The 71585-nt window shown below is 39.2% G+C and overlaps 1 protein-coding gene and 3 pseudogenes across 1 annotated transcript; 1 reads left to right on the top strand and 3 right to left on the bottom strand.

The window, feature by feature from the left end:
• Positions 1-11694: 11694 nt before the first annotated feature.
• On the top strand, positions 11695-33809 carry LOC119536658 (annotated as a pseudogene).
• A 9282-nt stretch (positions 33810-43091) lies between these two features.
• LOC119535743 lies at positions 43092-44100 on the bottom strand (annotated as a pseudogene).
• Positions 44101-45920: 1820 nt separating this feature from the next.
• LOC119536657 (olfactory receptor 1020-like) lies at positions 45921-46880 on the bottom strand. Its single transcript, XM_037839492.1, has one exon. It carries the CDS (start codon positions 46878-46880, stop codon positions 45921-45923), a length of 960 nt encoding a protein of 319 aa, XP_037695420.1.
• A 3609-nt stretch (positions 46881-50489) lies between these two features.
• Positions 50490-68394, bottom strand: LOC119536656 (annotated as a pseudogene).
• Between the last annotated feature and the right edge of the window lie 3191 nt (positions 68395-71585).

Below are 71585 nucleotides of genomic sequence, written 5' to 3'. Positions count from 1 at the left end.
GGGCCTCTGTCCCAGCCCATGGCCCTGTGGTTAGGATGAGCAGAAATTATGGCTGCTCTGCCTTGCTTTCTACCTCAGGTTCAGCCTATCAGATACCTCACTCCACATCCCCACAGGAATTGGAAATAAGCTTCCTACTGCTATTCCTCTGTGCCCACCTTTCCTTTCACTCAGAACACCCCAGGGTGAGTGTTTTTTTTTTTTTTTTTTTTTTTCCCAGATTTCACAGGCTTGCTCTGCCTGCCATCCCCAGCCCTAAGGGTCCCAGTACTGGGTGATAGCAGAGACAGGAAGTGGGATGTAGATAGCTTTGGCTTTGAACCCTAGCCAGTTGTTTGAGCACTGCATCCTGGTCCTAACTTGTTTCTGATGAAATTCCTAGGCAGGAGCCTGGCCTAACTGATTCTCAATGAGTCTTCTCTGAACTTTTGAGAAGTCAGGCCCTGAGCTTTCCTCTCTTGTCCTGGCTAGTGTCTGAGTGTAGATAATTGGTAAATGGCTTGGTAACAGCTCTGACTTCACATTTACATCCTGTAGAGTGTCTTGAATTCTGGCAGCTTTTATTCCAGTGGAGGTTACTTCATTGCCAGTTGCATTGTAACCTGCATTCTGGATAGTCACTTCAGAGGTACTGACTTTTCTAAAAGTAAAGCTTTGACTCAGTTTTATTCATCCTGAAGGTATTTGTTCAACACATATAGATGCTGGGGCCAAAGGCTGATACATAATGCATGGATCTTATTTGGGTCCTGATTTAAACATATGGCATTTTATGAGACAATTAGAAATTTGAACAGTGAATATTTGATGTTACTAGGGGATTTTTTTTTCTCTAGATGTGACAATGGTACTGTGAGTTATAATTAATTCCTTGTCAGTTGGGGCACTGCACAGATATTATAACAGATGAAATGCTATGATGAGGGAATTTGCTTCTAAATAGTATGGGGGAGGAATGGATAGGGCTATAAATGAAAAAAAAAACAGCTATAAGTTGAAAAATCATTGAAGCTGCTATGTGGTGGTTCATTGTACTATTTTATTTGATTTTATATATATTTGAAATTTCCCATAATGAAAAGTGAAAAAAAAAAAAGTGAATTTGGGAACTACTATCAATGTGGTTGAGGCACAAGGGGCACATAGGGAGCAGTAGGAAATGGGACAGGGAATGGAGGAGTGGTGTTTGTGAAAATTCTTTTCTTGCCATATGTGGGGAAAGGTGTTGCAAATCACCACGGTGACCTATGGTTCTGTGGTGATGCCCCTGGAGCAACCAAAGGGATGGGGGAAAGGGGATAAACAGGGTGGACACTAGGTTACCTAAACATTTTAGAGAAGCTTTGCTTCTGTTTTGTTAAATTGGGCTTCTACGTAATCTTTCATTAAAAAAAAAATGTTCTGAGGTTTAAAAAATTGCTCTGTAGTCAATGGGGTACAATTGAATACTTTAAAGATTAGCTTTTTGCTTCATAACTATCATTTGAACTGTAGAGCAGAGAGATTGGAGATAGGGAAATCAGCTAGGAAGCTATTGTAATAGTGCATAACAAATGAGAAATTTGTTTTGAGAGGAATTTAGTTAATGCCGGTTTTGTCTAGGAAGTAAACTTTTTATGATAATCATAATAGTTGTTTCCCAGGCCACAAGCCTAGGAAGGACAACAAAGAGGGTGCAGAAAAAATGCCCACTCCTCTTAACAACTAAGTCAGCCTCTCTGAACCCCTATCATAGTATGGGCTGGAACCCAGTTTCCTCCTCTCTTATCCCACTCATAACAGAACACCGGGAGAAATCATATCCTTGCTGTAGTTTCAAAGTCTTCTTTGATCAAAGTCTCCAATCTGGTCCCCCTGTGCACCATGACTAATATAGTCATGGGGTAAGGAATGACTCACAGTGACCATTTCCATTGTCCCTGCTCATGTCTCAACCGCAGCTGTTTCAGGTACACACCACGACATCTACTTGACCGTACTCTAGCTCCTTATAGTACCTTGTGCTACAGACTGTAAGACCCCAACAGTTGATTACTCTTTCCTTTCACCCTCAACTTTGGAGTCTATCTGACTAGGAACATTCACTGACCTTCCCTCCTATTGAACTCTCCCAGAGCTAATGTCTTTCTGAGTCCTGTGCCTTTTAACTACACTCACACATACCCACGCACCAATTTGCCTGTGGCTAATAAAAGTAAGCTATTAACATTCCAGACTTAGAGGTGAAAATTGTTTAGTTACACGCTCAGGTGTCCATCCTTACTGGCTTTCACTCTCGGCTTGTCCAGATTCTGCCCAGTTTCTGAAGCTTTGGCTTTGTGTGTGTGTGTGTGTGTGTGTGTTTTAACCTAGCTCTTGCCCCTCTGATTTGATGCTTGAATGGGGCCTCCATGGTTCTAAACTTATGTGATTGTTAGGACAATTCTTAGTCTTGAATTATTCTCAAGGAATCTTGAGAATCTGATGATAGTTATGGACCTTTTCCAGAAAAATGAACACACGGTATTTTTCCTACAATTTTAGAGTACCTAGATTTTTTAAGTTGTGCTTAGTGCATTAGAAAGACTTGGTGGGTGGGATTGCTTGACAGAAAAGCGGTATTCTTGGCCCTATCCCAGATAATCTAAATCAGAATTTTTGGGGGTGGAACCTTGGAATCAACAATTTAATCTCTCTGGTAATTCTTAAGTACACTAAAGTTTGAGAAATTCTGCTCTAAAGACTCAGCTTATCTTCATAGTCTGTCTCATCTGCTTAACTCTTTGTCTACAGGGTTTCAAACCCTGGAGTCCTGGTCCTCATCCAGAGAGAACAACTTCTTTCCTCTAGGGCTGAAGTGAAGCCCCTTCTTGTGTGTTACAGTGGGACTAGGTCTCTTTCATTTCCAGGCACATCTCTGAGTTCAGGGAGCCAAATCAAGCTCCTGCCTGTAGAAAGCAAACCTTCCTTCTATCCATCTCATCAATTCTTTCTCTATTCACCTTCCCCCTACCCAGACTGGAATTCTCCCTTGTTCTAGAGGTGCAAATTTCCACCCAAGCGAGATGTCCCATTCCACATGTTTGCCTCATTTCAGGCTTATTGCTCCTGTGGGTTAGCCAGTGTGGTCCATGGTTAGAAGTAGGATAGAGGGATACAGTAAAAAGGCCTGTGGTGTTAAGCTTACATTCTAGCAGGTCCAGCTGCTTCCTTGAGGTTCAAAACTGATGACAAAGTAGAGAAGGTCACATTGGACAATTTTTTTTATTGATTCTTTTTAACTGTCTATACATTTTTAAAAAATGTAATAAGTGAAAGAAAGTTTTTTGTTTTTTTAAAAGCAGAGAATAAATCAATTATAATCCTGACTCCTGCCATCCAGAAGCAACCACTATAAACATTTTGGCATCTTTCCATCTAGTGTTTTTCTGTTTTTTAAAATAACATAATAGGGCTTATACAATATATATGCAATTTAGTCACCTAATTTTCTTGATTAACATTGTTATTATAATATTTCCCAGTTAATTCTCAAACCCATATATATTTTTTTCTTGGCTGCATGATATTTAATCAACTATTTAACTTTTGCTCAATTGGATATTTAGGTGTAATACCTATGAATAGTATTATATATACTGTAATAAACATCTTTGTGTCTAATCTTTGTCTTCTGGATTATTCTATGGAAGAAGAATTGCTGGGTCAAAAGTTATGAGCATTTTTATGCAATACCAAACTATTATACAGAAAGTTTAGATCACTGAGAATGTGTATCTTATCGTACTTAAGAGTTGCACTACCTATCAGAAATGCCTCAAAGGGTTTGCACAGAGGCAAGATATTACAATGAAGGGATGGGTAAGTAGGGTTGAGAAGAGGATAGAACTCCACCCTGGAAGCAATTCCTTTCCTCTGAGGAGGGGTGTCTATTTTGTTAATACTAGAATCATAATTCTTCAATCCCATGCCATATCCTCTCAAAGTCTATTGAGGCTTGAGTTACTATTATGATAAAGTTTTGGACTCTGAACCCCAACCCAGTTTGCCATTGGTATTTTAAACTCTCAGGTGACTTGCCTCCTTTGTTCCAGTTCTTTCTGCTATGGCTACTATCAGTTCTCCTCCAGCCCCTTCACTGCTAAGACTCTTGTTGCAATCTTTTCCCCATGCTGTTTCTGCCTCAAAATTGGGGGGAAAATTCTCTTTTGGTAATTAGAAATTCTTTTTGGCCAACTCTGAACATTCAGCTCTTGGTGCTCTCAAGGGTGACTTTATTCTTTCAATTTCTTATAGTTCCCTCTATTCAAGAAATTGCAGCATGGCTAGAACATGTTCTCCAACGACTGGGCTGGGACGATGAAGTGCATTGTCTGCTGCCATATCAAGTCCATTCTTCAATTGGAAACGGGTTGAAAGACAGTTAGGTCTTTCAACTCTCTCCTATCTCATGTTGATCTCCTGCCATCCCGAGGTCCTGTTTAACACGGCTCCAGAGATTGGGCTAGTTTTTGTTAATCCTTGTTCATCAATGTTTTTCCAAGGGGACCTTGGGTCCCATGCAAATAGGACTCTGGGGTTGTGTCCTGAGGTGCATTTGCAGATCGGGACTCCCTTTTTGCACACTATAGTCCAATTAATAAATGAACATAGTTTCCTGAAAGTTCCTTAAGATTAAACTCCTTGAAAAATTGGTAGATTACATTTAGATTTTCTGACATAGCTAAAAAAAAAGACTTGGGTATTATTTCTATCTCTGCCTTTAATTAGCTTCATGAACTCAAATAAGTCTATGTACTCACTGGGCCCAGTTTCCTCATCTATAAAAATGAGTATTTTGGGTATGGTAACACTTAGTTTTTGTGTTAGCTCTGATCATCTATGGTCTGAAAGGAAATAGAGTTGTTAATTTAAGATTCACTGATAATGTTCTAAAATTGATTGTGATGATGAATGCACAACTATATGATGATACTGTGAGCCATTGATTGTATACTTTGGATATATTGTATGGTGTGTGAATATATCTCAATAAAAATGCATTAAAAAAGAAAAAAATGTTAAATGGACTAGAATAGAAATAGATCTCTGGGGCATAAAAACTACACTAAAGCATCACAAATCAATCAAAGAAGAAAAGCCAATAAATGGTGTGGGATAGTGGAATTGGCAATCAGGAGAAAAGTATTTTTAGATTTTTTTCCCTTCATATCATACACTATATTTATTTAGATTAAAAAAGTTACATTAAAAAAGGAAAAATACTTACATGCATATTAAATTTTGGGGAGAAGGTTTACAAACTTTTAAATGATGGAATAGATCAAAAAGGAAAAGAGAAATAGATTAGACTATACAGACAAAATGAGACACAAAAATGGCAAAAATGTTTGCAGCAAATACGACAAATAGTTAATATCTTCATTATGTGAAAACCTCATACACATGGGATCAGAAGACTTACATAGATTAATCATAAAACTATTTGTAATTAAAAATTAGTTGTAGAACTAATAAATACATAGAAAAATGTTTACTCTTGCCAATAAGAAAATAAATGCAAATGAAGATGACAATAAGGTACTCCCCATTTTTTTGGCTTATCAAATTAGCCAAATTGGCCAATATTTTTCCAATGCTAAAATTTAATTATGTGTTGAAAAAGGGTAATCTAAATTGGCAAAGCAAGCTGATAAATCAGTCTTTGAAAATTTCAATGAGTGAAGCATAGTTGTTAAGAATGCAAACACTGGAATCATGAAAACTTGATTATAAATTCTGACTCTGTCCTTTGAAAGTTGTATTACTTTGGGTTTGTAGCTTAACTTCTCTGGTCCTTGGTTTCCTAATTTTTAAAATGGTGGTAATAGTACTTCAAAAGGTTAGTTTAAAGAATTGAACTGAGGTAAGGCACCTAGTACAGTACTTGGTACAGTAGGCATTTAGTAAATGGTAGTTGTTATTATTTGTTTAGCAAAATTTTGGCCCATTTTATTTTTGGAATCTTGTCTAAGGAAATTAATCTCTATCCTCACAACAACTCGAGGCAGCATATTGTCTGTTTATGAAGGGAAGGAAGGCAGGGAGTAGAAGAAACACGTTCCCAGCTCACCATCAAGAATTTAGAAGTAAAATGGCTCTCTGAGAGTTAATCCAATAAATCCAATAAAATCCACATATATAATGAAGATTAGTAATTTGCTTGATGATTGTTTGTGGATATCCAAAGATTTACTCAAAGGGAACTAGGTGTAATTTCAGGGACATGGGACTAAAAAGTGCTCATAAATTAGGAAGTATATTGTTCCTTATTTGGAGAAGAACTGTGAGTAGAAAGTATTTGATTAGCCTGAACACTTGTTCCCATCCTATGAACCTCAGATATGGGAGGTTTCTGAGTTATTGAAAGGCATCTAGATTGGCACCAAATATGGCTTTTAGACTGAATAGGAAACATTTCACTAATATAAGTACTATTTTTCAGATGAATATGGATGCTGTTGTGATTAGCAAACTAAAAATGTTTATGAATCCATGGTATCATACTAATAATTGAGTAAGGTATAAATTTGTTTTGTTCTTGCTACCATAGGTAATTTTCTCTCCTGTCCCAAGATGATAACTGACCCATTGTGCCTTCTTGCCTCAGGGGCTTACAGATTGCTTTCTTGGCAATCCTCATTACCTTATGACTCTTTTTATGTTATACAATTTAATGTGTCCTGTTGCAAGTTACAGAAAACCCAGTAAAGTAGCTTAAAATATATGGACATTTATTTCTAATTAACAAGACTTGTGGAAAGTGGTTCTGGGGTTGGGTTAGCAGTAAGTCAGTGCTAACACCACAATGTCAGGGTAGTTGGTCTGTATGTGACCCTGAATCTTTTTGCCTTCCTCTCATGGTTGCAAGATAGCTGTAGCAGTTCCATTACACAAGAGTAGAAAATAAGGAAACCAGGGTGGTAAGAGAGGGTTTTTTATATTTCTGTTTTCTTTTATTTAGAGAAAAAAATCCTTCTTAAAATCTCCAAAGACTTTTTGGTACATCTAACTAGTCAGAACGGGATTACATGGCCACTCCTGTTGCAAGGGGAGCTGTTAAAGGGACTATTTGGCTTTTTAGGCTTCTATAGTGGGAAATAGGGAAGGCAGAAGGGGCTTAGGAATGGCTCTTGGGTAACCAATCCAGCAATATCTGCCATGTTCCAGGTGGAACATGGAGACAGTACAGCATAATGCTTAGAAGAGCTAGCTTTAAAATCAGACTGCCAGGGTTGTGCTTGGCTCCCCTACTTACTGTGAGGTTTTGGGCAATATGCTTAATTTCTTAATTTCCTTATCCTTAAAAGGGGGATAATAATGTTGCCTATCTCATAGGGTTGTTGAGGCTTCAATGACAGAATATCTGTAAAGCATTTAAAAAGGTAACTGACACAGGGTGGGAGCTCAATAAATATTAGTTTTTATTATTTTTGGTAGTAGTTGTTGTAGTTTCAGTGATAAGAGAGGCCTTTCCCTGTGCTTTTCAAATCCCTATATATCGACAATCATTTACTCAGAAGGGAAGGAAAAAATTACTGATGTTAATTATTGAGTATTAACTGTATACCAGAGACTGAGATAGAAACCTTCTAACACCTTCTGTAACCCAAGGACACAACATTCTGGAGATTGGTACCATTGTCTTCACTGTAAAGACAGGAAGTCGAGGCAAAAGGACAGACTTTTTCAAGGTCACACAGTAAATAGCAAAACTGAATTTCCAATCAGGTCTGTCTTGTTCCAGTGCTTTTCTTTTTCCATCCTAATTAGTTACTTTTTTTAATGAGTACAAAATTCAAATGACATAGAAGTAAATAAAGTTTCAAAGACTTCCTTTTTCCCTTCTCCACCCCCACTCCCATTTTTCATTCCCCGCAGAAAAAAATATCCACCGTTAAGAGATTCATTTCTTATGCATTTATGGGTGTAAGGATAGATACCTCTATATACAGCCCCACTTCCTTCCTTCCTTCCTTTGTTCCTTCCTTCCTTCATTCCTCCCTCCCTCCCTCCCTTTCTTCCTTCCTTCACCTCTTCCTTCCTTCCTTCCCTCCCTCCCCCTCTCTCCTCATCTCCTCCCCTTCCTTTTTTTTCTGCCTTTCTTCTTTTCACACAATTTTGATTACTGTAGCATTGTGAGTCTTCCAAATTTGTTCTTTTTCAAGGTGTTTTTGGCTGTTTGGTGTCACTTGCTATTTCATATGAATTTGAAGATTAGCTTTTCCTTTTCTGCAAAGAAGACTTGGAATTTTGGTTGGGATTGTGTTAAATCTGTAATCACTTTGGGTAGAATTGACATCTTAATGATATTAAGTCTTCCAATCCATGAGCATTGGATATCTTTCCATTTATTTAGGACTTCTTTAATTTATTTCAGTAATGATTTGTTTTTACTTTTTTTTCATTTTTTAATTGTAGAATATAGCATATAGAAGTGATAACTTTCCAAGTGCAATTTAACAAGTAGTTAGAGAGCAAATTTCAAAGAATAGTATAGGTTATTGTTTTCACTTTTTGCTCTTTCAAAAATGTTTCATTGGATATTATTTTTGCTTCTATGCATATAGGCAGATTAGAATTTTTAAATTGAATTTTTTTTTTTTTAATCAAACAAAACTCCTTATATTATATCATGGTGGATTTTGGTCCTGCCTGGACCACATGGCAGTGATAAAAGAAATATAGCTAGCATTTATGATTTTTATAACAAAAAGTCTAATGACAACCCTAGGCTTATTTTCTCCTACTTCTACCTTTGCTTCAACTATATTCTTGTTAACTTGGCCCTTTTCCAAAGGCAGAGAAGGAGGAGGAGTCCTATCATGAATTAGGGAATAGTGAAGGTGGTAATACTAATTGGTCATCCCCTTTAGCCTCTTAGAATTTACATCATTCACATGGTTCTTTTAAGCTTTTAAACTTCTTGGATATATCTTGTCAATGAAATGGTGTTTTGTTTTGTTTTTTTCCTCTAGGAATTGTGATGGTTCTCTGAGGTCATGCATCTACTTTTCCTATGACTACCTTGAGATTAATAGCATGTATTCATTGATGTAGAACTAGCTTGGGTGTATAGCCTGGAGTCTTGAGGCAGAATTATGCCAAATGCACTGGTCACTTGATATATTTTCATCAAGTTGACATCGTTGTGCTGCTGACCCAACCACTAACGTGAGTTGAACTGTATCTCTGTGCTTCTGGTAGCTGATAACATGTTGAGAACAGAGAGGTTAAGGACACAGACACGTGATAGAGGTAGTTATGTAAGTAGGTATGCAAAATTCTGCAGACCTTAAAGTCACAGGGAAAAGTCGTCATGAGAGATGGACATTAGAATGGGGATTTGGAAGGAAATCAAATATATGTAATACTTTAATATATGTAACACTCTATTAATACGTTTGATAATTTCTAACTGATTTTATTCCATGATTTGTGGACCTAGAAACTAAGTATATTAGAAACTAAACTATTTTGGAGTGTTCAAAAATTATGTGGGGATTCTACTTCTGGAATGGCAGTGTGAAGGGTTCTGCTGACCTGCTCCCCAGTGAAACAGGCATAACTGGTAAAAATTATTTTTAAAAATCCAACCATTCAAAGCCTTGTAAGAGTCCAAAGGGAATAAAGCAAATGAAGAAACATTTATTTAAGAAAATCTACTTCAATGCAGTCAGTATGGTGAGAGTCTGTGGCATTTGACCCATGACCTGCTCCCTCCCTCCCCCTCTCATCTCAGTGGGAAACTGACTCCACTCCAGACAGGTGTACCCAGGAACACAGTGCTCCCTGTCTCCATAGCTCCCTGTCAGTGACTACAGTACTTTCCAAGGAGGAGCAGTTCACCATTTCTCATCCCCCACAGCTGTTCCTTGCAGAGGCTAAATTTCAGGCAACGGCCAGCAGCCGAGAGGTTCAGGTAGAGCCTCTACCTCTGGTGCTGCATACTGAGAGTACTGGGTCCCAATTGCCCTCACCCCAGACTGTTTGTAGGTCAGAGATTCCATGCTGGGTGAGGCCAGCTGAGAAGACTACAGGCTACTGCCCCACTCAGCACCATGCTTCTAAAGTAGGGGTGTCATTGAGAGTTTACCCTGGTCCCCACCTCCAGCTCTCGAACTGTGGCTCAGGGATTTTGTTCAGAGGTAGAGGCAGGTCCTAAAATGGAGAGTTCAAAGCTATTCCCTAAGGAACTGACTTTATTTGAAAAAGAGTGTATGGAATTTTAAGCCTAAAGTTGCTCTCAAAAATTTATGAAGGTTTTGGTGGAAAGCAACTAAGAGCAGATTGATAGTTTCATGAGAGATACAAGCTAAGCCATGGGCCACCTAGTTTATCAGAGAGAACCAGGGACAGAGACAGCTAAGAGGCCCCCTCCAGTCAGAATAAACCTGAAACACTGACTCAAAGACTAGCCCTGCAAAGGGATCCAGAGTTAATTGGATCAGACTGTGGTGCAATTCATGTCCCAGGGCATTGTCAAAACCATAGAGCAATCAGCTGGCAATTAGTGGAGCCTAAGACCTTGGTGAGATCAAGGAAAGATACTGTCAAAGAGAGCCCTACTAAAACCACTGCCACCGCAGTGTGACTGTATGCATGCCCAAGGCTGTACCATCTGAGAAGCAATATCAGAGTCTTCATAATGTGGGGGAAATACACTTCACCAAAATAGTCCAGTCAGTCAACAGACAAATAAACAGGCAAACTACAATAATAAGCTCTAGAGATGGAGATGAGGAGGGGGACAATTAACTAGAGTTGTTACAATATATCTAAAATGTCCAGTTTCTACAAAAAATTGTGAGACATGTAAAGAAACAGTAAAATATGATCCATACACAGGATTGAAAGCATGCAACAGAAGCTGCCTGTGAGAGAAACAAGTATTGGGATTAACAACAAAGACCTCAAAGTAGCCATTATAGATAAGGTAGGTACTCATTATTTGAAGATTCTGTGTTTGTGAATTTGCCTACTCACTAAAATTTGTAACCTCCAAATTGGTGCTATCACAGTCATTCTTGGACATTTGTGAAAAATTTGAGTTGCCTGACACACACATTCCCAGCTAACTTCAAAAAGGAGGCTCTCTGCCTTCTTGTTTCAGATGTCATACTGTAAACATGTCCTTTTCATTGTATATTTAGTGCCATGTTTTTCACATTTTTCTTCTTTTTGTTGGAGATTTAAAATATACTGCAAGCATGGTGCTGAAATTCTGTCTTGTGTTCATAGAACAAGAAGGCTGTGATGTGCCTTATGGAGAAAATATATGTGTTAGATAAGCCTCCTTCAAGCATGAGTTTTAGTGCTGTTGGCCATGAGATCAATGTCAATGAATCAACAATATATACTAAACAAAGGATATTTAAACAGAAGCATACATAAAAAAGGATTATGTATTTTTTTGGTCCATGAAAATGTAACTAGAGACTCACAGGAAATTTTTTTTTAAATTTTTAATTTTTTTTAACTTTATCAAAAAATTAAACAAACAATAAAAAAATTTTTTTTCAAACAAAACCCAAACAAAGGAATAAGAGAAACAAATGACTTAAAATAACTACATACTCACAGGAATTTAACCTTGCATTTCCCTCAGTAGCAGTGGTTCAGTATTCACTAATTCAACATTTGCAGCAACTTTACAGAATATAGCTACTGTGAATAATGAGAATTGACTGTATGTTCGAAGAACTAAAGGAAATCATGTTTAAAGAAGTAAAAGGAAGGTATGATGGCACTGTGTCATTAAATTGAGAATATCAATAAAGATAGAAATCATAAAAAAGTCAAATGGAATTTATGGTGTTGAAAAGTACAATAACTGGAATAAAAATTTATTAGAAGAACTCGACAGTAGAATTGAATTGGCAGAAGGAAGAGTTAGCAAACCTGAAGATAGAGTGATAAAGATTATGATATCCAAAGAACAGAAAGAAAAAAAAAATGAAGAAAAATGAACAGATGAATATGGAGTGAATATACAAATATCAGATGAAATGGACTAAAAAATTTTATTAGAGGAAAAAGGGGCATTTTATAATGTTAAAAGGGCAAATCCATCAGGAAAATATAACAATTATAAGCATATATGCACCTAACAAGAGAGCCCCAAAATGCATGAAGCAAAAGCTGACAGAAATGAAGGGAGAGATAGGCAATTCAACAGTGATAGTTGGAGAATTCAGATGCCACTTCCAATAATGAACATAAAACAGGCCTCAATAAATTTAAAAAGATTGAAATCATTCAAAATATGTTCTCCAATGACTGGGACTCGGGTCAGTATTTATGGTAATTTGTCCAGGAGTAGAAATGTTTTGCTGCACGTCTCAAGGAAGGGCTAATTCCTTGGGATGATCACAAAGACTTCCTTATCTCAGTTTCACCAGCATGTCTGCGGGGGGTGAGGGTGGGGGTGGGAGGAAATGGTTGCCTACCCCTTGGCAGAGACACAGATGATCTATTAACTATTATCGAAACTCCTGGGTAAGCTCTGTTAGGCTTCAGTGACTTCCTATGTTACACGTATCTTTGGTCCTCATTCCCTTGTAGACAGGCTGGCACCTGCTATTGTGCAGGGCAGCCATCTGCTTATGGTTCATGTTGGTTTGATCTATACATTACACCTTTCTGCAATTTCTAACACAGTGGCATACCTCATTTCTGCCTCTGTCATATGACTATCTTTTCTCCCTTTTCTACTTCTCCCCTTCTTGTGTCCACATTTCTTCTCTTTATAAGGACATCAGTTTGGCCTTGTCTTAACTAGTAACATCTTCAAAGATCATGTTTATAAGTTCACATTCATGGGACCGGGGATTAGGACTTGAACATGTCTTTTCAGGGGACACAATTCAACCCACAACAGCATCAAAAAAATAAACCCATGAAACATTTCTGTAATGGTGAAGCTAAGCCTACTTATAATTATGCCTAAGAGTCTCCCCCAGAGAACCTTTTTTGTTGCTCAGATGTGGCCTCTCTCTCTAAGCCAAACTCTGCAAACAAACTCACTGCCTTCCCACCTATGTGGGACATGACTCCCAGGGGTTTAAATCTCCTTGGCAATTGGGACATGACTCCCAGGGATGAGCCCGGACCCAGCACCATAGGATTGATGATGCCTTCTTGACAAAAAAAGGGGAAGAGAAATGAAACAATATAAAGTTTCAATGGCTGAGAGACTTCAAAGAGAGTCAAGAGGTCTTTCTGGAGGTTACTCTGATGCAAGATTCAGCCAGATATTGCAAATTGCCACAGTATGCCAAGCCCCAACAAACAGTATTCCTGGAAACCCTAAAGAATACCCTGGGCTCTTTCTAAGACTCTATAAGTTTTATCTATTACGTTTGTTTTTTCAGAAACTTAAATCCTCCAGATGGCTCCTATGCCAGAGAAGCCCTGAAACCCTGAGGTATCAGTCTCTCTAAAAACATCAACAGGTTTCATTCCTCCACCCCATAATGTTGACACCCCTTTTCAGCACAAAGAATTTAGAATGGTCATTCCCAGATATCCCTGAAGACTGAGAGAAGGATCAAATGAGAGGGAGGAGTTGTAACTGAGAAGTTTGGATTTAACAAATGATTATGACTGCTGACTCATTATATGGATATTTCTTTTTAGTTTCTAGTGTACTAGAATAGTCAGAAGGAAATACCTGAAATTGTTGAACTGTAATTCAGTAGCCTTGATCTTTGATAATGATTGTATAACTATATAGCCTTTATTTTGTGACTGTGTGATTGTAAAAACTTTGTGACTGACACTCCTTTTATCCAATGTGTAGGTAGATGAGTAATAAAATAAAGACATGAATGATAATAATAACAATAATAAGAGGTTGGGAATATGGGAAAAATACCCTACATAAACTATGGACACTTTGATAATCTTTCATCAGTTGTAGCAAATGTAACTACTGTTAAAAAAATAGAATTACAAAAAAAGAGTACTATCATCAATTTTAACAAATTTTCCTCACCAATGCAAGTGTTGGTAGTGGACAGGTGTATAAGAATCCTGTGTTTTATGCCTGATTGTTCTGTAAACCCACAATTTCTCTAACAAAAATTAAAAAAAATAATAAACCAATTAGAAATAAATTTAACATAAGGAGTATAAAGCTTGTACTTTGAAACCTACAAAATATTGTTGAAAGAAATTAATGAGGATCTAAATAAAATGAAAGACATCCTAAGTTCATGGATCAGAAAATTTAATATTTTTAAGATGGCAATACTACCTAAATTGATCCACAGATTCAATGCAACACCTATCAAAATCTCAAGGGTTTGTTTGCAGAAATTGAGAAGCTGGTCCTAAAGTTCATATGGGAATTCAAGGGATCCAGAATAGCCAAAATAATCTTGAAAAAGAATAATAAATTTGGAGGTCTCACACTTCCTGATTTCAAACTTGTTGCAATGTTACAGTATTCAAAATAGTGTGATACTGGCATAGAATAGACATATAGACCAGGGGAATAGAATTGGGAGTCCAGAAATAAATCCACATCTTATGGCCAACTGATTTCTGACAAAGGTGCCAAGTTCACTCAATGGGGAAAGAATGGTCACCTCAACAAATGGTACTGGGAAAACTGGATATCCATGTGCAAAAGAATGGAAGTGGACCCCTACCTCACACCACATACAAAAATTAACTCAGAATGAATGCCTAAATATGAGAGAATAAAAATCTTAGAAGAAAACATGGGGAAAATCTTCAGGACCTTGTATTAGACAACGGATTCTTAGACTTTACACCCAAAGCACAAGCAACAAAAGAAAGAATAGATAAATTGGACTTCATTAAAATTAAAAACTTTTGTGCATTAAAGGACATTTTCAAGAAAATTAAAACCCATTGAATAGAAGAAAATATTTACAAATATATCTGATGAAGAACTTGTGTAAGGAAAATATACAACTAAATAATCAAAAGATAAATAACACAGTTAAATAATGGGCAAAGCATCTGAATAGACTCCAAAGAAAATATACAAATGGTCGAAAGCCCACGCACATGAATGAAGTTATTTCAGGATATTTGTTTTTCCCATTGCTTTGCTTTGTTTCCTTTGGAATTTTTTTATGTGATGAAGTAATTTTTTTAAAAAGCACATACAAAGACATACAACAACATTAGTTCTCAGCTATGCAAATCAAAACCACAATCAGATACCACTTCACACCCACTAGGATGTTTATAATGAAAAAGACATACTAACAAGTGTTGATAAGGATTTGGAGAAGTTGAAGCAGCTCATACATTACCGGTGGGACTGTAAAATAGTGAAGCCAGTTTGGAAAACAGGCTGGTAGTTCCTCAAAAGGTTAAACACAGAATTTTACCACATGACCCAGGAATTCTACTTCAGTTCCCAAGGGAATTGAAAATATATATTCACACAAAAAAATGGACACCAATATTCATAGCAGCATTATTCACAGTGGGCAAAATGTAGAATCAACCCAAATGTCCAGCAACTGATGAATGGATAAATAAAAGGTGGTATATCCATAGAATGGAATATTGTTCAGCTATAAAAAGGAATGAAGTACTAATACGTGCTACAATGTGGATGAACCTCAAAAACATAGTAAGTGAAAGAAGCCAGTCACAAAAGACCACATAGTGTATGATTCTGTATATACGAAAGTCACGGTAGGCAAATCTATAGAGGCAGAAAGTAGATTGTCTATCACTGGGGAGGCACAGGGGAATTGGCAGGTTATGGCTAAGGGGCATGGAGTTCCTTTCTGGGATGATGACAATGTTCTAAAATTAATTGTGGTGGTGGTTGCACAACTCTGTGAATAAACTAAAAATCATTAAATATACAAAATGGGTGAATGGTATGTGAATTTTATCTTAATAAAGCTATTACAAATAAAAGTGTTGTGATTGTTTATATTTAGAGATGTGAAGTTAGGTGAGGGTGAACAAAAGTGAATGAATCAAAATAATCATTGACTTTTGCATGACTGGCACTTTCATATCCTATGCAACAACATCTCTAAACCACCTTCCTATACCAAATTGACTCTTGCATTTCAGTGGACAAATAACTATTTTAAGTTAGCTCATGGAACTGCTGTCTGCTAGCCAATAGTTTCATTTGACACTGTTGCCATCTTAATAGGACAGTGTTTGTGCAATTACTTGAACATTTTATTGCATATTTGCCTTAATTTTACAAAAGTATAGTGGAAAATGGAAAAATAAAAAGTGTTGATGTTAATGATTTTACAGTTGGAACAAGGAAGATATCATTTGGCATGCCAAAAACAGTAAATTTGATGCTCATTGAAATTAAGCAAGTCTGACTGCTGTATTGGAAGACAACAAAATTTAAAACACATGTACAGATTTCCGTAACTACACTGCCAAAGTTTGTGTCTAAAAGGTTAGGAGTAGTGATGGCGCAAATGAGTGGATCTTTACAATTATGTGAAGTAGAATAATATTTTGATATACTAATGGATTTTTTGTTTCCTGATATTATTTCTTTTCACCCAGTGGTCCTTCCTCATTCATATTAGATATCTTTTAGCAGCCATGCCTCAGGGTTGGGTTGTTGCAACATAGTATGGATACCAAAAAAGTCAATTCCTGGCTTTTGAGGTTTAAAGTATGCTTTTGAAATTCAAGGCAGAGATAAAACTTTTGTGATAAAAAGCTTTTGAACTTCAAAAGGTAGAACTGCCAATAACCCAGGGCATAAACTTATGCCTTAACTACAGGCATATAAGAATATGTGATCAGTCAGAGCCAGTTTTTAGAGCACCTTCCTTTCTCTGAAAAACTAGATAAAAATTCCCTGGGCTTGGAAGATGAAAAGTCAGAAAACTAAGCTTACAGGCTGATGAATCCCTAGGAAGGAAACCCGTGGTCTACCAGCTGGAGCTTCCACACCTCTGCAAAGTCCAAGAACAACTGAGAACAAATACCTGTATGGCAGGGACGGTCAGAGGGGCTGAAACAACCTCCTCACAGGCCCAGAGCAGCACAGGAGAGTGGGAGAATGTGCCTGATGCCCTCTGAGAGGGAGGAAGGAGGAGCTGAGAGCCTAGAGAAGCTCCTTGGTGGGACATGAAGACGTGACCCTGATCTTCATGATTGAGCAGTTGGAGACCATAATGGGAATAAGGTTGTCACAGTAAATATCAGCATGAGTAGACCATAGCAAAGACCAGGCAATGTCCAGGAATAAGGATGGGTTATTCCTGGGAAAGGGAAGGAGTCTGTGTATGGTTATGTGTGGGGAAGTGGGGAGGCTGCTGAACTGATTGAGATTGACATGAATTGACAAAGAGTGTTCCTGCCATGTGGCAGATAAGGGACTCAAAAGACAACTTGCCGAGAAAAATAAAACAGAGTCACATTTCCTGTACAGGTGAATTTGGGGTTTTGATTATCATCCATTCTAAATGGACTGAGCATCAGCATCAAATAACACTTTTCAGAGGGAAGTTCATAGTCCAACAAGCTGTTGACAGTGAGTTAGCTTGTTACAGATTCCTTTATCAAGGAAGACAATTGGTGTTTAACTTTTCCTTTTACAGATTTTTCAAGAACATGGAAAAGACATTTTCACAGTTACACAATCTCCTGCTCTATCATTTACATATTTAGTATTAGCAGATCATTATTTCCAACATTAAAATTAATGTCTCTCTACCAAATATCAGTTCAAGTAAATTGAATGAACAAGGATTGTGAATTGCAAAGTTAGACCAGAAAATTATATGTGATTGTCAATATTTAAAGTATAATCTGTCTTTAATATTTTAATTATTCATGTATCCAAAGCGTATCATTCAGATGTAAAATCAAATTAAACATTTATATCACATTTAGGGACTTTATAATTTTTTTCAGTTCTCTGGAGTGGATTCCCCTCTCCCCATCTATCCTGCAAATAAAACATGTTAAGTATAACGTTCAAATTCAGGCATTCAACATTACAAAACATTTCCCAGGAAAGCAGTATGTCTTAAAGTCAGTGATTGTCTTATTGGGAAAACTTTTCAATCACCCCTTCTTCCCTCCCAGAATATCCAAATAAAAGTGGTCAAGCCACTGAAATTTCTGATAGTTTATTTTTTTTTTTTTATTTTTTTTTATTTTTTAATCATCATTTTATTGAGATATATTCACATACCACGCAGTCATACAAAACAAATTGTACTTTCGATTGTTTACAGTACCATTATATAGTTGTACATTCATCACCTAAATCAATCCCTGACACCTTCATTAGCACACACACAAAAATAACAAGAATAATAATTAGAGTGAAAAAGAGCAATTGAAGTAAAAAAGAACACTAGGTACCTTTGTCTGTTTGTTTGCTTCCCCTACTTTTCTACACATCGACCCATAAACTAGACAAAGTGGAGTTTGGTCCTTATGGCATTCCCAATCCCACTGTCACCCCTCATAAGCTACATTTTTATACAACTGTCTTCGAGATTCATGGGTTCTGGGTTGTAGTTTAATAGTTTCAGGTATCCACCACCAGCTACCCCAATTCTTTAGAACCTAAAAAAGGTTGTCTAAAGTGTGCGTAAGAGTGCCCACCAGAGTGATCTCTCGGCTCGTTTTGGAATCTCTCTGCCACTGAAGCTTATTTCATTTCCTTTCACATCCCCCTTTTGGTCAAGAAGATGTTCTCCATCCCACGATGCTGGGTCTACATTCCTCCCCGGGAGTCATATTCCACGTTGTCAGGGAGATTCACTTCCCTGGGTGTCTGATCCCACGTAGGGGGGAGGGCAGTGATTTCACCTTTCAAGTTGGCTTAGCCAGAGAGAGAGGGCCACATCTGAGCAACAAAGAGGCATTCAGGAGGAGACTCTTAGGCACAAATACAGGGAGGCCTAGCCTCTCCTTTGCAGCAACCGTCTTCCCAAGGGTAAAACTTATGGTAGAGGGCTCAACCCATCAAACCACCAGTTCCCTATGTCTGTGGTCATGTTAGCAACCATGGAGGTGGGGTAGGCGAATACCCCTGCATTCTCCACAAGCTCCTCAAGGGGGCACTACATCGTTTTTTTTTTTTTTTTTTTTTTCCTTGTTTGTCTTTTTTCTTTTTTTCTTTTTTTTAACTTTCCCTTCTTTTTTCAAATCAACTGTATGAAAAAAAAAGTTAAAAAGAAAACAAACATACAATAAAAGAACATTTCAAAGAGACCATAGCAAGGGAGTAAGAACAAGACAACTAACCTAAGATAACTGCTTAACTTCCAACATGTTCCTACTTTACCCCAAGAAAGTTACATACTATAGCAACATTTCAGTGAACTTGTTCCTACTACATCCATCAGAAATTAACAGACCATAGTCATTTCTGGGCATCCCCAGAACGTTAAATAGCTTATCTGTTCTTCTTGGATTATTGTTCCCCCTTCCTTAATTGCTCTCTACTGCTAGTTCCCCTACATTCTACATTATAAACCATTTGTTTTACATTTTTCAAAGTTCACATTAGTGGTAGCATATAATATTTCTCTTTTTGTGCCTGGCTTATTTCGCTCAGCATTATGTCTTCAAGGTTCATCCATGTTGTCATATGTTTCACCAGATCGTTCCTTCTTACTGCCGCGTAGTATTCCATCGTGTGTATATACCACATTTTATTTATCCACTCATCTGTTGATGGACATTTGGGTTGTTTCCATCTCTTGGCAATTGTGAATAATGCTGCTATGAACATTGGCGTGCAGATATCTGTTCGTGTCACTGCTTTCCGATCTTCCGGGTATATCCCGAGAAGTGCAATCGCTGGATCGAATGGTAGCTCTATCTCTAGTTTTCTAAGGAACCGCCAGACTGACTTCCAGAGTGGCTGAACCATTATACAGTCCCACCAACAATGAATAAGAGTTCCAATTTCTCCACATCCCCTCCAGCATTTGTAGTTTCCTGTTTGTTTAATGGCAGCCATTCTAACCGGTGTTAGATGGTATCTCATTGTGGTCTTAATTTGCATCTCTCTAATAGCTAGTGAAGCTGAACATTTTTTCATGTGTTTCTTGGCCATTTGTATTTCCTCTTCAGAGAACTGTCTTTTCATATCTTTTGCCCATTTTATAATTGGGCTGTCTGTACTATTGTCATTGAGTTGTAGGATTTCTTTGTATATGCAAGATATCAGTCTTTTGTCAGATACATGGTTTCCAAAAATTTTTTCCCATTGAGTTGGCTGCCTCTTTACCTTTTTGAGAAATTCCTTTGAGGTGCAGAAACTTCTAAGCTTGAGGAGTTCCCATTTATCTATTTTCTCTTTTGTTGCTTGTGCTTTGGGTGTAAAGTCTAGGAAGTGGCCTCCTAATACAAGGTCTTGAAGATGTTTTCCTACATTATCTTCTAGGAGTTTAATGGTACTTTCTTTTATATTGAGATCTTTGGTCCATTTTGAGTTAATTTTTGTGTAGGGGGTGAGGTAGGGGTCCTCTTTCATTCTTTTGGATATGGATATCCAACTCTCCCAGCCCCATTTGTTGAAAAGACCATTATGGCTCAGTTCGGTGACTTTGGGGGCCTTATCAAAGATCAGTCGGCCATAGATCTGAGGGTCTATCTCTGAATTCTCAATTCGATTCCATTGATCTATATGTCTATCTTTGTGCCAGTACCATGCTGTTTTGGCAACTGTGGCTTTATAATAAGCTTCAAAGTCAGGGAGTGTAAGTCCTCCCACTTCGTTTTTCTTTTTTAAAGTGTCTTTAGCAATTCGAGGCATCTTCCCTTTCCAAATAAATTTGATAACTAGCTTTTCCAAGTCTGCAAAGTAGGTTGTTGGAATTTTGATTGGGATTGCATTGAATCTGTAGATGAGTTTGGGTAGAATTGACATCTTAATGACATTTAGCCTTCCTATCCATGAACATGGAATATTTTTCCATCTTTTAAGGTCCCCTTCTATTTCTTTTAGTAGAGTTATGTAGTTTTCTTTGTATAGGTCTTTTACATCTTTGGTTAAGTTTATTCCTAGGTACTTGATTTTTTTAGTTGCTATTGAAAATGGTATCTTTTTCTTGAGTGTCTCTTCAGTTTGTTCATTTCTAGCATATAGAAACATTACTGACTTATGTGCATTAATCTTGTATCCCGCTACTTTGCTAAATTTGTTTATTAGCTCTAGTAGGTGTATCGTTGATTTCTCAGGGTTTTCTAGATATAAGATCATATCATCTGCAAACAATGACAGTTTTACTTCTTCTTTTCCAGTTTGGATGCCTTTTATTTCTTTGTCTTGCCGGATTGCCCTGGCTAGCACTTCCAGCACAATGTTGAATAAGAGTGGTGACAGCGGGCATCCTTGTCTTGTTCCTGATCTTAGAGGGAAGGCTTTCAGTCTCTCACCATTGAGTACTATGCTGGCTGTGGGTTTTTCATATATGCTCTTTATCATGTTGAGGAAGTTTCCTTCAATTCCTACCTTTTGAAGTGTTTTTATCAAAAACGGATGTTGGATTTTGTCAAATGCTTTTTCAGCATCTATTGAGATGATCAATTGATTTTTCCCTTTTGAGTTTTTAATGTGTTGTAATACATTGATTGTTTTTTCTTATGTTGAACCATCCTTGCATGCCTGGAATGAACCCCACTTGGTCATGGTGTATGATTTTTTTAATGTGTCTTTGGATTCGATTTGCAAGTATTTTGTTGAGGATTTTTGCATCTATATTCATTAGGGAGATTGGCCGGTAGTTTTCCTTTTTTGTAGCATCTTTGCCTGGTTTTGGTATTAGATTGATGTTAGCTTCATAAAATGAGTTAGGTAGTGTTCCATTTTTTTCAATGTTTTGAAAGAGTTTGAGTAAGATTGGTGTCAGTTCTTTCTGGAAAGTTTGGTAGAATTCCCCTGTGAAGCCATCTGGCCCTGGGCATTTATTTGTGGGAAGATTTTTGATGACTGATTGGATCTCTTTGCTTGTGATGGGTTGGTTGAGGTCTATTTCTTCTCTGGTCAGTCTAGGTTGTTCATATGTTTCCAGGAAATTGTCCATTTCTTCTACATTATCCAGTTTGTTGCCATACAGTTGTTCATAATATCCTCTTATAATTTTTTTAATTTCTTCAGGATCTGCAGTTATGTCACCTTTTTCATTCATTATTTTGTTTATATGGGTCTTCTCTCTTTTTGATTTTGTCAGTCTAGCTAGGGGCTTGTCAATCTTGTTGATCTTCTCAAAGAACCAACTTTTGGTGATATTTATCCTTTCTATTGTTTTTTTGTTCTTTATGTCATTTATTTCTGCTTTAATCCTTGTTATTTCTTTTCTTGTACTTGGTTTAGGATTGGTTTGCTGTTCATTTTCTAGCTTCTTCAGTTGATCCATTAGTTCTTTGATTTTGGCTCTTTCTTCCTTTTTAATATATGCGTTTAGTGCTATAAATTTCCCCCTTAGCACTGCTTTTGCTGCATCCCATAGGTTTTGGTATGTTGTGTTCTCATTTTCATTCGTCTCTATATATTTAGCAATTTCTCTTGCTATTTCTTCTTTAACCCACTGATTGTTTAGGAGTGTGTTGTTTAACCTCCAGGTATTTGTGAATTTTCTAAGTCTCTGATGGTTATTGACTTCTAATTGTATTCCATTGTGGTCAGAGAATGTGCTTTGAATAATTTCAATCTTTTTAAATTTATTGAGGCTTGTTTTATGTCCCAGCATATGATCTATTCTGGAGAAAGTTCCGTGAGCACTAGAAAAGTATGTGTATCCTGTTGATTTGGGATGTAATGTCCTGTAGATGTCTGTTAAATCTAATTCATTTATCAGATTGTTTAGGTTTTCAATTTCCTTATTGGTCTTCTGTCTGGTTGATCTATCTATAGGAGAGAGTGATGTGTTGAAGTCTCCCACAATTATTGTGGAAACATCAATTGCTTCCTTTAGTTTTGCCAATGTTTCTCTCATGTATTTTGTGGCACCTTGATTGGGTGCATAGACATTTACGATTGTTATTTCTTCTTGCTGAATTGCCCCTTTTATTAGTATGTAGTGGCCTTCTTTGTCTCTCAAAACATCCCTGCATTTGAAGTCTATTTTATCTGAGATTAATATTGCTACACCTGCTTTCTTTTGGCTGTAGCTTGCATGAAATATTTTTTTCCATCCTTTCACTTTCAGTTTCTTTGTGTCCCTGTGTCTAAGATGAGTCTCTTGTATGCAACATATTGATGGTTCATTTTTTTTGATCCATTCTGCGAATCTATATCTTTTAATTGGGGAGTTTAATCCATTTACATTCAATGTTAAAACCGTGAAGGCATTTCTTGAATCGGCCATCTTATCCTTTGGATTATGTTTGCCATATTTTTCCCTCTCTCTATTAATATCCTTTATTGTACCCATACCGAATCTCTTTAGTACTGAACCTTTCTCCAAGTCTCTCTGTCCTGTCTTTGTTTCTCTGTCTGTAGGGCTCCCTTTAGTATCTCCAGTAGGGCAGGTCTCTTGTTAGCAAATTCTCTCAGCATTTCTTTGTCTGTGAAAAATTTAAGCTCTCCCTCAAATTTGAAGGAGAGCTTTGCTGGATAAAGTATTCTTGGCTGGAAATTCCTCTCACTCAGAATTTTAAATATATCGTGCCACTGCCTTCTCGCCTCCATGGTGGCTGCTGAGTAGTCACTACTTAGTCTTATGCTGTTTCCTTTGTATGTGGTGAATTGCTTTTCTCTTGCTGCTTTGAGAACTTGCTCCTTCTCTTCTATGTTTGACAGTGTGATCAGTATATGTCTCGGAGTGGGTTTTTTTGGATTTATTCTATTTGGAGTTCGCTGAGCATTTATGATTTGTGTATTTATGTTGTTTAGAAGATTTGGGAAGTTTTCCCCAACAATTTCTTTGAATACTCTTCCTAGACCTTTACCCTTTTCTTCCCCTTCTGGGACACCAATGAGTCTTATATTCGGACGTTTCATATTATCTATCATATCCCTGAGGTCCATTTCGAGTTTTTCAATTTTTTTCCCCATTCTTTCTTTTATGTTTTCATTTTCCATTCTGTCATCTTCCAGGTCACTGATTCGTTGTTCAACTTCCTCTAGTCTTGTACTATGAGTGTCCAGAATCTTTTTAATTTGGTCAACAGTTTCTTTAATTTCCATAAGATCATCCATTTTTTTATTTAGTCTTGCAATGTCTTCTTTATGCTCTTCTAGGGTCTTCTTGATTTCCTTCATATCCCGTACTAGGGTCTCATTGTTCATCTTTAGTTCTTTGAGTAGCTGCTCTAGGTGTGTCTCTTCTGGTCTTTTGATTTGGGTGCTTGGGCTTGGGTTATCCATATCGTCTGGTTTTTTCATATGCTTTATAATTTTCTGTTGTTTTTGGCCTCGTGGCATTTGCTGACCTTGATAGGGTTCTTTTAGGGTTTGTAGACCAGTTGAAGTCCTTATCTCTAATTTATCAGATCTACAGCTTCGTGGAGTACACTTTCTCTAACTAACCAGCAGGTGGCGTCCACGAGCCACCCGTTCTCCACAAGCCAGATCTCCCCTGCTTAGCCTTTTTGGTGAGTGGGGGAGTGAGTCTTGTGGGGCCCAATTGGTGTCCCAAGCTTGCGTGTGTAGTTGGTGTTGCCTGCCCTGTATGTGGGGCGTGTTTCTGGGCAGTCGGGGAGGGGGGGTGGCCCTAACAATCAAATCTCCCTGATGATCCTAGAGTTTTAAAGCTACCGCAATAGTCTAATCCTTCAGTTCAGTCCTGCCACAGTTTGTCTCTGCCACTGACCCACAAGTCTTTGGTATTGGCGTATGGCTCCTGAGACTTGCAAGTGGGCCCCTCTTCCAGGCTGTGCACCCCGGGTCCTCTGTTGAGGGATGACTGTGCTATGTCGCAGGTGAGTGCCGTCCCCCCAGGGCAGTTCTGGGCTGCTGGGCTGTGTTGGGAGGCTCCCAGTCTGCTCAAATGATGGCTGAATGGGGCTCTGTTAATTCACACTGCTCCCCCTTCCCAGCTCTGGGACATTCAGCTGAGGTTGCAGGGTAGGCTAATGTCCACGCCCAGTTTTGTGGTGTGTGCCTGTTATTTGAAGCACTTCCGTCACACTGGGTTGTCTGGGGCAGCTCTGGGCTATGGGGCTGGCGATGGGCAGGAGTGTTTCCTGTCCACCAGGATGGTGGCTGTGAGCGGACACCCCCCTTTTCTTGGGAAGTTGTGTTGTTTAGTGAATTTTCTCAGCCACTGGATTATTGCCTTTTGTCTCAGAGCTCTCTTAGTTCTGCTCTTGACTTGACGTGCCCAAATTTCAATTCTTTGAAGCTTTCTGTATTGAGCTTCTTAGAGTAATTGTTTTAGAAAAAGCAAAAAGGATTAAAAAAAAAAAAAAAAAAAAAAAAAAAAAAAAAAAAAACGGCCCTCCTCAGAGATCTAATGGGTTATTGAAATGCTAATAGACAAAGCAACCAGGGCCATTAAGGAAAGGTGCCCAGGGCAGAGAGATCAGCCTTGCTTCGGGATTTGCAAATGCGCCTCAAGGCCTGGTCTCCGCCCTTCCCCTTTCTGTGTTCACCAGAACTCCAAAAATCCTCTGCTTTTATTTTGGAGTTTTTCGTGTTGTTTTTTTTCTATGCCTGTCTCCTCTCTGCTGGGCTGGCTGCTCTCAGAGTCTCTGGTGTCTGGCCTCAGTCTATCTATGGTTGGAGTTTGAATCAGTAGAATGAGTTTCCGGTAAGAGCAGCCACTGCAATTCTCCCTTCTCCTTCCTGGAGCTGACAGCCCCTCCTCCCCCGGGACTGAGCCTGGCAGGGAGGGGCGCGGGTCCCCTGGCCGCAAAAACTTACAGATTTCGCTGATCTCAGCAGTTCCACGTTTTCATGAGTGTTGTATGAAGTATGCCCAAAGACAGATTGCTCTGTGGTGTCCAGTCCACGCAGTTCCTGGCTTTTTACCTACTTTCCTGGAGGAGTAACTAAAACATACAGCTCACCAGTCTGCCATCTTGCCCCGCCTCTGATAGTTTATTTTTATTGTGGCTTCTGGTCTACCCAATTGCAGCATGATCATTAGAAATGGATAAATTCATTGGATTCAGTTCATTTATTGTCTTGGGAGAAGCATGGTTTAGTGGCATTGGTTTTGAGTCTAAATATCTGCATTTGGTTTCAGCTTTGTCAACTTTGTGGTCTTCAACTTTGTCTTCATACATACATTTAAAATATTTTAAAAACTTGATTAAAATTATATATTTTAAAAATGTTAACTTGTGAAATACATTCACCATGTAAAAATATATGGGTTTGCTTGTGTCCCCCCAAAAGAACTGTTCAAGTCCTAACTTCAGATCCTGTGAATGTGAACATAGTGTGAATAGGATCTTTGAAGATATTATTTAAAATGAGGTCAAACTGGATTAGGTGGGCTGTAATCCAATATGAATGGTGTCCTTATAAGCACAGGAAATTTAGACACAGTCAGTAGAGAGACAGAGCAGATGGAGAGAAGATGACCAGGGGACAGAGTCAGAGACTGAGTTATTCCACGATTACTGGCAACCCAGTCAGAACCCCACAGACTTCAGAGAAAGCATGGACCTGTGACATCTTGATTTCAAATTTCTGTCCTCCAGAACTATGATACAATAAATTCCTGTTGTTTTAAGCCACCCAGTCGTGCGGTGCTTTGTCATGGCAGCCCCGGTAAACCAGAACAGACCTATACAAATTAAAGAATTTTATTACAATAAACAACCATGCATGCACTATACATCTTAGAATTTTATGAATACTTTTATTGCGCTTATGAATCACTCAAGGATCATTTAGAATGTAGATTCTGCCCATAGGTTTGGGAAAAGCTGGAAATTCTGCATCTCTAATAAGCTGCCAGTGATGCAGATGTTGTTGGCCTCAGACCACAGGTCGAGTAGCGTGATCTTAGATGGCTCCTGTGTGCATCTTCCTAATTTTCATTCCCTTCCCTTTCCACAAGAGGTAAGCACTATCCCAATTTTGCATAAATCATTCCTTACTTTTTAAACAATTTTACCATCTGTGCCAGTTTGGATATATTATGTCCCCCAGAAAAAGCCATGTTCTTTAATGCAGTCTTGTGGGGGCAGACATATTAGTGTTGATTAGGTTGGAATCCTTCAATAGTGTGTTTCCATGGAGATGTGACCCACACCACTGTAGGTGATACGTTTGATTGGATTGTGTCCAAGGAGATGTGGACCCCGCCCATTCAGGGTGGGTCTTGATTCAATTCCTGGAGTACTTTAAAAGACAGCCACACAGGCCCAGACGTTTGCTGACACTGATGCTTAGACATGTTTGGAGTTGTGGACACCTGATGTTGGCTGCAATCAAGAGAGACATTTTGAAGGCGGCCATTGAAAATAGACTTTTGCTACTCTAGAGTTTGCCTGAGAGAAAGTAAGAGAATACACCCAGGCACCTAAAGAGAAATGTCCTGGGAGAATGCCATTTTGAAATGTAACCCACGAGCAAGCAGGCACCAACCATGTGCCTTCCCAGCTAACAGAGGTTTCCCAGATGCCAGCGGTGTTCTCCAGTGAAGGTACCCTACTGTTGATGTCTTAGGACATTTTCATGTCTTTCAGACTATAAACTTTGTAACTGAATAAACCCCCTTTATAAAAGCCAAATCATTTCTGATGTTTTGCAAAATGACAGCATTAGCAAACTGGAACACCATCTGTGAATGCATTTCTTTTTTAAAAAATAATTGATTTACTCTTCCTTGTGGTAAAATATACATAACATGAAAATTATTTTAACTGAACATTCTTTGACTCTAAGTACATTGACAATACTATGTAACTTATACTACTATTTCCAGACAATTTTCATTATCACAAACCCAAACTCATGCTTATTTAGAATAACTCCCATTCTCCCCTCCTGCCTCTGCTTTCTCTCTCTATGAATTTCCTTTTTCTAAGTATTTCATATAAGGGAAATCATATAATATATGGTCTTTTGTGTCTGGATTGTTTCATTCAGCATCACGACTTCAAGTTTCATACACGTTGTAGCATGTGCCAGCTCTAACTATGACTGAATGATATTTTACTATATGGATGGATTACATTTTGTTTACCCATTCATCTGTTGATGGACACATTACTTCTACATTTGGCTATTGTGAATAATGCTACTATGAACATTGCTGTACAAGTACCTGAGTCCCTGCTTTCAGTTCTTTTGGGTATATGCCTAGAAGTGGAATCGTTAGGTCATATGGCAGCTCTGTGTTTAACTTTTGAGGAACCACCCAACTGTTGTCCACAGTGCCTTCACCATTTTATATTTCCACCAACAATGATGAGTGTTCTTATTTCTCTGCATTCTTGCCAAAACTTATTTTCAGTTTTTAAAATAATAGCCATCTTGGTGGCATCTCATTTTGGTTTTATTTGCATTTCTCTACTGTCTAATGACGTTTACCATCTTTTAATATACTTTTTGGCAATTTGAATATCTACTTTGGAGAAATTTCTATTCAAATCCTGCCTCATTTAAGTGAATAAATATATATATTTATTTATTAGAGAAGTGATAAGTTTACAGAAAAATCATACATAAAAAAGAGAGTTCCCATATACCACTCTATTATTAACAACTTACATTAGTGTAGTACATTTGTTACAATTCATGAAAGAATATTTTTATAATTGTACTATTAACTGTAGTCCATAGTTAGGGTTCATTGTGTGTGTTGTAGTCCTATGACTTTTTTTTAAAATTTTTATTCTAGTAACATATACAAACTAAAATTACATGTTTTAACCACATTTGAATATATAATTCAGTACTGTTAAATACATTCACAATGTTGTGCTACCATCACTACCATCCATTACCAAAACATTTCTGTCATTCCATGTAGGATCCCTGTTCATTTTAAGCCTTAACTTCCTATTCTCTATCCCTACCTCATCCCCTGGTAGCCTATATTCTAGATTCTGACTCTATGAATTTGCTTGTTCTAATTATTTCATATCCATGAGATCATACAATATCCTTTTGTGTCTGGCTTATTTCACTCTACATGTCCTCACATTTCATCCATGTTGTCACATGTATCAGAATTTCATTGTTTTCAATGACTGAATAATAGTCTGTTGCATGTATATATCACATTTTGTTTATGCATTCATCGGTTGACTGACACTTGGGTTGCTTCCATCTTTTGGCAATTGTGAATAATGGTGCTATGACCATTGGTGTGGAAATATCTGTTTGAGTCTCTGCTTTCATATCGTTTGGGTATATACCCAGAAGTGGGATTGCTGGGTCATATGGTGATTCTATTCTTAACTTTCTGAGGAACTGTCAAATTGTCTTCCACAATGGCTGCACCATTTTATATTCCCACTAACAATGAATGAGCGTTCCTATTTCTCCACATCCTCTCCAACATTTTTAATTTCACATTTTTAAAATAGTAACCATTCTACTGGATGTGAAATGGTATCTCAATGTGGTTTTGATTTGCATTTCCCCAATAGCTAGTGATGTTAAGAATTTTTCATGTGCTTTTTGATATTTGTATTTCTTCTTTGTAGAAATGTCTATTCAAGTCTTTTGCCCATTTTAAAATTAGATTGCTTTTCTTTTTATTGTCGAGTTGTAGGATTTCTTTATATATTTTGGGTATTAAACCCTTACTGTTTATGTTGTTCCCAAATATCTTCTCCCATTAAATAGGTTGTCTTTAAACTTTCATGATCAAGTCTTTTGATGTACAAAAGTTCTTAATTTTAATGAGGTCCCATTTATCTATTTTTTCTTTCATTGCTTGTGCTTTGGGTGTAAAGTCTAATAAACCATTGCTTAAAACAAGGTCCTGAAGATGTTTCCCTATGTTTTCTTCTAGAATTTTTTATAGTTTGGGTTCTTATATTTACATCTTTGATCCATCTTGAGTTGATTTTTTTTTTTTTTTTTAAATCATCATTTTATTGAGATATATTCACATACCACGCAGTCATACAAAACAAATTGTACTTTCGATTGTTTACAGTACCATTACATAGTTGTACATTCATCACCTAAATCAATCCCTGACACCTTCATTAGCACACACACAAAAATAACAAGAATAATAATTAGAGTGAAAAAGAGCAATTGAAGTAAAAAAGAACACTGGGTACCTTTGTCTGTCTGTTTCCCTCCCCTACTTTTCTACACATCCATCCATAAACTAGACAAAGTGGTGTTTGGTCCTTATGGCTTTCCCAATCCCATTGTCACCCCTCATAAGCTACATTTTTATACAACTGTCTTCGAGATTCATGGGTTCTGGGTTGTAGTTTGATAGTTTCAGGTATCCACCACCAGCTACCCCAATTCTTTAGAACCTAAAAAGGGTTGTCTAAAGTGTGCATAAGAGTGCCCACCAGAGTGACCTCTCGGCTCCTTTTGGAATCTCTCTGCCACTGAAGCTTATTTCATTTCCTTTCACATCCCCCTTTTGGTCAAGAAGATGTTCTCCGTCCCACGGTGCCAGGTCTACATTCCTCCCTGGGAGTCATATTCCACGTTGCCAGGGAGATTCACTTCCCTGGGTGTCTGATCCCACGTAGGGGGGAGGGCAGTGATTTCACCTTTCAAGTTGGCTTAGCCAGAGAGAGAGGGCCACATCTGAGCAACAAAGAGGCATTCAGGAGGAGACTCTTAGGCACAAATACAGGGAGGCCTAGCCTCTCCTTTGCAGCAACCGTCTTCCCAAGGGTAAAACTTATGGTAGAGGGCTCAACCCATCAAACCACCAGTCCCCTATGTCTGTGGTCATGTTAGCAACCATGGAGGTGGGGTAGGCGAATACCCCTGCATTCTCCACAGGCTCTTGAGTTGATTTTGTATATGGTGTGAGGTAGGGGTCTACTTTCATTCTTTTTCATATGGATATCCGGTTTTCCCAGCACCATTTGTTGAAGAGACTTTTCTTTCCCAACTGGGTGGATGTGAAACTCTTGTCAAAAATCAGTTGGCCATAAATATGAAAGTTGATTCCTGAACTCTAAACTTTATTACATTGGTCTATATATCTGTCCTTGTGCCAGTACCATGCTGTTTTGATTACTCCAGTTTTGTAATAGGTTTTACGATTGGGAAGTATGAGTCCTCCAACATTGTTCTTCTTTTCAAGATGGCTTTGGCTATTCAGAGTCCTAAAGCTTTCCATATAAATTTGATTATTTGCTTTTCCATTTCTCCAAAGAAGGCTGTTGGCATTTTGGTTGGGATTGCATTGACTCTATAAATCACTATGGTTAGAATTGACATCTTCACACTATTTAGTCTTTCAATTTATGAATATGGAATATCCTTCCACTTATTTAGGTCTTGATTTCTTTTAACAATGTTTTGTAGTTTTCTGTGTACAAGTCCTTTATATCCTTGGTTAGATTAATTTCTAGATATTTGATTCTTTTAGTTGCTATTGTAAATGGAATTTTTTTCTTAATTTCTTCTTCAGATTGTTCATTATTAGTGTATAGAAACACTACTGATTTTTGTATGTTGATCTTGTACCTTGTTACTTTGCTGAATTTATTTAATAGTTCCACTACCTTTTTTGTGTATTTTTTAGGATTTTCTGTGTATAGAAACATATCACCCACAAGTAGGGAAAGTTTCACTTCTTCTTTCTCTATTTGGATGTGCTATATTTCTTCCCTTGCCTGATTGCTCTAGCTAGAAGTTCCAGTGCAATGTTGAATGACAATGGTGACAGCAGGCATCCTTGTCTTGTTCCTGATCTTAGAGGGAAAGCTTTAGTCTTTCACCACTGAGTATGATGTTAGCTGTGGATTTTCTGCATATGCTTTTTGTCATCTTGAGGAAGTTCTCTTCTATTCCCAGTTTTCTAATTGTTTTTATCCAGAAGGGGTGCTGGATTTTGTCAAATGCCTTTTCTGCATCAATTGAGATAAGCATGTGTTTTTTCCTCCATTCGGTTAATGTTGTGTATGCATTTACTGTTTTTCTTATGTTGAACCACCCTTGCATAGTTGGGATAAATCCCAGTTGATCATGGTGCATAATTCTTTTGATGTGCTACTGGGTTCAGTTTGCCAGTAGTTTGTTGAAGATTTTTGCATCTATATTGATAAGGGATATTGGTCTATACTTTTCTTTTCTTGTAGTATCTTTTTTTTAAACTTCTAGTTCTTTTATTTTTCCTAGATACAATAAACTCATTTACTCAATATTGATATAGACATAGCTACATACAATTAAAATTCTATATGCAACACATGCCTCTGTAACAGAACTTGGCCTTCTAAGGTAGCTTATGAACATTACAAATTACCCTTTACTTTTCCATTCTAAGCTTGCCACCAAACTACTCCCAGTTTTTTACTAAGTACTTGAATCAACTTAAGTGATAATCCCTCCAATTAGCAGGTGAAAAAAACCCTCAATTTGTCCTAAAAAACTGTTAAACCTGAACTATCATATTATCAAATTTCAGCAGATGAAACACCAGAAATAGGTTATGAGCACTTGTCTTGTGCCTAAGCGATTCAAGGCTGACTTTCCAAAAGAAGACACAGGTTCTCATTAAACTTTGTTTTAATGGGTCTCAAAATTCTGGGACAGATTTTTGGTCATTGTTTCCATTTAAAAAGTACTGATTTTAAAAACTAATTACTTGAAACTGCCATACAAAAACAAATGGTCCACAAAACATTCCTTTCCTTTTGAAAGTTTTACGATGCATTGTTATCATTAACCAGTCTTTTACTATTAAACTTAAATGGCCAATTGAGACAAACAGTTCTGAGACCATTCTTCCACCACCGATTAAGACTGGGGTGGCAGGTGTTATAGGTAATATTCATTTAGCCCTCTGAGCTTTCTGGGCAGACTTGGTGACCTTACCAGCTCCAGCAGCTTTCTTGTCCACTGCCTTAATGACACCCACAGCAACTGTCTGTCTCATATCCCGAACAGCAAAACAACCCTGCGAAGGATAATCAGAGAAGCTCTCAACACACATGGGCTTGCCAGGAACCATATCAATGATGGCAGCATCACCAGATTTCAGGAATTTGAGGCCATCTTCCAACTTCTTACCAGAACAATGATCAATCTTCTCCTTCAGTTCAGCAAACTTGCAAGCAATGTGAGCTGTGTGACAATCCAGCACAGGTGCATAGTCAGCACTGATTTGGCCTGGATGGTTCAGGAAAATCACCTGAGCAGTGAAGCCAGCTGCTTCCATTGATGGATCATTTTTGCTGTCACCAGCCACATTGCCATGACGAACATCTTTTATAGACACGTTCTTGACGTTGAAGCCCACATTGTCCCCAGGAAGAGCTTCACTCAGTGCTTCATGGTGCATCTCAACAGACTTGACTTCAGTTGTAACATTGACTGGAGCAAAGGTGACCACCATACCCAGTTTGAGAACAAGAGTCTCCACTTGGCCCACAGGGACAGTACCAACACCACCAATTTTGTAGACATCCTGAAGAGGCAGACGCAAGGGTTTGTCAGTTGGACAAGTGGGTGGCAGGATGCAATCCAGAGCTTCAAGCAGTGTGGTTCCATTGGCACTGCCATCCTTACAGGTGACTTTCCATCCCTTGAACCAAGGCATGTTAGCACTTGGCTCCAGCATGTTGTCACCATTCCAACCAGAAATTGGCACAAATGCTACTATGACAGGTCTGTAGCCAATTTTCTTAATGTAGGTGCTGACTTCCTTAACAACTTCCTCATATCTCTTCTGGCTGTAGGGTGGCTCAGTGGAATCTGTTTTGTTAACACCGACAATTAGTTGTTTCACACTCAGTGTGTAAGCCGGAAGGGCATGCTCACGGGTCTGCCCATTCTTGGAGATACCAGCTTCAAATTCACCAACACCAGCAGCAACAATCAGGACAGCACAGTCAGTCTGAGATGTGCCTGTAATTGTGTTTTTAATAAAGTCTCTGTGTCCTGGGGCATCAGTGATGGTCACATAGTACTTGCTGGTCTCAAATTTCCACAGGGAGATATCAATGGTGATACCATGCTTGCGTTCAGCTTTCAGTTTATCCAAGACCCAGGCATACTTGAAGGACCCCTTTCCCATCTCAGCAGCCTCCTTCTCAAATTTTTTGATGGTTCACTTGTAGATCTGGTTGCCAGTAGTGGTGGATTTGCCCAAATCTATGTGTCCAATAATGACAATGTTGATCTGAGTCTTTTCCTTTCCCATTTTGGCTTAAGAATCAGCAATGGTTTTCACAACACCTGTGTTCTGGCAGCAAACCCATTGCAAAAAAGGACTTGAAGTATCTTTATCTGGCTTTGGTATGAGGCTGATGTTGGTCTAATAAAGTGAGTTAGGGAGTGTTCCTTCCTTTTCAATGTTTTGAAGAGTTTGAGGAAGATGGGTGCTATTCTTCTTGGAGTGTTGGGTGAAATTTCCCTGTGAAGCCATCTGGTCCTGGGCATTCCATTTTTGGAGGAAGTTTTTGATTACTTATTCAATTTCTTTACTAGTTATTGGTTTGTTGAGCTCTTCTATTTCTTCTTGAGTCAGTGTAGGTAGTTTGTGTGTTTCTAGAAATTTGTTCATTTTGTCTAGGTTACCTAATTTGTTGCCATACAGTTATTCATAGTATTTTCTTATATTCCTTCTTATTTATATAGGGTTGGTAGTAACATCCCCCTTTTCATTTCTGACTTTGGTTATTTGTGTCATCTCTCTTTTTTTCTCTTTGTCAGTCTAGCTAAAGGTTTGTCAATTTCATTGATCTTTTCAAAGAACCAACGTTTGGTTTTGTTGATTCTGACTATTGTTTTTCTATTCTTTATTTCATTTATGTTCACTCTAAACTTCTTTATTTCCTTCCTTCTGCTAGCTTTGGGTTTAGTTTGTTCTTTTTTTTTAGATCCCCTAGTTTTGAGGTAAGGTCTCTGATTTGAGATCATTCTTGTTTTTCAGTGAAAACATTTAGAGGTATAAGTTTCCTTCTCAGCAATGTCTTTGCTGCATCCCATAATTTTTGGTGTGTTGTATTTTCATTTTCATTTACCTCAAGATATTTCCTAATTTCCCTTGTGATTTGTTCTTTGACCTATTAGTTGTTTAAGAGTATGTTGCTTAATTTTCACCTATTTGTGTATTTTCTATTTCTCCCTCTGTTATTTATTTCTAGCTTCATTACATTGTGGTCAGAGGATATGCATGGTATGATTTCAATACTTTTGAATTTATTGAGACTTTGTTTTGTGACCTAACATATGGTATATCATGGAAAATGATCCATGTGCACTAGAGAAGATTGTGTGTGTTTTTTTTTTTTTTTTTTTTTTTTGCCATTGGGTGAAGTATTTTACATATGTCTGTTAGATCTAGTTGGTTTAGTGTATCTTTCAAGTCTTCTATTTCATTACTGACCCTCTCTCTAAATGTTGTACCCATTAATGAAAGTGGTGTATTGAAGTCTCCTATTATTAATGTAGAACTGTCTATTTCTTTCTTCAAATATGTCAATATTTGCTTCATATATTTTGGGGCTTTGCTGTTTGGTGCACATATAATTATAATTGTTTGTCTTCTTGTTGAATTAATCCCTTTATCAGCATATAATGACCTTCTTTGTCCTGCTAACAGTTTTTTTTTTACTTCAATTCTATTTTACATGATATTAGTACAGACACCCCTGCTCTCTTGTTTTTATTTGCACAGTATATATATTTCCATCCTTTCACTTTTCAACCTACTTATGTCTTTGGAATTTAAAGTGAGTCCCTTGTAAACAGCATAGAGTTGGGTCTTGCTTTTTTTTTTTTAAATCCATTTTATGAATTTCTGCATTAAAGTGCAGCTTTTAATCCATTTACATTTAAAGTAACTACCAAAAATGTAGGACTTTCATTTGCCTTTTTGCTATGTAGTCTTTGTAAGTCTTATACCTTTCTTTGTCCCTCAATTCTTCTGTTAATGACTACTTTCATATTAATTTGATTTTTTGTAGTGTACCATTTTGAGTTCCTTCTCATTTCTTTCTCTTTATATTTTTCATACATTTTCTTTGCAGTTACCATGTGGCTTAAATTTAACATCCTAAATCTCTAAAATCACATTTTCTTTGATACAAACTTAACTTCAGCAGCATACACATGCACTGTTTCCATATCCCTCCATTTCTCCATATTTTTTGTTGTACTTGTTACAAATTATATCTTTCTACATGTTATGTCTAAAGTCATAAATTTAAATTACTTTTATACATTTGTACTTTAGAAACTGTAAGAAGTAAAAAGTAGAATAATGTACCAGACAGTAGAATACAATAGCACTGGCATTTATAATTACCTATATGATTAGTTTACTGCGAGTCTTTATTTCTTTATGTCATTTTGAATCACTGTCTGGTATCCTTTCTTTTCAGCCCAAAGAATTCCATTTAGCATTGTTTGTAAGGAAGATGCTTTAGTTTCCTGGATACTAAATAAATACCATGCAATGGGTGGTTTAAACAATGAGAATCTATTGGCTCACAGTTTGTGGTTAGGAGAAGTTCAAAATCAAGACATAATCAAGGTGATGCTTTCTTCCAGAAGATTGTGGCATTCTGGAGCTGGCTACTGAAGGTCCTTGTTCCTTGGCTTTTCTGCCACGTAGCAATGTACATGGTGGTCTCTCCTAGCTTCTCTGGTTCTGTTGACTTCTGGCCTCCTCCTATGGCTTTCTCTCTTTGTGTCTGAATTTCATTCTGCTTATAAAAGACTCCAATAACAGGATTAAGACACATCCAGATTAAATTGGGCTACACCTTAACAGAAGTATCTTCATCAAAATATCCTATTTATTAAGGGTTCATACCCACAGGAATAGGTTAAGTTTAAGAACATGATTTTCTGGGGTATGTAGCTCCAAGCCACCAGAGTAGTAGAGATGAACTACCTCAGCTTCTGTTTATCTGGGAATGTCTTAATCTCTTCCTTTTGAAAGACAGTCTTGCTGAATATAAAATTCTTGGTTGGCATTTGTTTTCTTTCAGCACTTTAAATATTTCATCCCTCTGCCTTCTTGTCTTCATAGTTTCTGATGAGAATTTGACACTTAATCTTATTGGAATTCCCTTGTATATAACATGTTGCTCTTCTCTTGCAGCTATCAGGACTCCCTCCTTCTCCTTGGCATTTGACAGTTTGAGTACTATGTGTCTGGACATGGTTCTCTTCAGGTTTCTCCTGTCGGGGTTCGTTGGGATTTTTGAATATGTATGTTTATATCTTCCATTAAATTTGGGGGATTTTCAGCCATTATTTCTTCTAATATTCTTTCTAACATTTCTCTCTTTCTTTGACTACCATATTGCATATATTGGCATGCTTAATGTTCTCCCACAGGTCTCTCACTTTTCTTCATTCTTTTTTCTTTCTGATCCTCAGTTTGAATAGTTTCAATAGTCCTATCTTCAAGTTCACTAATTCTTCTGCCAGCTCCAATCCACTGTTAAACCCCTCTAGGGAATTTTTTCTTTCTACTGCCCTGGCCTTCAGCTCTCTTCTGTTCCTTTTAATTATTTGTATGTCTTTACTGATATAATCTTTCTGTTCACCTATTTTTTCCCTGATTTTCTTTAGTTCATTGTCCATGTTTTCCTTTAGGTCTTTGGGCAAATAGGAGGTCAATTTTTTTTAATTAAATTCCATTTTATTGAAATATATTCACATACCATACAGTCATCCATGATGTACAATCAACTGTTCACAGTACCATCATAGTTATGCATTCATCACCACAACCTATTTCTGAACATTTTTCTTACATCAGAAAGAATCAGAATAAGAATATGAAATAAAAGAAAAAAGAACACCCAAATCATCCCCCTGTCCCACCCTATTTTTCATTTAGTTTTTGTCCTCATTTTTCTACTCATCCATCCATACACCAGATAAAGGGAGTGCGATACACAAGGTTTTCACAATCACACTGTCACCCCTGGTAATCTACATTATTGTATAATTGTCTTCAGGAGTCCAGACTGCTGGGTTGGAGTTTGGTAGTTTCAGGTATTTACTTCTAGCTATTCCAATACATTAAAACCTAAGAGGTGTTATCTATACAGTGCATAAAAATGTCCACCAGAGTGACCTCTCGACTCCACTTGAAATCTCTCAGCCACTGAAACTTTATTTCATTTCATTTTGCATCCCCCTTTTGGTCAAGAAGATATTTTCAATCCCATGATGCTGGGTCCAGATTCATCCCCGGGAATCATATCCTGCATTGCTAGGGAGATTTACACCCCTGGAAGTTGGGTCCCATGTAGTGGGGAGGGCAGTGAGTTCACCTGCTGAAGTGGCTCAGTTAGACAGAGAGAGGGCCACATCTGAGCAACAAAGAGGTAAAGAGTTCAATTTTTAAAAATTGCTTGTCTGTTACATCCAAAGTCTGATGCTCCTCATAGATGATTTCTAATGCTTTAATTGCCTCTTCTTATGGTGCCATCATTTCCTATTTCTTTACTTGGTTTGTAATACTTTTTGCACACTGGATATTCTGATATTTTAATGTTTTATCTCTGAAATTTAGTTACTGAAGCTTGTATCCAGGTAGTGTTATGGTGTTATGACAGAGATTTCTTTGAATGCCAGGATTTAGGGGGAAAAAAAAGAAAACACCTTTTCCATTCCTTGCAAATTGACCTGTACGAGTGTCTAAAAATGGGTTTAAAGAACATCCTGAGGTGATAGTGTAGCGACCTCCCTACTCTTTTCTGAGCATATGTCTTGCCCTGGGCATGTGTATACAGCCCTGGAAATGCTCCCATTTACATGGATCTCAATGTCCCTTTCCCCTAGGAAACAGTATTTCTTCCTGGTCCCATGTGCTTCACTGTATGTTCCACAGCCAGCAATCCTTTGCTCCAGGGAGCTAAAATTTAACTGTTCTCCTACAGTGTTCTAGCTGCCCAGAATTCTAGCCACCTACATGCAGGGCAAGTTCTGGGATTGAGAGCCTAAAATAAGTGTTGTGGTTCAGTACTTCAAGATGCAACAGACAGATTGGAACAGACATACATACATCCTTGGACCAGGGACCCTCCCTGGGAGCATGGGCTGGCTCTGCACCAAGACAGGGAGGAGGCTGGGGAAGGGCCAGCAAGGGCACCACAAGGTTTGCCTATCATTTTAAAGTTGTTGCTTTCTTGATTTGGCTCTTTCCCCGTTACTACAACCCTTTAGCTATTTTCCAGAGTTTCAAGAAAGTGAGTCATACGTATTTTGCTTTTTGTGTAAAGCTTCTGTTGGGGGGCAGAATTTTGGAGTGTCTCGCTCTGCCATCTTGGTGATGTCACTCCCCCTGCATGTCTTCTTACTAAGTGTGAGAACTTGGTGAGTTGCTTAATTTCCTGGATATTCTTTACTTCATCTGTAAAAGGAGGATATTGATATATGCCTCAGAAGACATTGCTCTCCAGCAGAAAGGACCTATGCTATTGCCAAAATACATTTCCCTAATTTAATTTTAGATATAACTTGAACCACTATTGTTCTTGGAGCTCGGTTTGTGAAGGACGATTGTCCCATCTCCAAAGGATACAGTGATCATTGAAGAGATGGAGAAAATAATTATTGAGGCAGCCTGGGAGGAAAGAAAGGGCTGTACAACAACAAGTTCATTGTTCTAGTTAAGGTAACTCTAAAAGCTATAATAAATAAACCCCACATTTCAGTAGCTTAACAAAACAGGATTGTACTTCTTGCTCCTGCATTGACAGTTAGGATGCAGCTACTCTCCATGTGCTTGTTTAGGAAATCAGGCTTCTTCCATCTTGTGGCTCCACATGCCCCAGGGTCATGGAATCCTCTGCTTCCAGGTGGCAGCAGAGGAACTATGGAGTGAAGAGGTCCTACATACTTAAAAGTCTACGGCTTGAGCTGAAACCTCTTTTCTGCTTGCATTCCTTTGGTGAGACCTGGTCACATGGCCACATTAGTATGCAAGGGGACCTCAGAAATGTAGTCCTGGGTTGGGCTGCCTCCTCCCAGAAACTATAGCATAGTCATACACAGAGTTAATACATGGTACCCACCCTTCCCAGTGTTATTAATGCAAAGTCACGTGGCTCAACTATCCTATTATCCCATCCCCACTTTAGGTAACATGATGCCTCCATTAATGTTGATTCTTCCCATGATGTTCATTTTAATGTAGACAAACATAGTGGTGAAGAAGATCAGGAAAGAGGACACACTGCAGTTCTCTGAAAGCTGCACTCTGTCTGACTTCTTGGCCTTTGCTATGCTTCTCCCTCTGCTAGGGACACTGCCCAGACTAAACTGTGAGCTCTGCGGGAAGGAGATGAATTGCCTAACTTGTTCATGCTTGTGAGCTCTTGGAGGAGGTGAGTCGTGTACCTCATTCAGCTGAATTGAAGCATGTGGATTAACACTTTTCAAACTTTAACGTGCATATGAGTCACTGAGGATCTTGTTAAAATGCAGATTCTGATTCAGTGGCCCTGGGGTGGAACCCCAGAGTCTACATTTCTAACAAACACTTAGGTGATGTCAGTTCTACTGGTCCCAGGAAATGAGAATGTAGATGGTCATCCATTCATTTATTGAACAGATTTTTATTGCATGCCATAGGATAATAATTTGGCAAGCTTCAGATGGAAAGTCTATAAATATTTGTTCAACATTTATATAGTTTGGGTAGATAGTAATGACTAATAGTCTAATAATTAAAATTTAATAGTAGAGCCACATCATATGCACACTTGACTTTTTTTTAAACTTTCATATTTTCAAAATACTTCCCTGTTTTGTTGTTTATTTTCTCTTCAGGAATGTATGCATTTGTGTGAGTACCACTTCTCAGGTGATACATAATAGGGTTCAAACTTAGATAAGGGCACTCCTAGTAAATGCCACTGTGTTGTACATTATTTAGTTTTAGTATTCAAGGCAACTGTGGCCTCCAACTTCAGGCAACCATCAACTAGCTGGTCTCAGAGTTAGTGCTGCTGCTTACAGTGGCCTTGTGTAATCGAATGTGTGATTCAAAAAATACTCAACAGAGGCAGGTCAACACAGGAGACAAATGCTTTAAGAATGTTTTAACATTTCCACCCAAGGAAACTGTTCACCTCAATTATGTAGGAATGGGAATTAACCAACACCTTTTTTCTGATTTATTCCAATGATGCTTTAGTGCTCTTTACAGATTGATGGTCAAACCAGCTGGGCCATCGACCAGTGATTGAGACAAAACTATGTGTTCACTAAATCTCATTTCTTTGTTCTTTCTATGGGCACAAAAGAATACATTTATCAGCTTCCTCTGTAGTTACATTAGGCTATAGGACTGGTTTCAGGTCAATGGCATATGGGCTGAAGTGATGTGTGTCAACCTCAGGCTAGATCCTAGAAGGACAAGAGTTGCCCAGAGAGTCACCTGATCTGTCTCAAATTTAGCACAGGTGAAAACCTTTCTGGAGTTAAGCTACTGGCATTTTGAAGTTTATTTGTTACTGCAGCATGAGCTATCTTATCCTGACTTATATGTGTTCTGACTGTTAATCTAGGTAGGGCCTACCACAATGCGTTGAACCTAATTGGCACATAATTATTTTTCCAGATGAATGAATGAATTTTTATGAAGTCTTTCATCATACTCTTCCACTCCTGACCTCAATTGCAGGCGTGTAATACATTTTAGTTTATAAGAGAAATGTGGCACATAGGAGGAATTTAGTAAATACTTGCTGAAAGAATGAGGACAACAGTTAGACATTTTCACACTCAGCTTCCTGGAAAGGATTTTTTTTTATTATTCATTTTAAAATGATGTATCAAAATTAAACATACTCATTAAAAAAGGTTTGGAAAACTTTTTTTTTTTCTTTTTAATTTGATAACAATGTTTGTTTAAGTTCATGTCTTAAAGTTCGCAGTGAATCTCAGATTTACATAACAGTTTGGAATTCTTTTGTTTTTAAAAGAAAACATTTAAAAAATACCATGTGCTCACAGACATAGGAGACTGGTGTTTTGATGGATTGAGCCCTCTACCACAGGACTTGCCCTTGGTACGACTGTTGCTGCAAAGGAGAGGCTAGACCTCCCTATAATTGTGTCTAAGAGCCTCCTCCCGAATGCCTCTTTGTTGCTCAGATGTGGCCCTCTCTCTCTAGCTAAGCCAACTTGGCAGGTGAAATCACTGCCCTCCTTACTACGTGGGATCAGACACCCAGGGGAGTAAATCTCCCTGGCAATGTGGAATATGACTCCTGGGGAGGAGTCTAGACCCGGCATCATGGGATTGAGAACATTTTCTTGACCAAAAGGGGGATGTGAAAGGAAATGAAATAAGCTTCTGTGGCAGAGAGATTCCAAAAGGAGCCGAGAGGTCACTCTGGTGGGCACTCTTACGCACAATATAGACAACCCTTTTTAGGTTCTAGTGAATTGGAGTAGCTAGCAGTAAATACCTGAAACTATCAAACAACAACCCAGAACCAATGAATCTTGAAGACGATTGTATGAAAAGGTAGCTTATGAGGGGTGACAATGTGACTGGGAAAGCCATATGGACCACTCTCCCCTTTGTCTAGTTTATGGATGGATGAGTAGAAAAATTGGGGAAGGAACACAAACAAACAAACAAACAAAGGCACCCAGTGTTCTTTTTTACTTCAATTGCTCTTTCTCACTTTAATTTTTATTCTTGTTATTTTTGTGTGTGTGGTAATGAAGGTTTCAGGGATTGATTTTGTTGATGAATGCACAACTATGTAAGGGTACTGTGAACAGCTGAATGTATGCTTTGTTTTGTATGACTGCATGGTATGTGAATATATCTCAATAAAATGAATTAAAAAAAATATCATGGTGCCCAAAGACATATTCTATAAAGGTAAGAAAGCTGGAGGGGAAAAGCTTCAGTTCAGGTCATATTTAATTCTTTAAATCATTAAGGATCAAACTCTCAATCACTACTATACCATTATGCAACTAAGCATTTTTCTATATCACTCTCTTCTGTTTGTGAAACTGTGATTCTTATTGTACTGGTAAGATCTGATTAGTTTTAATATGCAACATACTAACAAATTATTATTAATATGGGCTTATCAGTTTTCTCAAGATTAGGAATCATAAATGGAAAGAAGCAGCATTTCTAGCTGACAAATGGATCCCCGGGTAATGCAATGTCTCTTAAACTAAGCTTGTGACAATTAAACCAATAAACTGTAGCAATGAGAAAACTATTGACAAAGTACAACCACGGAATGTTCATCTCAATATAACCTGGAAAATGCACTTCAAGTAAAAGGAAGTGGCATAAATGGGAACCAGGTGCCAAAAAAACAGATAAGGAGCTTGAGCAAGAGTATTTTTTTAGAACTAATTATGTAACTAGAATGGGATGAAAAGGGAAAATATAGAAAAGCCTCATTCAATATATGAAGTTATTCCGATAGCCTGTACCAAGGTAACAACTTCTGACCAAGAGGTTATAAAAGCAGTGAATAAAATCATCACCATGGAAAATGACAGCCAGTAACTCTGAGTGCTGACATAGAAAGGACATTGACAAAAATAAACATTCGGTGCATTCAGGCTTTTGGTAGCTAGCTGGATCTCCCAAAACATAAGCAAGGTCTGAAATCCAAATATAAATTATTTTAAAGAAATGAAACAATTTTTGACACATAATGAAACTTTGTGGTTTTAGCAAAATGCAGGTAACAATTTATACAAGCTATCAGGACAACTGGATAATGCAAAAGGCCATAAGTAAAAGGAAACAGTTTGAGTAAATGGGCAGATACAATATTTGGTAAACCTAATGCCTAAAAGTACAAAACCTCTGAAATAGGATATAAGGGAAATGTTTACCAAAAGTAAAAGACTGAGGAATGCTAATGGAATGCAAAAAATATTCCATACAATTTTGACAGGTGTTTTTTCTTATTGCTAGCATGAGGATATTTAATAATGTTTTCCCAAGTATAATTAAGAACAACAGACAGCTGACTTCTAGGGGCTGGTTTGTTTGATACAACTGGTACTTTTTGAAAAGAGCAGTTCTTTGAAGAAAGAGCAGTCATATTTTCGGTTAGATTTCGGAAGGCCTGTTGCAATACACAGATAAAACACTGCTTCACTTCATGTTCCATCCCGTGCTTTCTCCACAGGGTCTTTCCTGGCTGTTTATCTTCTCCCTATTTTATTTCTGTTTTACCGCCTTCAGTTATCTTACTTCTGTTTCCCTGCATTTCATTTTGCTGTACTAAATGCTACGTGAGTAAGCTCCGACTCATCTGTACAAGTGTGGGCCGCAGCAGGCGCGTTTCTTCTTTGCACGACGTTCCTCCGCAGGCCGGGTCCGGGCGGTCGCCTCCGCAATGCGGGGAACCGGCCCTGCCGCCACCTCCCGAGGCCACCGAGGCCAGCGGCTTCCGGCCACGCTCAGCGTCCCCGCAGCGCTGGGCGCCCAACCCCACAGCAAGGTCGCCGCCTGAGCACCTGCCGCGCCCGGCTCCAGGTGACTGCCCGAGGGAGGGGCGGAGCGCTCCCCGGAGGAAGGGTGGGAGGGGGACGGCCCCGGGGCCCTGCTGCCACCCCTCCGCTGCTCTCTTGTGAGAAAAATAGAAACACATTTTTTTCCCGCATTTTTCTCTAATACAACCATCATTCCCATTGCTGGGCGTTTGCTTTAGTTTTCTCGCTACTGATTTTATTATATTGTGGTAATCACACTCTAGATGTTCTGGCCTGCTGTTTTAATTTAGTATTTGTAATGAATATGTTCCATGTTATTACATAGTCTTCATATACATAATTTTCAATGGCTACATTATATCCATCAAGGGGACAAACTAATACTTTCTCTTTTTTGGACATTTAGGTTGTTTCCAACTTTTTGATTTAAAATATGATGTGATAAACTTGTTTGTGTAGTAAGACTTTCTGTATTTAGAATAATTTCCTTAAGGTAAATATGAAAAAAAAAGTTGATTTTAAATGGTCCAAAAATCTCAGGCTAAAGCTAACTCAGTTCAGGTTAGCAGTTTGCATTAAAGAGGATGCCTTCTAGTTCTCGTGTTGGACCCTGAATTAGGTCTTCAGGTTCTGCTTCCTCATTTGTGTGTTTCTCTAACACACATATACCCACTATGTTACATGTATATTTAAAGACATTCAGGTGAAATACAAAATTTTTTTTCGAATCATTCTCCCAATGTGCTGTATCTTATGTGATGTTGTGACTGCCCAAACATCAAACACATGCACACACACACATGCACACACACCCCCTTGGGAACTACAAAGCCTGTATATACATGTGGCTGGAAAACGTTTGTATGGGGAAGGGTCCTGAGGTTTTAATGAGACAGCTCAGCAAAACTCAGTAGCAATAAGAGATGATGACACCTCTATCTTGGTCATCTTTCTTTATGGAACAAGATGAAAGAGCTCAACAACTTTTTGCTCCATCCCTACCCTCTTCAGTAAATCAGTGGCAAAACAGAAATGAATGTGCTGGCCTTTTCTGATGTTTCTTAGAAGTTATGATGAGCTGCCAATAAAAATTCAACTGATAGCTGCAGATTAATTGAAATCTCTAGTCTTGGTGTGTAAGCCCTGAGGTTGAATATTCACTCTTGCACTAATTGTATGAACTTAGGGTATTAATTTATTTTGTAAAATGGGGATCATTGTAACAATGGGTGCTGTGAAATATGGTGATGAGGATTTAATGTGGCAATGTAGAAGAAGATGCTTTAAATTTAAAGGCATTATATTTGCCATTTCTCTATTACTTCTACCTTCTCCAAAACCAGGGCTGCTCTCCTGGTTAGGTCAGTCCCTAAGGTGACTTGGAAGATGCTATGCCTTCCTCAATTCTCTTACCACCTTGTTGGGCTCAGCAGGGGAAGATGCTGATCTTCAGCTTCCTCTTCAGGGCATCCTTCACCTCCTTATTGCGGAGACTATAGATGAAGGGGTTGAGCATGGGAATTATGATGGTGTAGAAGACGGACACCACTTGGCCATTGGTATCATTAGTGGATCCATGGGGCTGGACATAGGTGAAAACCACGGTGCCATAGAAAATGGCAATGGCCAGGAAGTGGGAGGCACATGTGGAGAGGGACTTCTCCTGTCCTGCTGCTGAGCGCATCTGCCCAATGGCCACCAAGACCAAGCTGTAGGAGGTGAGGATGATGGCAGCAGGCAGAAGGGTAACCAGAGCTGAGAAGATATATTGGACCACCCCTGCTGTGGCTGTGTCAGCACAAGCTAGACGGAGAAGGGGTGGGATGTCACAGAAGTAGTGTGTTACCTGGTTGGGCCCACAGAAGGGCAGGGCAAAGACATTCCCAGTCTGGATAGCAGAGTTGGCACTACCAAATGCATAGGAAGCAGCTACCAGCTGGAGACAGGTCCCCTTGGTCATGATAGAACCATAATGGAGGGGTCGGCAGATGGCCGTGAAGCGGTCGTAGGCCATGGAGGCCAGCAGGAAGCTCTCAGATGTCACATGTACCACAAAGAAGGTGAGTTGTACCACACAGCCTTCAAAAGAGATGGACTTGTCAGAGGACAGAAAGTTGACCAAGAGCTTGGGTGTGACCACGGAGGAGTAACAAATATCAAGAAAAGAGAGGACACTGAGGAAGAAATACATGGGGCTATGGAGACGGGAGTCTGCGAAGATGAGTGCCATCATTCCCAGGTTTCCCACCACTGTCATGGTGTAGATGAGCAGGAGAGCTCCAAAGAGAAGCTCCTGTAGGTCTGGATAACTGGAGAATCCCAGCAAGATGAACTGGGTAACTGGGGTGTGGTTGCCACTGGCAAGGGCTAGCTCTCCAGGTGTCATCTGCAAAGGTGACAATTAATAATCATTCAAACAATATCACTTGGTCATGTCCATCACTGTTCAAGGTGTAATGAGGGAGAACAAGCAAGCATAAGGCTTCTTTTATAAGAAGAATATGGGAAGCATTGTACCTTAGTGGGAAGGACTCTGAAGCCAGACAGACCCGTGTCTTAATTCTGACTGTGGCACTAATGAGTTATGCATCCTTGGATAAGCTATGTATGAGCCTCTTTTTCCTCATCTGTGAAATGAAGAAACTATGCCTACTTCTCAGGGTTGTCCTGTAGCTTAAATGAGAAAATCGCTACAAAACATATGAATGTGTGGTACATAGTAGGAACTCAATAAATATGAAGTTCCACCCCCAGGCTCTAGTGCCTTTCTCTATATAATATGTTTATAAATCTATTTGGAAATTATTTTATTATGCCTTTTAAAAATTGAGATATAATTCACATACATACTATAAAATTCACCACTTTAAAGTGTAGAATCCAGAGAGGCGGGGCAAGATGGCGGATTGGTGAGCTGTATGTTTTAGTTACTCCTCCAGGAAAGTAGGTAGAAAGCCAGGAACTGCGTGGACTGGACACCACAGAGCAATCTGACTTTGGGCATACTTCATACAACACTCATGAAAATGTGGAACTGCTGAGATCAGCGAAATCTGTAAGTTTTTGCGGCCAGGGGACCTGCGCCTCTCCCTGCCAGGCTCAGTCCCACGGGAGGAGGGGCTGTCAGCTCCGGGAGGAGAAGGGAGAACTGCAGTGGCAGCCCTTATCGGAAACTCATTCTACTGATCCAAACTCCAACCATAGATAGACTGAGACCAGACACCAGAGAATCTGAGAGCAGCCAGCCCAGCAGAGAGGAGACAGACATAGAAAAAAACAACATGAAAAACTCCAAAATAAAAGCGAAGGATTTTTGGAGTTCTGGTGAACATAGAAAGGGGAAGGGCAGAGCTCAGGCCCTCAGGCTCATATGCAAATCCCGAAGAAAAGCTGATCTCTCTGCCCTGTGGACCTTTCCTTAATGGCCCTAATTGCTTTGTCTCTTAGGATTTCAATAACCCATTAGATCTGTGAGGAGGGCCCTTTTTTTTTTTTTTTCTTTCTTTTTTTTTTTTAATCCTTTTTTCTTTTTCTAAAACAATTATTCTAAGAAGCCCAATACAGAAAGCTTCAAAGACTTGCAATTTGGGCAGGTTAAGACAAGAGCAGAACTAAGAGAGCTCTGAGACAAAAGGCAATAATCCAGTGGCTGAGAAAATTCACTAAACACCACAACTTCCCAAGAAAAGGGGGGTGTCTGCTCACAGCCATCATCCTGGTGGACAGGAAACACTCCTGCCCATCGCCAGCCCCATAGCCCAGAGCTGCCCCAGACAACCCAGTGTGACGGAAGTGCTTCAAATAACAGGCACACTCCACAAAACTGGGTGTGGACATTAGCCTTCCCTGCAACTTCAGCTGATTGTCCCAGAGCTGGGAAGGTGGAGCAGTGTGAATTAACAAAGCCCCACTCAGCCATCATTTCAGCAGACTGGGAGCCTCCCTACACAGCCCAGCATCCCAGAACCACCCTTGGGGTACGGCACTCACCTGTGACATAGCACAGTCATCCCTCAACAGAGGACCAGGGGGTGCATGGCCTGGAAGAGGGACCCACTTGCAAGTCTCAGGAGCCATACGCCAATACCAAGGACTTGTGGGTCAGTGGCAGAGACAAACTGTGGCAGGACTGAACTGAAGGATTAGACTATTGCAGCAGCTTTAAAACTCCAGGATCACCAGGGAGATTTGATTGTTAGAGCCACCCCCTCCCCCGTCTGCCCAGAAACATGCCCCATATACAGGGCGGGCAACACCAACTACACACGCAAGCTTGGTACACCAATTGGACCCCACAAGACTCACTCCCCCACTCACCACAAAGGCACAGCAGGGGAGAACTGGCTTGTGGAGAACAGGTGGCTTGTGGACGCCACCTGCTGGTTAGTTAGAGAAAGTGTACTCCATGAAGCTGTAGATCTGATAAATTAGAGATAAGGACTTCAATTGGTCTACAATCCTAAAAGAACCCTATCAAGTTCAGCAAATGCCAAGAGGCCAAAAACAACAGAAAATTATAAAGCATATGAAAAAACCAGACGATATGGATAACCCAAGCCCAAGCACCCAAATCAAAAGATCAGAAGAGACACAGCACCTAGAGCAGCTACTCAAAGAACTAAAGATGAACAATGAGACCACACTACGGGATACAAAGGATATCAAGAAGACCCTAGAAGAGCATAAAGAAGACATTGCAAGACTAAATAAAAAAATAGATGATCTTATGGAAATTAAAGAAACTGTTGACCAAATTAAAAAGATTCTGGACACTCATAGTACAAGACTAGAGGAAGTTGAACAACGAATCAGCGACCTCAAAGATGACAGAATGGAAAATGAAAGCATAAAAGAAAGAATGGGGAAAAAAATTGAAAAAATCGAAATGGACCTCAGGGATATGATAGATAATATGAAACGTCCAAATATAAGACTCATTGGTGTCCCAGAAGGGGAAGAAAGAGTAAAGGTCCTAGGAAGAGTATTCAAAGAAATTGTTGGGAAAACTTCCCAAATCTTCTAAACAACATAAATAGACAAATCATAAATGCCCAGCGAACTCCAAATAGAATAATCCAAATAAACCCACTCCGAGACATATTCTGATCACACTGTCAAACACGAAGAGAGAAGAGCAAGTTCTGAAAGCAGCAAGAGAAAAGCAATTCACCACATACAAAGGAAACAGCATAAGACTAAGTAGTGACTACTCAGCAGCCACCATGGAGGCAAGAAGGCAGTGGCACGATATATTTAAAATCTGAGTGAGAAAAATTTCCAGCCAAGAATACTTTATCCAGCAAAGCTCTCCTTCAAATTTGAGGGAGAGCTTAAATTTTTCACAGACAAACAAATGCTGAGAGAATTTGCTAACAAGAGACCTGCCCTACTGGGATACTAAAGGGAGCCCTACGACAGAGAAACAAAGAAAAGGACAGAGAGACTTGGAGAAAGGTTCAGTACTAAAGAGATTCGATATGGGTACAATAAAGGATATTAATAGAGAGAGGGGAAAAATATATATGACAAACATAAACCAAAGGATAAGATGGCTGATTCAAGAAATGCTTTCACGGTTATAACATTGAATATAAATGGATTAAACTCCCCAATTAAAAGATATAGATTTGGAGGCGGGGCAAGATGGTGGAGTGGTGAGGAGCAGAATTTCGTCTCTCCCCTAGAGCAGCTGGCAATTACCCAAGAACAATATGAAACAGTGCTTTCGGGGTCTACAGTAACCAGTCACACATCGGACGCAAGTTTGGAATTGGAGGAAAAGCTGAGATCGCAGCGAACATTTTCTTGGGAACTATGAAGTCCTTGCAAGTACAGCTCGTTTCTGCAGATTATTTTCCAAATGTGTACAAAATGGAACCAAAACGGAGAATCCCTTAAGAACCTGAAAGAGATGCAACATTAAAAGCTACGATGATCCAGTAGCAAGTGTTCCAGCCTTCAGTTGCCATCCACTTCCTCCTTTGCTGCCCAAGAGTTAGCGGGACAAAAATGTCTTCCCCACGATTGCTTTCATTTCCTTTTCTCAGCACCCAGGCGTGCACGGTTCAGCACCTTAAGGAAGTCAGATGATTTGCCCACATACGTGTGAATATAGGCCATTAGAGCATTGTGTGGTAGTGCAGGTAGTCCAAAAAACGTGTGCATCAGGTTGATGGTGTGTCTCAGGCACTGACGTTGTAATATAGCCAACGTTGTGCCCACAGCGGAATCTGTGTCTTTCAGCTCAGAGGTGGTTCCTGTGGCTGAAGAGGACTGTGGGGCTGTGTGGCTGGCTCTGCATCCTTCTGTGAACTCTGCTAAAACACTTTCCATGACCACATCATCGTCATCTTTGAACACCGTGTGCTGAAGACTACTGTGACTCTGTCCTTTTGGACTCAACTACATGGTCTCATCATCCACTATAATGGATAACTGCCTGTTTATCCCTCCTTGCCCTCTTCTGGAACTGGACGTATTCTCAGACAGAGGCAAAACAATTTCGTTTCAACATGCAGCCTGATGCACAATTGAATCCTTGGATGGGAGATTTCAAGGTCATTATAGCAAAGAGACATTGTATCCTGATTCTGGATTTACCAAGAAGAAACTCCCACCTTCTTTAATAACTCGTCAGCACCATGTGCTGAAGTTCCTTGTAAGAGATTTCAAAGAAATACTGACCAATTTTGTTCTTTCTCCATCAGAATTTAAATATGATAGAGGACCCATCAAAATCTGAAAATGTACTTCTACTGCTTCTGGTTTGTTTCTGGCAGCCAAGTCTCAAACTTGAGCTCAAGCGTCTCTCGATGATGCAGTGTTCACCTCCAGCAGGATCATGGCGGTGGCTTGCCCCGGCAGGGGAAGGAGAAACAAGGCGGGTGAGGGACCCTGCCCTCTTTCCTGAGCTCTGGTTCTTCTATGAAGTTGAAGAGAAAGATGTGCGTGCGTGCCCTCTCGTGCGACCCAGCGTGTCAGCGGTGGCGTGGCCCCAGGAGCATAGCAAGGAGATTCTGCCATGAAGAGGAAAGCGACAACGACCTAACAGATTAGGTGTTGCTTGTAAACAGACTTTCTGTCCAGGCTCTTCTCATGGGCTAAAGGATGAGGCGAGAGCACCCAGCCAGAGCTACAGATGGGAGACCCAGAGAGCCTTCCAGCCCCCACATCTTCCTCAGCCCCACCTACTGCCCTTCCCACTTTCAGTGTGCCAAACGATCCTGTTCTCCCCTCCCTGAAAGGCTGGTTTCTCAACTGGTCCTGAAACAAATAAGACAGAAGCATGTGCAACCAACCTAGTTCACTTTGGCACTTTAAAGAAGTCCACAGAGCCAGAATAAAATCTGGGCTTCAACAACTCTGCGGGTAAACTCACCACCCTCCCCACCTATGTGAGACATGACTCCCAGCAGTGTGAATCTCCCTGGCAACATGGGACATGACTCCCGGGGATGAGCCTGGCTCTGGCATTGTGGAATTGAGAAAGCCTTCTTGACCAAAGGGTGGAAGAGAAATGAAACAAAAAAAAAGTTTCAGTGGCTGAGAGATTTCAAATGGAGTTGAGAGGTCATTCTGGAAATTATTCTTATGCACTACATAGATATCCCTTTTTAGTTTTTAGTGTATTAGAATAGCTAGAAGGAAATAGCTGAAACTAATGAACTGTAATCCAGTATCCTTGATTCCTGAAGATGACTGTATAACAATATAGCTTTTATGGTGTGACTGTGTGATTGTGAAAACCTTGTGATTGACACTCCCTTTATCCAGTGTATGGATAGATGACTAAGAAAATAAAGACAAATAAATACATAAATAAATAATAGAGGGGGGATAAAAGGTTTGGGATGTTTGGGGAGTTCTTTTTTATTTTTATTCTTATTTTTATTTTTGGAGTAATGAAAATGTTCAAACACTGATTGTAGTGATGAATGCACAACTATATGATGATACTGTGAACCACTGATTGTACACTTTGGATGATTATCTGGTGTGTGACAATTTCTCAATAAAATTGCATTTAAAGAAAAGAAAAAAAAAAGATATAGATTTGCAGAATGGATCAAAAAAATGAACCATCAATATGTTGCATACAAGAGACTCATCTTAGACACAGGGACCCAGAGAAATTGAAAGTGAAAGGATGGAAAAAAATATTTCATGCAAGCTACAGCCAAAAGAAAGCAGGTGTAGCAATATTAATCTCAGATAAAATAGACTTTAAATGCAGGGATGTTTTGAGAGACAAAGAAGGCCACTACATACTAATAAAAGGGGCAATTCAACAAGAAGAAATAAAAATCATAAATGTCTATGCACCCAATCAAGGTGCCACAAAATACATGAGAGAAACACTGGCAAAACTAAAGGAAGCAAGGGACTCGGGCAAGATGGCGGCATAGAGAGGAGTGGAAGCTAAGTAGTTCCCCTGGAACAACTACAAAAAACAGAAACAACTAGTAAATAATCCAGACAAACGAGACCATCCATTCATCATACACCAACCTGAATTGGGAGGAATGCCCGAGAACACAGCATAAAATCTGTAAGTAAAACCTGCGGAACCAGGTCGGGAGACCCCCTCCCCCATAGCCCGAGCTGCGGAGCCACGTGGTGCCACAGAGAAGCTCTCTCCCAGCAAGCGAATACAGCTCAGCTGAGCTCCAACTGGGGTTTTAAGTAGCGAGTGTGAACTGCTCACTACAGGTACGCAGCCCCAAAAAACAGACAGAGGCTTTGGGTGACGACTGACCTGGGAGAGCAGGAGTGTTGCCTTGGACCGGGTCTGAAGGGGACTATCTGTTTCTTTTTTGGCTCAGTGGAGAAAGCCCCAGTCATTTTCAGTTTCCAGGGCTGTGACTCGGAGAAGGGTGGAGACACCACAAGCAGAGAGGGAGACCATTGAAATGCTAATGACCTCCACCTGAGGGGTCTGTCTTCTCTAGGAGGAAAGGGGTGGGGCCCTTTCCATTCAGAACCAGACCCCAGAGCCTGGGGGAACACGGCCATACCTCCTCACACCAGTCAAGAATTATAGGCTAACAGGCGTCACCTGCTGGGCAGAAAAGCACAGTGACCCGAGGCATCAAAGGGTGGAGCAATTTTCTAAGACACACCCTCAGGGAAACCAGATACTGAATATTTCTTCCTTCTGGGACCTGAGCCTGTTCTGGTCTGGGAAAACCTGATTTGGATAATCAAGGAAACCATGCCTAGACAACAGAAAATTACAACCTACACTAAGAAAAACAAAGTTATGGCCCAGTCAAAGGAACAAACGTACACTTCAACTAAGATACAGGAATTTAAACAACTAATGCTAAATCAATTCAAAAAGTTTAGAGAAGATATTGCAAAAGAGATAGAGGCTGTAAAGGAAGCACTGGACATGTATACGGCAGAAATCAAAAGTTCAAAAAACCTACTAGTAGAATCTATGGAAATGAAAGGCACAACACAAGAGATGAAAGACACAATGGAAACAAACAACAGCAGATCTCAAGAGGCAGAAGAAAACACTCAGGAACTGGAGAACAAAACACCTGAAAGCCTACACGCAAAGGAGCAGATGGAGAAAAGAATGAAAAAATATGAGCAACGTGTCCGGGAACTCAAGGATGAAACAAAGTACAATAATGTACATATCATTGGTGTCCCAGAAGGAGAAGAGAAGGGAAAGGGGGCAGAAGCAATAATAGAGGAAATAATTAATGAAAATTTCCCATCTCTCATGAAAGACATAAAATTACAGATCCAAGAAGCGCAGCGTACTCCAAACAGAAGAGATCTGAATAGGCCTACGCCAAGACACTTAATAATCAGATTATCAAATGTCAAAGACAAAGAGAGAATCCTGAAAGCAGCAGGAGAAAAGCAATCCATTACATACAAAGGAAGCTTAATAAGACTATGTGCGGATCTCTCAGCAGAAACCATGGAGACAAGAAGGAAGTGGTGTGATATATTGAAGATACTGAAAGAGAAAAACCGCCAACCAAGAATCCTGTATCCAGCAAAGCTGTCCTTCAAATATGAGGGAGAGCTCAAAATATTTTCTGACAAACAGACAATGAGAGACTTTGTGAACAAGACACCTACCCTACAGGAAATACTAAAGGGAGCACTACAGGGTGATAGAAGACAGGAGTGTGTGGTTTGGAACACAATTTTGGGAGATGGTAGCACAACAATGTAAGTACACTGAACAAAGGTAACTATGAGTACGGTTGAGAGAGGAAGATGGGGAGCATGTGAGACACCACAAGAAAGGAGGAAAGATAAAGACTGGGACTGTGTAACTTGGTGAAATCTAGAGTATTCAACAATTGTGATAAAATGTACAAATATGTTCTTTTACGGGGGAGAGCAAGCAAATGTCAACCTTGCAAGGTGTTAAAAATGGGGAGGCATTGGGGGAGGGATGCAATCAGCATAAACTAGAGACTGTAACTAATAGAATCATTGTATTATGCTTCCTTTAATGTAACAAAGGTGATATACCAAGGTGAATGCAGATAAGAGGGGGGGATAGGGGAGGCATGTTAGACACTTGACATTGGTGGTATTGTCTGATTCTTTACTCTACTTTGATTTAAGGTTATTTTTCCTTTTGCTGCTTCCTAGCTGTCATTTTTTTGTTTCTTCTTTCTTTTGCCTCTCTACCTTCTTTGACTCTCCCTCCTGCCTTGTGGAAGAAATGTAGATGCTCTTGCTTAGTATGAGCAGAATGTTCAATTAGGATGAACTTAAATGTTTGGAAATGAACAGGGGTGTTGGTAGCAAGATGTGAGAATAACTAACAGTGCCGAATGGTGTGTGAATAAGGTGGAAAGGTGAAGCTCAGAGTCATATATGTCACCAGAAGGAAAGTTGGAGGTCAAAAGTTGGAAATGTATAAAACTGAATCCTATGGTGGGCAATGTCCATGATCAACTGTACAAATACTAGAAATCACTTCATGAACCAGAACAAATGTATGACAATACAATTAGAAGTTAATAATAGAGGGGCATATAGGGAAGAACTATATACCTATTACAAACTATATACTACAGTTAGTAGTAGTTCAACATTTTTTCATAAACAGTAACAAACGTACTATATCAATACTAGGAGTCAACAATTGAGGGGGGTTGGTTAGGGATAGGGGAGGTTTAGAGTTTCCTTTTCTTTTTTTCTTTTTTCATCTTTCACTTTATTTCTCATCTGGAGTAATGAAAAGTTTCTAAAAATTGAACAAAAATTAAGTGTAATGGATGCACAGCTGTATGAGGGTACCTGGGGGCAAGTGATTGTACACTTTGGATCTTTGGATAATTGTATGGTATCTGAACAATCTCAATAAAAATGAAAAAAAAAAAACAAAACAAGAAAGGAAAAAAAAAAAAAAAACTAAAGGAAGCAATTGATGTTTCCACAATAATTGTGGGAGACTTCAACACATCACTCTCTCCTATAGATAGATCAACCAGACGGAGGACCAATAAGGAAATTGAAAACCTAAACAATCTGATAAATGAATTAGATTTAACAGACATATACAGAACATTACATCCCAAATCACCAGGATACACATACTTTTCTAGTGCTCACGGAACTTTCTCCAGAATAGATCATATGCTGGGACATAAAACAAGCCTCAATAAATTTAAAAAGATTGAAATTATTCAAAGCACATTCTCTGACCACAATGGAATACAATTAGAAGTCAATAACCATCAGAGACTTAGAAAATTCACAAATACCTGGAGGTTAAACAACACTCTCCTAAACAATCAGTGGGTTAAAGAAGAAATAGCAAGAGAAATTGCTAAATATGTAGAGACGAATGAAAATGAGAACACAACATACCAAAGCCTATGGGATGCAGCAAAAGCAGTGCCTAGGGGGAAATTTATAGCACTAAACGCATATATTAAAAAGGAAGAAAGAGCCCAAATCAAAGAACTAATGGATCAACTGAAGAAGCTAGAAAATGAACAGCAAACCAATCCTAAACCAAGTACAAGAAAAGAAATAACAAGGATTAAAGCAGAAATAAATGACATAGAGAACAAAAAAACAATAGAGAGGATAAATATCACCAAAAGTTGGTTCTTTGAGAAGATCAACAAGATTGACAAGCCCCTAGCTAGACTGACAAAATCAAAAAGAGAAAGACCCATATAAACAAAATAATGAATGAAAAAGGTGACATAACTGCAGATCCTGAAGAAATTAAAAAAATTATAAGAGGATACTATGAACAACTGTATGGCAACAAACTGGATAATGTAGAGAAAATGGAAAATTTCCTGGAAACATATGAACAACCTAGACTGACCAGAGAAGAATTAGAAGACCTCAATCAACCCATCACAAGCAAAGAGATCCAATCAGTCATCAAAAATCTTCCCACAAATAAATGCCCAGGGCCAGATGGCTTCACAGGGGAATTCTACCAAACTTTCCAGAAAGAACTGACACCAATCTTACTCAAACTCTTTCAAAACATTGAAGAAAACGGAACACTACCTAACTCATTTTATGACGCTAACATCAATCTAATACCAAAACCAGGCAAAAATGCTACAAAAAAGGAAAGCTACTGGCCAATCTCCCTAATGAATATAGATGCAAAAATCCTCAACAAAATACTTTCAAATTGAATCCAAAGACACATTAAAAAAATCATACACCATGACCAAGTGGGGTTCATTCCAGGCATGCAAGGATGGTTCAACATAAGAGAATCAATCAATGTATTACAACACATTAAAAATTCAAAAGGGAAAAATCAAATGATCATCTCAATAGATGCTCAAAAAGCATTTGACAAAATCCAACATCCCTTTTTGATAAAAACACTTCAAAAGGTAGGAATTGAAGGAAACTTCCTCAACATGATAAAGAGCATATATGAAAAACCCACAGCCAGCATAGTACTCAATGGTGAGAGACTGAAAGCCTTCCCTCTAAGATCAGGAACAAGACAAGGATGCCCGCTGTCACCACTCTTATTCAACATTGTGCTGGAAGTGCTAGCCAGGGCAATCCGGCAAGACAAAGAAATAAAAGGCATCCAAATTGGAAAAGAAGAAGTAAAACTGTCATTGTTTGCAGATGATATGATCTTATATCTGGAAAACCCTGAGAAATCGACGATACAGCTACTAGAGCTAATAAACAAATTTAGCAAAGTAGCGGGATACAAGGTTAATGCACATAAGTCAGTAATGTTTCTATATGCTAGAAATGAACAAACTGAAGAGACACTCAAGAAAAAGATACCATTTTCAATAGCAAGTAAAAAAATCAAGTACCTAGGAATAAACTTAACCAAAGATGTAAAAGACGTATACAAAGAAAACTATGTAACTCTACTAAAAGAAATAGAAGGGGACCTTAAAAGATGGAAAAATATTCCATATTCATGGATAGGAAGGCTAAATGTCATTAAGATGTCGATTCTACCCAAACTCATCTACATATTCAATGCAATCCCAATCAAAATTCCAACAATCTACTCTGCAGACTTGGAAAAGCTAGTTATCAAATTTATTTGGAAAGAGAAGATGCCTCGAATTGCTAAAGACACTCTAAAAAAGAAAAACAAAGTGGGAGGACTTACACTCCTTGACTTTGAAGGTCAAAGCCTAAGTTGTCAAAACAGCATGGTACTGGCACAAAGATAGACATATAGATCAATGGAATCGAATTGAGAATTCAGAGATAGACCCTCAGATCTATGGCCGACTGATCTTTGATAAGGCCCCCAAAGTCACTGAACTGAGTCATAATGGTCTGTTCAAAAAATGGGGCTGGGAGAGTTGGATATCCATATCCAAAAGAATGAAAGAGGACCCCTACCTCACACCCTACACAAAAATTAACTCAAAATGGACGAAAGATCTCAATATAAAAGAAAGTACCATAAAACTCCTAGAAGATAATGTAGGGAAACATCTTCAAGACCTTGTATTAGGCGGCCACTTCCTCGACTTTACACCCAAAGCACAAGCAACAAAAGAGAAAATAGATAAATGGGAACTCCTCAAGCTTTGAAGTTTCTGCACCTCAAAGGAATTTCTCAGAAAGGTAAAGAGGCAGCCAACTCAATGGGAAAAAATTTTTGGAAACCATGTATCTGACAAGACTGATATCTTGCATATATAAAGAAATCCTACAACTCAATGACAATAGTACAGCCGGCCCAATTATAAAATGGGCAAAAGACATGAAAAGACAGTTCTCTGAAGAGGAAATACAAATGGCCAAGAAACACATGAAAAAATGTTCAGCTTCACTAGCTGTTAGAGAGATGCAAATTAAGACCACAATCAGATACCATCTAACACCGGTTAGAATGGCTGCCATTAAACAAACAGGAAACTACAAATGCTGGAGGGGATGTGGAGAAATTGGAACTCTTATTCATTGTTGGTGGGACTGTATAATGGTTCAGCCACTCTGGAAGTCAGTCTGGCAGTTCCTTAGAAAACTAGATATAGAGTTACCATTCGACCCATTGCACTTCTCGGTATATACCCGGAAGATCGGAAAGCAGTGACACGAACAGATATCTGCACGCCAATGTTCATAGCAGCATTATTCACAATTGCCAAGAGATGGAAACAACCCAAATGTCCTTCAACAGATGAGTGGATAAATAAAATGTGGTATATACACACGATGGAATACTACGCGGCAGTAAGAAGGAACGATCTCGTGAAACATATGACAACATGGATGAACCTTGAAGACATAATGCTGAGCAAAATAAGCCAGGCACAGAAAGAGAAATATTATATGCTACCACTAATGTGAACTTTGAAAAATGTAAAACGAATGGTTTATGATAGGTAGTAGTGACTGTGCTATATCAGACCTGTTTTTAATGATGTTATTCTAGAATGTTTTCTTTCCCAATGATGATTGAGAAGCTAATAAAAAATGGGTGCCAGGTACCATAACAGTAACAGAACTTACTGTTTTCTGAGATTTTTATTTTTTACTTTTTTTGTTTCTTTCTTTTTTTTTTTTTTTTAATGGAGTGTGCTGGATGTCTCTATAATTTTGTTCAGATGACTGCAGAACCTGGAAAAGCTGTTGCTGCTATTGATGCATAACATACTGTATTGGTCTTTTTATAAAATATATATATACACATATATATATGTATATATATATATTTATACATATATATATATAATTTGAATTTTTGGAAACTTTAGCTGTGCTGTCAACTTTGGAAAAAAGTATCCCAGTTGTACCATGTTGAGTTGGCATTGTACAGAAATTAATAGCCATATTGGTCTAGAAACATTAAATTTAATTTTTTTTCCATTTGTACAGGGGTAATGCACTGTATTAAATATGTAAGGTCTTATCTACATGGGTTTGATTACAGAAACTAATAAAATATTCTCTAAATAATGAAAAAAAAAATAAAGTATAGAATCCAGCGGTGTTTCGTACGTTCACAAGGTTGTGTAACCATCCCCACTATCTAATTCCAGAACATTCTTACTATCCAAAAAAGAAATCCCATTAGCAATCACTTTCTAGTCCCTCTTTCCTCAGTCCCTGGCAACCAGTAATCTACTCTGTCTCCATGGATTTGTCTATTCTGGATATTTCATATAAATGGAATCATAATATTTAGCCTTTTGTGTCTGGCTTCTTTTACTTACCATAATGTTTTCAAGGTTCATTTATGCTGTAGATGTATCAGAATTCATCTGTCTTGTATTTAAACATCCCCAGGGCATCCTGTTCTCTATATCACAAACATACTGTTCTCTGAGAAGCTATTGTGTTGAATCTCACCAGGGAGACCATTGGCTTGGCAATGATTTGGTGCTTGCTTGACTGGCCTCCAAGAGCTTTATCTACATGGGGTCTGGAAATGCCCAGAGTCCTTTCCTTCCTCCCCACACTTCCCACTGTCTTCCTCCCCTCCACCCACTCCTCTTTGAGGGTATGGGTTACATCTTAAAAGTTAGCCCTAGCAGAAGCTCACCAACCTCTTCACCCCTGTAAAATAGGTTTATGTTGAGGAAAAGGAGAAGATGTGATGTCACTTTGCAGAAGAACGGAGACTGAAAGCCTCACGTTGTTCCCCACCTGTTGTAGCAGGCACAGGATATGACAGAAAGAGCACTGGATTGAGAGGATGGTTAGAGCTTGCTTTCTAATTCCAGCCTTGTTACCTACTAATTCTGTTACCTTGGGCAAGTCTCCTTTCTCTCCACCCAAATGCCCCTTGTGTCTTTTATGTTTACTCTTTCTCTTCTGCTAGGAATTTCATTTTTTCTAAATTCAAGTGTCCACGAGTCTGATCTAAAATGAATATTAATGCTTTCATTTTCCTCCAGTAACCTGACAGTTCAATCCCATAGACACACACATACACAGAGTCACATTCAGGCATTGTTCTCAGGCAGATCTCCTGGCTCCTGCTCTTCATCAAATGAGATTTCTTACTCCTCCTTCCCATCATCCAGGAAATATGCTCCATCTTAGTTCTCTATCACCCTCACCCCAGGTGGCCATTTGATTCCTTCGGAGGCACACTTATTAACAATTCTCAGTTGTGGTGACCTTAACCAAGGTTCTGAGGTTCTCAATTTGCAAATTACCTACTGGACTCCCCCATAAATCCTGCAAAGATGTGCCTCAGCCCTTTCTGTCAGTCTTTCCTTACTCAAATGAATTCTCTGTGCACTGTTGTATGCTCACAGAGATGCATTTAGAATTGTTCAGAAGGGATTTGTCAGTGTTTCTAAGTCTTTCTTTTCCCCACTGGGTTGTTTTGCTTCCCTATCACATTGTACCTTCTGAGAGCAGAGATTGTTCTTAGTTTTATATCAAGCAAACAGCAAGTATTTTAACAACTACTATTATTCAAAGATATTTGAACAATTGCAGTTATTCAAAAGTCTTTGAACCTTTACAGATGCTCAAAAACATTTAAACAATTACTGTTGTTCAAAATAGCGTAAGACATGGTTTTGGCCCCTTAAAACCTAAAAATTTTGTAAGAGAGGCAAACCTGCTCCTGTGGATAGACTGAAGTTGGGTGGTTCCGACTCTGCAGTTAAGACCCATTGATGGAAGTGAGATGGAGGGTTGGAGTGATCTGGGAAGGCTTCTGGAAGAGGAGGCGTTGGGCCGGGTTTTGAAGGATGAGGAAGGGTGGCAAAGTAAAGAAGAGGGGGATGAGCAATAGCTTGGAAATGGGAATTAATCTCCTCAGTAAGCATTTACTAGGCAGCAAGCTGCATTGGAAAAGGTCAGAAAACCTGATTAAGTTAGTCAACTTCTATGAGACTCAGTTTCTTGTTGGCCCCCCAGAACCGTGAGGATTGAAACACAATGTGTGTCAATGTATTTAGCACTCTTTTTGGCACAGGGTAGGACTTAACTTCCATCCCACCACAAGCTAGATGATGAGCACATAACGAATAGGGAACTGGAAGAGATTGCTCAGGACCCCTGAATGCAGTGGAATCTCAGGAAATGCTTAAGGCTGACGGCCTAGGGGATGGTGAGGATGGGCATTTGGAGAAGTGTAAGGAGAAGAGAACAGGCAACCTCAGCTTTCTGAATCAGCTCTAACACTGACTTGGTAGAATTTTTAACAGACAAATACCGACCTTGGCAGACGGGGCTCCCCAGCCTGATAATTCTCCAGTGAGGACTGAAGAAGCCACATAGGGTAGTCCTGGGATGCATTTTCACTCCAGCCTGTGTCTTTCAGGTACTTCTCCCTAGAGCTGCTTCCGGGCTGGCCACGCATCCAGGACTGATGACAAGGCAACCAGCTCAGGCAAACAGTGTGACACTCGAGTCTGAAGCTCTGGACGCACCCTGATCCTGCCCAGGGTTTATAAAGCTCGCCCCAACTCCTAATGGTCCCTGGTGGTTTGAGAGGCTGAGAGCTCTGGGGAGGTCCTTGGAACACAGCCCTCCCCAATCCTCTCCTGGGGTGCTGGAAGATTCAGATCTCAGGGAAGAAAAGATTAGATGAACTCCTGTAGAATTTGGTCACTTCGTTTGGTCTTGAGACAGAGAGAGGTTAGGGTCTCCTTGAGGAGTTGGAGATTGTGGTTCTATTCTTGCCAGCAGAAAAGCTCAGCAGGAATAAGTAGAGCCTTCTTGTTTCCTTCCCAGATTCTGAAGTCTGGATGAAGGAAAGGCATCTTGTCCCTGGGGAGCTCACAGGAACCTGGGGGAACAGTTTATCCAGCAACTCAGATTAAATGACCCCAGGAACCTTCTTTGCTGGACACTGAGGCCCTAATACTTGTCCAACAAATTGGTGACACTGAGAATCACAGGGGTTGGTGAGGAGCAGAGTCTGGGTCTAGGGCTAGGGCTAGAGGTTAAGTTTCTTTTCTCATCATCTTTCATTGCTGCTGTCAAAGACTGTCCCAGCAGTGGCTGAGTACCAAGGGGAGCTGGGGGTGGGGTGGGCACCCCAGGTTAGGGATTCTGGGCCTGACTTTCTCTAGGAAGCTCTTCAGGCTTTGGCCGCTAGGGAATCCTCTTAAAAGGCACTGGGGGCCTTGTTAGAATGGTATTTTATTTACATAAGCAATTTAAGAAAATTACATTTTCAGAAGTGAAGCTAACTTCTAAGCAAAGGAAATGGGCATAAGGAGGAACCCAGGGATTTGTCACTGGAAGTTGAATGTGCACACCGAACATCCCCCAGTTGTCGCTTCCCCCTCCTTTCTTCCTCTCTGTGCTTTCTGAAGTGGGGGTGAAGAGGTGGGGACCATGAGGACGTCCTCCTTATCCATTTGTCAGCTGACATTGCCCTCCTTGCATCATGCTGGACTCAGCTGAGGCTACTGGAGTGGGGGTGGTTATGGCTCTGGGAATCACAGATTGTTGGAACCAAAGAGAATTATAGACAATGTACTCCAGTGGGCAGTCAGCTGAAGTGTGATGATTTAGCAGTGCCTATGAGTCCAGAATAGTTACCTGATGGAAAGACCAAGCTCATGGTTAGGTACCAGCAAAGTAGAGGCATCAACATCAAAATTAAAACAAAACAAAACAAAACAAAAAGCCTGTGTATTTTGATATATATTTTTTAAAAAGCACCAAGAAATGATAGGACATTGGGATTTGCTTAAAGATAATCTGGGTGATTGTGGTGGGAGTGGAAGAGGTTAGAGATGAAGCAAGAATTGGCCATAAATTGAAATTGTTGATTCTGTCTGCTTTTGTATATATTTGAACATTTTAATAATAATTTAAAAAGGAATGAAGCATCACAGAAATATCAAAACTTTTTTGCAACTTCTTACACTTAGTTTACAGTTTGGCATTGGGTTAAAGAAAATTCATAAGTGAAGTGGTATGCACCATAATTTTTCAGGGTTTATCTTACAGGAAGTGAAACTGATGTCTAAAGATTTAAAGAAATGAAGTGGCTTACCCCAGGCCATGCAGCTAAGTAGTTGTAGACTCAAAACTTTAACTCAGGTGTCCTGGATCCCAGTCTATGCATCTCTACACAATGCTTCCTTCCTCTCAAGTGGTGGCAAGTCAATGGTTGGGGTTAATGTCTGCACAGAACTTTCTATGTTGCCCAACAAGATGCTTCAATACTATGCTGTTTCAGTCTTTTGGAAATTGTTTTGTAAAAGTTGAAAATATAGAGATTAACACAACAAACACTCATATATCCACTGCTTTGACTTAATAAATGTGAATGTTTTTGTTATAAATGCTTCAGATTTTTTTAATCAAAGAAATAAAACATTAAAGGTCTTTGAAATCTCTATTGTATTCTTTCCCAGTCTCATGCTTCCCCCTCCATTGAGATGACTGTTCTTATAAATTTGTCCTTCAGTCTGAGAAAGCGTGATTTTAAAAAGTATAAAACTGTGACGCTCATAAAAATATAAAAGGAACCCTCATCAAAGAGTTTATTAGATTTATTGGTGAAAAAAACAATGAGATGTTAAGGCTGGTTTGGAGAGTATTGGGGGATGGGCAGTTATAGGTAAGTTAATAAAGGAAAGTTAGAATAAAATTCCTGGGTCTGATACCCAAGTGGTTCTTGTCCTACATGGCAATAAGCTTTAAACTTTGCGTTTTCTTTTCTGCTAGACGAAATTATTTGCATCTTTATTGGAAAAAAAATCTACATGTTAACATATAACTCCACTAAGTTAGGACTTCTAAGCCAAGATAAACAGTGAGTCAAACCAGGTACATTCTCCTAAATAATGACATTTCATATGACATTTGAAAAGACATGTCTTTTATTTTTTTCTTTTATTTCAAAGATATGGATAATTTTTCTTACTAGGCATGCATTTGTTTATTTTAACACAGGTATGAATCAATAAATAATAATGGTGGCTAAGATATATTGAGCATTTATTTGTGCCAAGCACTGTTACAAGGGTTTTACCTGTACTAAATTCATTTAGTCCCACAACACCAATATTAGTTACTATTATTATTCTTATTTTACAGATGAGAAAAATGAGGCACAGAGAATTTAAGTGAATTACCTAAGGTTATGCAGCTAGCAAGTGGCAGAATTATGATTCAAACTCAGGCTGTACATAGGTTTTTTGTGTTTTTTTGTTTTGTCCTTCACATCGTATTTTGAAGATCTCTCCATCATGCTACATATAGTTGTCCTTTCACTATAACAACAATTTTACTGTATAGTAATGTATTAATGCATTCCAGTGTATTAATATGCATGTTAATTTACCCTGTTCCTCCATTGGTAAATGTGTTAGTCATTTCCAGAGTTTCACTATTACAGTGTGCCATGAATATCCTTGGATATGTTTCCTATTATGGGTAATAGGAAATTATCTCAAAGTGGAATTGCCAAATTTCTCTTTTACTTTAGAGAGAGCAGATGGGTCCTGAAGTGATCTTTCCATAGCCCCTCATGGACCCTAAGACGGGTACAGATATAGCTCTTGGAAGACAAGAGTCTTTTCCCCGTTTTCAAAAAGGAGTGACAGACTATAAATGCAGACAGAGGCAGGAATTTATATTGAAGGGCCTGGGTCTGATTAAGAAGTAACCACATCTTTGACCCTTTAAAAGGAGAATCAGGGGCACCTGATTTAGTTTTGCTGTGAGCGTTAAATAAGCAAATATTCTTTGGACGCATAGTAGATGCTCAGCAAATTGTAGATGCTGCTTCTTTCTTCCTCTTCTTCTCTCCCATTTCCTTCATCATCTTCTTCATCTTCTTCTGACCTGTGTAAACTTCTGAGCTCAGGGTCTGAGGACTTGGTTGTGTGGCTAACTTGCCACTATCAACATAGGCATTACTCTCCAAGCTACTGTAAATTTTAATCCTACCAGGTGGCTGCCTTTCTCAACTTGGGCTTTTTTACTCTGCTATCACTGGGTGAGTATTTAGAAACTTCCAATTTATTTTATTGTTAGCCCAAGGAAAACATGATTAGAAGGAAAATCTGTTATATAAACAAATTACCTTGTGGGTTTCAAAGATAAGCATGAGCTATGCTTGGAGTATCTGGGCAACTGCTCTGTCTCCATGGAAATTGATAGTCAGGTGCCCACTGTAAAGAATATAAATATGGATGTTGAAATGGAGGTGCACGCGTGGATTGTGTAGGTTGTTCAAATAGCAGAAGCCCACAGGAACCGATTTACATGGAAGTGAGGGTAGGTGGGGAGGAGCCACAGTGAAGTACAAGGACATGGCTTTTGCAATTAAACAGGTTAAAACAATTGGGTTTCATCACAGATTGTGTGACCTTAGTTAAGTCAATTAACCTGAGTTTTCTCTTTGCAAAATGGGGGTAAAATACTCACTTCAAAAGGTGATTGTGAAGATTCACATGAGAGAATGTAAGTAGAGCATGGAGCTAAGTGCCTGGCACTATAAACTCTAATTGCCTTCCTTCTCCATTTTGGAATAGAATTAGTCAAGCGGATGTATCTTTAAGAACCCACAGAATGTAAAATAGAGGAAAGGAAGCACCTGTCTTTCCCAAGGGGTAAAGATAGGAGAAAGAGTAAGGACATGTGAAGGGATGACGAATTCAGCGGAAGGTTTATAGCAAGGGCTTAAAAACACAATCCCACTGAATTGTTCGGTAGAAGCATGTATTAAATTTGTCCAGCTACAAGTAACAGAAAACTCAAGCAAAGTGTCTTAAACTGTAAGGATATTTATTCTTTATTTATTAACTTCTTTCCATCAGTGAGGAAACATCTTCCCCGAAGACAGCTAGCTGATTTCCCCTTAAACCTCATTGGCCAGAAGTAGATCACATGACCACCCTTAACTGCAGAGGTGCCTGGGAAAGAGAGTATCTGGCTTAAGTCTTTATAGCTTGAGGCAGGAAAGGCGGTGGGGGTTGCAATGGTTGTTGTGTCTGCAACAATGAGTTTAGATTGGTAGGTGAGACTGGAATGGGTAGTTAATTCAGTGATGCCAGTGCAGGGTCAATAAATGTGCCTTGGCTGGATTCAGTGTCCATATTTCAGCTATGTTCATATGAAGGGATAATGGGAAGTTTCTCTTACTCCAACTACTACATCGTCTCTCTTCAGCACATGTTCAAATCTTTCTTATGTATAAATACCTACTCTTCACTCATTCATGCATTTGTTCGAGCATTCATTCATTTATTTATTTGATAGATACCAATTGAATACCTACTATGTGCAAGGGAGTGTGCTAAGTCTTTTGTCTATCATATGGATTTTGTTATCAAGGAGGTTACAGTCTGGTAGGAGAGATAAGACATGTACCTCAATGATGACATGACCAACTGCAGCAAGGATTAAGTGCCCTAAAAGAGGTACTTCAAGTGCTGTGAAAGGTCACAGAGTGGAGAAATTACTTTTGGCTGGTCTAGCCAGGGAACATTTTTGGGAGTTAGGGTTTGTATTTACAAAGGTCAAGGGGAAGAGGAGAAGAAAGGCAGTCACCACTGGATGAAATGGTGAGAACAGGCACAGAGGAGGAAGTGCTGGTTTTGATAAAGCGGCTCTGATCACTCTGATATCTCCCTTTGCCGACCTCCTATTTCACTTCTTTTGCTGCCCCGAATATGGCAATAATCATAGGTTTGGTTTGCGTGTGCGCATTTGTCTTTTTTGCCTCTTAACCAGACTATAGCATCTATAAAGCTCATTGTGGCTGCATATTTTGAGGTTTTTAACAAAGATTTGATGAGTTTATTATTATTATTATTTAATATTAATATACATACCATTTTTATTTTTCAAATAAAAACATGTGTTGGATGTGGTTTGTAACCCCTGTCTGTCGATAGACTCTTTCTCTGGGAATCATTTCTCCACTTCATTTGGGGTCTTGGTCTTGGCTGCCATGTCTGTACCCAGTGATTGCCCACCCCTGGGCATAGACTGTGGGATCAGGAATGGACATCTCCAAGCTGGTCTTTCCCAGGAATCTGGGGAATAAAGTTGTTGTGGGGTTGAGTCTGGAGGTCCACTGGGATCAGAAGCCATGTGTGAGCCGAATAAATGGGGGAGCAGAAGCTGTGAGTCGGTAGAGGGGCCTCTCTGCAGAGAGAAGGTTGGGTCAGGCACACAAGGAGAAGTAGAGGTAAGAGATCATTCGTCCCTAGTAAGAGAGAGTGGCAGGGAGACTCCACCAGTGGCAACTTCTCAGATACCAGCCCCAGGTCCATTGAGACCTACTGTGTATCTGCAGGTGGAAGGCCAAAAATTAAGGACTGATATTATGTGCTACCTTAACACTGGGTGAAATTAGGAGGGCCACGTCTGGTCTAACCACAAGTTCCCTCCCCACTTTGCTCCCGTGGATGAAGTCTTTTAGCTAAACAACTCTTCTTATCCAGGCGACCAGGTGCAGTTGCTTTCTTATCCCTGAGTTTCAGTTCCATGCCAGTCTGCGGCATTATTCAAACCAGGCAACCACATCCTCCCGCGGGAACCAAGGGGCACCCCACCCTCTTGCTGCTACAAAACGTGCCTCCTGCAACCCTTGCTGGTTGACTCTGTCCCAAGTGCAACCACCATGTGGACCAGCATGACGTTCAGTGTCCTCCTCCCCCAGGCTGCAAGTACATATGACTAATAAACTGCTGTCAATCTCGTCTGTCCAGTGTCAGGCGTCTTGTGTATGGCCATCCTCATAACCCTAGGGTGGGAATCCCTTGGTCACAAAAGTTGGATGGGAGGTGATTAAAACACACCTCCTCTTTACTTGAGCTAACTTGAGTGGGTTTCTGTTTCTTGTATCTGAACAACCTTTGTCTGGAGCAAAGCACAGCACAAAGAGACACCTGGCATAATCATAAAATACACCTAGCATAATCTACAAGAGTGGTTCTCTGCAACTCACCCCAAAAGGCCCCTCATTTTCATAAACCCCATATATTGAAATATTGTGCCCTCCTCAAAACACATTAATTTAATAAAATTCCCATTTGTATAATTAAAATGACTACCAATTAGAGCTTTGAATAATTATGAAAAAATTAGAATTACTACACTAAGTTTATATTAGTCTAACTAAAAGCAAATATGAATTTGAACCACGTGCATTGCCCCTCTCTTGTTTGGAATGAGTCACTTTCCTAGTGAGTGAATTTACCTGACCTGCAACTATTTACATCTCAGGGTGCCTTTTATAGGGAAAATGCATTTTATGGGGAAATTGCATGCTACAATGGCATTTACAAGTTTGGGGATTGGATAAGTTCTCAGAAATATCACTCAATAATACAAAAAGTCTAGCCTAGTACAAATTTTTCCAAAAGTCAGCCTTGATTTTTGCCAAATTTACATGCTACTTTAATATTTGCTTACTATTTTAAAAAACTCACTTAAAAATGAAATAAATGTGGCCTTACTTTAAGAAACAATCTCCCAAATATCCATGGATTTAATGTAGCAGTTGTATTTTTAATGCATATTAAAATAAATATGTAACTATTAAAATAAATGTGTTAACTTTTGTTTCACCTAATATCATCTTGACTGCACTAACATGGCCTTGGAAATCTTCTAACCCATGTTTAAATACTGGTTCTGATATATACTAGTGTCATAACCTTGGATAAATTACATAACATCTATAAATTCCAAGTTCATCATCCGCAAAATGAGGTTGAAAAATCCCCACCTTACACGATATGTTGAGAGAACCAAATGAGATATAGCTCATTTGTATGTAGATTAACACAGTGCCTGGTATATAATAAGCTCCCAGTGAATAATAGCTTATATTGACTACAGACTGCAATTTATATTCCCTAAAATTGTCCAATATAGTTTTATTTTCCTGGAAACAAGACAAAAAGAAGAACCTCTTGGATTCCATCCTAGTAGAATAGATTTTCCTTGGAGAGCCAAATGCAAACATTTCCAAGAAGGTGATCGTAATCCATTGAACAGTCTGCTGAGGATTGGTTAAATGGCTGCGGAGATTGTGATTGGAAAGAGGATAAAGATGAATCTGACTTAGAACTGGGACAAGGTCTAACATACAGACTAGGAGTGGCCAATGGAAGAGCAGGCAGGGGAGTGGGTGGGAGGGGCGGGGGTGCTATCCAGCCCAGGGACTCTGCTGTCCAGACGCTGCTGAATTGACGCAGTGCCGCAGACAGCAAGTTGCAAGCAATTTTGTTTAAAAACATCTCTGTTTCCTAAGGATCATATCTCAGGTACACCTCCTCTTTTCCACCTTTCTCACAGTCTATCACCTCCACCTTCCACCTATATCGACCTTTCTCACTCAAGCCTCTGCAATCCACCCCAACTTTTCTTCCTGCCCGCTGACTTTGACCTTCCTGCAAGAGACGCACACTGCTGCCAGCTCAGGCTTTATTCCTAGGATGGTGCTGAGGGTGGGAAGTGGTTGGAATGAGCTTTGAGGGTTGACGACTTCACACTCTTTCTCCCTCAGTCATAAATAACTCCCAGTGTTAATGTGGCTGGATCACAGCCTCAAGGACTGAAGATGCCGAGGATGACAGCTTTCAGAAACATGGCTCTCGCTGCACATTATTCTGTGCTAAATCTTTCAGCCTTATCTCATGTCTTCCGACATGGACTGCGATTGTGCTTCACTCAGTCAGTCTCTTGCACATAATGCCCTGCTCTAATTCCTGTCATCTTGTTGTTTGTCAAGCTTATGATGCCTTTCTTTCTTCCCCGATCTAGATTTATCTTCCTATATTTAAATGTCCAATTTAAACTTCCCCTCCTCCAGACCTCCCTAACTGCAATATTCCTTTCTTCTGACATCCTACAGCATTTTCACATTGGATGTGTTACATACTCCTTGGTTATAGTCTGCTTTAATCTCATTTTGAAAAATTAACAAACGTGGGAGTTTTACCTCTCCAACCAAACTGTGGGAGGTGTTCACTGTGATGGGTGCTCCAGCTCCTTGGAGGGCAGGACCAAGGTGCTTCCATGTTCTGTATCCCATATAATTCCAAACACAAAGCAGAACACACAGTGGGACTCAGTAAGTATTTATTGGCTAAATAAAGGAAGAAAATGACTTTGGGGACAATGAAAGGAACAGAAAAGTGAATTGAAAATTGACTAATAGCTTCTCAGGAGGTGCCCAGAATGAGAGAATCTGATAGGTTGTTACTTTTTCCCAGATCAGATCTAAAAGGATGTCTGGGGATTAGAACCAGGAAGAAGGACCAAGCATTCATCAGAGTTGAGGCAGAGCAAGGTGTCCTAGTTTGCTAATGCTGCAGAATGCAAAACACCAGAGATGGATAGGCTTTTATACAACAGGGGTTTATTTCACTACACAGTTACAGTCTTAAGGCCACAAAGCATCCAAGGTAACACCTCAGCAATCAGGTACCCTCACCGGAGGATGGCCAATGGCCTCCGGAAAACCTCTGTTAGCTAGGAAAGCAGCTGGCGTCTGCTCCAAAGCTCCGGCCTCAAAATGGCTTTCTCCCAGGACGTTCCTCTCTAGCAAGCTTGCTCCTCTTCAAAACATCACTCCCAGCTGCACTCTCTTTTCTCTCTTTGAGTCAGCTCATTTATATAGCTCCACTGATCAAGGCCCACCCCAAATGGGCGGGGCCACGCCTCCATGGGAACATCTCATCAG

This window comes from Choloepus didactylus, chromosome 6 (genome assembly GCF_015220235.1).
Source record: "Choloepus didactylus isolate mChoDid1 chromosome 6, mChoDid1.pri, whole genome shotgun sequence".
In the NCBI taxonomy this organism is placed as follows: Eukaryota; Metazoa; Chordata; class Mammalia; order Pilosa; family Megalonychidae; genus Choloepus; species Choloepus didactylus.
This window is presented reverse-complemented; position numbering and strand designations above follow the sequence as displayed.

Coding starts and splice junctions, on each gene's coding strand:
- LOC119536657 (XM_037839492.1), bottom strand. CDS start 46,880: ATGACACCTGGAGAGCTAGCCCTTGCCAGTGGCAACCACACCCCAGTT.